The sequence below is a fragment of the Nicotiana tomentosiformis genome, chromosome 1 (genome assembly GCF_000390325.3).
Source record: "Nicotiana tomentosiformis chromosome 1, ASM39032v3, whole genome shotgun sequence".
NCBI lineage: Eukaryota > Viridiplantae > Streptophyta > Magnoliopsida > Solanales > Solanaceae > Nicotiana > Nicotiana tomentosiformis.
Window position 1 is genome coordinate 37,118,712 of NC_090812.1, and position 71,285 is coordinate 37,189,996.

The 71,285-nt window shown below is 38.1% G+C and overlaps 6 protein-coding genes across 8 annotated transcripts; 2 read left to right on the plus strand and 4 right to left on the minus strand.

The window, feature by feature from the left end:
• Positions 1-22,721: 22,721 nt before the first annotated feature.
• On the minus strand, positions 22,722-23,973 carry LOC104093706 (deoxyuridine 5'-triphosphate nucleotidohydrolase-like). The gene is made up of 3 exons (XM_009599500.4): positions 23,791-23,973; positions 23,575-23,666; positions 22,722-23,190 (listed from the first exon to the last, which is right to left on the minus strand). The coding sequence occupies exons 1-3, from the start codon at positions 23,895-23,897 to the stop codon at positions 22,946-22,948; spliced, it is 444 nt and encodes a 147-aa protein (XP_009597795.2). The 5' UTR covers positions 23,898-23,973; the 3' UTR covers positions 22,722-22,945.
• Positions 23,974-25,821: 1,848 nt separating this feature from the next.
• LOC104093708 (late embryogenesis abundant protein 47) lies at positions 25,822-28,040 on the plus strand. Its single transcript, XM_009599502.4, has 3 exons — positions 25,822-26,031; positions 26,848-27,129; positions 27,345-28,040. Exons 1-3 carry the CDS (start codon positions 25,903-25,905, stop codon positions 27,558-27,560), a joined length of 627 nt encoding a protein of 208 aa, XP_009597797.1. The 5' UTR covers positions 25,822-25,902; the 3' UTR covers positions 27,561-28,040.
• Positions 28,041-28,095: 55 nt separating this feature from the next.
• On the minus strand, positions 28,096-33,553 carry LOC104093707 (cysteine synthase-like). 3 transcript variants are annotated; one of them, XR_004506383.2, is made up of 12 exons: positions 33,387-33,552; positions 32,234-32,289; positions 32,033-32,142; positions 31,846-31,903; positions 31,288-31,551; positions 31,081-31,218; positions 30,894-30,945; positions 30,251-30,330; positions 29,751-29,810; positions 29,551-29,631; positions 28,621-28,791; positions 28,096-28,501 (listed from the first exon to the last, which is right to left on the minus strand). XR_004506383.2 is itself a non-coding variant. In XM_009599501.4 (11 exons), exons 2-11 carry the CDS (start codon positions 32,270-32,272, stop codon positions 28,699-28,701), a joined length of 975 nt encoding a protein of 324 aa, XP_009597796.1. In that variant the 5' UTR covers positions 32,273-32,289; positions 33,387-33,552; the 3' UTR covers positions 28,523-28,698. The 3 variants fall into 3 exon arrangements, 2 of the variants coding, with proteins under 2 accessions (XP_009597796.1, XP_070037439.1); XM_009599501.4 differs by lacking the exon at positions 28,096-28,501 and having other exon boundaries at positions 28,523-28,791; XM_070181338.1 differs by lacking the exons at positions 28,096-28,501; positions 28,621-28,791 and adding an exon at positions 28,822-28,931 and having other exon boundaries at positions 33,387-33,553.
• Positions 33,554-39,633: 6,080 nt separating this feature from the next.
• LOC104093709 (uncharacterized) lies at positions 39,634-40,557 on the minus strand. Its single transcript, XM_009599503.3, has one exon. The coding sequence runs from the start codon at positions 40,386-40,388 to the stop codon at positions 39,771-39,773; it is 618 nt and encodes a 205-aa protein (XP_009597798.1). The 5' UTR covers positions 40,389-40,557; the 3' UTR covers positions 39,634-39,770.
• A 946-nt stretch (positions 40,558-41,503) lies between these two features.
• Positions 41,504-43,117, plus strand: LOC104088322 (probable transcription factor At5g28040). Its single transcript, XM_070181348.1, has one exon. It carries the CDS (start codon positions 41,574-41,576, stop codon positions 42,792-42,794), a length of 1,221 nt encoding a protein of 406 aa, XP_070037449.1. The 5' UTR covers positions 41,504-41,573; the 3' UTR covers positions 42,795-43,117.
• Positions 43,118-44,061: 944 nt separating this feature from the next.
• Positions 44,062-51,103, minus strand: LOC104116094 (guanosine deaminase). The gene is made up of 5 exons (XM_070181349.1): positions 50,935-51,103; positions 50,129-50,188; positions 49,461-49,651; positions 44,547-44,651; positions 44,062-44,435 (listed from the first exon to the last, which is right to left on the minus strand). Exons 1-5 carry the CDS (start codon positions 50,948-50,950, stop codon positions 44,247-44,249), a joined length of 561 nt encoding a protein of 186 aa, XP_070037450.1. The 5' UTR covers positions 50,951-51,103; the 3' UTR covers positions 44,062-44,246.
• Positions 51,104-71,285: the final 20,182 nt, after the last annotated feature.

Consider the following 71,285-nt stretch of genomic DNA (forward strand, 5'->3'; position numbering starts at 1 on the left):
TAGCAGTAATACCGTTTTAGATGTGATACATTCCAGCTTCTTGATAGCTGTTTACCGTTTATAATACCAAGCCTGTACGGTCCCTTCCCGATGGTCTCGAGCACCTGATATGGTCCTTCCCAATTCGGTCCTAGTTTCCCTTCGTTCGGATTTCGGGTACTGATGGTAATTTTTCTTAACACTAAGTCCCAGGCTTGAAATGGCGGAGCTTGGTTCTTCAATTATAATATCTTTCGATTTGCTGCTTTTGGGCGGCCAATTGGACGAGAGCAGCTTCTCATCTTTCGTCCGATAGTTCGAGGCTTGTATTCATAGCCTCGTTATTTGATTCTTCCATCGCGAATCGAAATCTGGCACTGGGTTCACCCACTTCGACTGGTATCAATGCTTCGGACCCATATACTAAGGGAAATGGGGTCGCCCCCGTACTGGATTTTGACGTTGTCCGATATGCCCAAAGGACTTCGGGCAGGATTTCTCTCCATCTCCCTTTAGCATCGTTCAACCTCTTCTTTAAGTTTTGAACGACAGTTGTTGATTCGGCCTGCCCATTCCCACTGGGGTGGTATGGCGTCGATAGTATCCTTATTATCTTGTGGTCTTCGAGGAATCTTGTTACTTTGCTGCCAACGAATTATTTTCCATTGTCGCATACTATTTCGGCAGGAATCCTAAATCGGCATATGACTCCCAGATAAAGTATATGACTTCTTTCTCTCTTATTTTCTCGAACGCCTGCGCTTCAACCCATTTAGAAAAATAGTCAGTCATAAATAAAATGAATTTGGCTTTACCTAGGGCCGATGGCAGAGGGCCGACGATATCCATTCCTCATTTCATGAATGGCTATGGGGATAGGACCGAGTGGAGTTATTCTCCGGGTTGGTGGATCATCGGTGCTAACCTTTGACATTTGTCATATTTACGAACAAATTCCTTTGCATCTTTGCCCATATCAACCCAATAATACCCTGCTCTGATTATTTTTCAAACTAACGTGTCGGCTCCAGAGTGATTCCCGCAAGTACCCTCGTGCACTTCCCGTAGGATATAATCGGTATCTCCTGGACCCAAGCACACTGCCAAGGGTCCATCGAACGTTCTTCGATACAGTGTTCCGTCCGGAGCCAATGTGAATCGAGCAGCTTTAGTCCGTAGGGTTCTGGAATCCTTAGGGTCCGACGGGAGTTTTTCGCTCTCCAAGTATTCAATATGCTTGTTTCTCCAATCCCAGGTTAAGTTTGTAGAATTTATTTCGGCGTGACCTTCTTCGATTACCGATCTCGAAAGTTGAACAACATTCCCCGAATCATCTACCTCGACCGACGACCCCAAATTCGCAAGCGCAACGGCCTCATTATTCTGTTCCCGTGGTACATGCCGTAAAGTCCATTGTTTGAAATGGTGCAAAGTGACAAGTAGTTTATCTAAATACCTCTGCATCCTACCTTCTCGAACTTTGAAGGTTTTGTTCACTTGACTCACCACCAGCAAGGAGTCGCAATTGTCTTCAATGACTTCTGCTCCCAAGTTTCTAGCTAGCTCGAGACCTGCAATCATGGCTTCATACTCGGCCTCGTTATTAGTCAACCTGGCAGTTTTAATAGATTGCCTAATAGTGCTACCCGTGGGTGGTTTCAAAACTATGCCCAGCCCGGACCCTTTTATGTTCGAAGCCCCGTCCGTAAAAAGGATCCATACCCCTGATGATGTACCTGATTTCAACAATTCTATTTCGACTTCGGGTACGAGTGTTGGCGTGAAATCGGCCACGAAGTCTGCTAAAATTTGAGACTTGATGGTCATGTGGGGTTGATATTCGATATCGTACCCGCTGATTTCGACGGCCCATTTGGCCAGTCGGCTTGATAACTCGGGTTTGTGCAAAATATTATGAAGCGAGTAAGTAGTTAACACACGTATGGGATGACATTGAAAGTACGACCTTAACTTTCTTGAGGCGTTTATCAGTGCAAACGCTAATTTTTCTAAGAGCGGATATCTAGTTTCCACTTCTCCTAAGGTTCGACTCGTATAATAAACGGGGAATTGCGTACCTTGCTCTTCCCGAACTAGGACGCCGCTTACGGCGACTCCTGATACCGCCAAGTACAAAAAAAGTTTCGTCTGTTTTTGGAGTGTGAAGTAGTGATGGGCTTGATAGATATCGTTTTAGTTCCTCTAATACTTGTTGGCACTCCGGAGTCCAAGCAAAATTGTTCTTCTTTTTGAGTAGAGAGAAAAACTTGTGACTTCGGTCAGATGATCTTGAGATGAACCGGCTTAAGGCTGCTATCCCACATGTTAGCCTTTGTACGACCTTCACGCTGTCCATAACGATGATGTCTTCGATGGCCTTGATTTTATCGGGGTTAATCTCTATTCCCCGATGTGATACCATGAAGCCGAGGAACTTGCCTGAACCGACCCCGAAAGCACATTTCTCGGGGTTGAGTTTCATGTTGTATTTCCTTAAAATCTCGAACGTTTCCTGCAAATGGGTCAAATGGTCCTCTGCGCGCAGGGATTTAACTAACATGTCATTAATATAAACTTTCATTGATTTTCCTATTTGTTCTTCAAACATTTTATTTACTAGGCGTTGGTAAGTAGCCCCTGCGTTTTTTAGCCCGAAGGGCATCACATTATAACAATACGTTCCATATTTGGTGACAAACTAAGTCTTTTCCTGGTCCTCCAGGTTCATCTGGATTTGATTATACCTGGAATAGGCATCGAGAAAAGTGAGGGTCTCGTGGCCGGTCGTGACATCAATCATGCGATCGATGTTAGGCAGCGGAAAGGAATCTTTGGGGCATGCTTTGTTCAAATCCTTATAGTCCACACACATTCTAAGTTTGTTCCCTTTTTTAGGGACCACAACTACGTTGGCTAGCCATTCGGGATATTTCACCTCCCGAATGGACCCTATTTTGAGAAGTTTGGTTACCTCGTCCTTTATGAATGTGTGCTTTCTCTCTGACTGGGGTCTTCTCTTTTGCTTCACCGGTCTGAACCTGGGGTCCAAACTTAGCCGATGCATCGTTATGTCCGGCGGGATCCCTGTTATATCTAAATGGGACCATGCAAAACAATCGATGTTATCGATAAGAAATTGAATGAGTTTCTTCCTGAGTTCGGGGCTCAACCCCGTTCCCAAGTATACCTTTCGCTCGGGCTAGTGCTCGATCAATATGACTTGCTCTAGCTCCTCGATTGTTGATTTGGTGGCGTCGGAGTCATCGGGCATCACGAAATATCGAGGGACCCATTGGTCATCATCCTCTTTGATTTTCTGGTTGTCTGGCTAGGTCGAAGCCGATGTCTGTGATTGCTATTTGGTGTCCCGTTCTCCTTCCGGGCCTGATCCTTTTATTGGCGAAAGTTAGGACATTGGTTTAGCTTCATCGATGGTGAAGACTTCCTTTGCAGCTGGTTGTTCTCCATAAATCGTTTTGACACCTCCCGATGTCGGGAATTTGAGGGCCTGGTATAGGGTCGAAGGAACAGCTCTCATGTTGTGGATCCATGGCCTTCCGAAAAGGGCGTTATATCTCATATCGCCTTCGATCACGTGAAACTTTGTTTTCTGGATGGTCCCGGCCATATTTATTGGCAGGATTATCTCACCCTTGGTGGTTTCACATGCCATGTTGAACCCGTTCAGGACCAGAGTTACGGGTACGATATGATCCTGTACGCCGAGTTACTCTACTACCTTCAATCGGATGATATTAGCCGAGCTACCTGGATCGATTAACACACGCTTAATTTTAGTTTTATTCATGAGTACGGATATTACCAGTGCATCGTTATGAGGTTGGATGACCCTATCTGCATCTTCATCGTTAAAGGACAAAGTCCCCATGGGTGCGTAATCTTGAGTCCGAGATCATTTTCCCCTCACCATCGATGTTTTAGTGCGTTTAAGTACTGGTTCCTGAGGGGTATCGATGCCTCCGATGATCATATGGATGGCGTGCTGCGGTTCTTCTTGCTTGTTTTGCTTACTGAAATCCCTGCTTTTAAAATGGTTCTTCGCCCTATCACTTAGAAATTCCCGAAGGTGCCCTTTGTTAAACAAGCGAGCTATTTCCTCCCTTAGTTGCTTACAATTTTCCGTTCTGTGGCCATGGGTACCATGATATTCACACGTTTGATTGGGATTTCTTCGGGCAGGATCGGTCTGCATGGGTCGAGGCCATTTAGTGTCTTTGATGCGTCCGATGGCTGACACGAGAGCGGATGCACCAACGCTGAAGTTATATTCCGATAATCGAGGTGCTTCTATAGGATCGGCATATTTATCGAAGCCGCTCTTACTCATAAGCCCCCGAGAACTTTGTGCTCGATCATCCTTCGATTGTTACGAACTGCATTGCGTGCTGAACTGTTGTTCACCCAATCCGCGACGTATGGTCGATATCGGTCTCTGTTCGACCTTCATTCTCTGTCGATCTCTTTTTGGTTTTTAGTAAATGTCCTGTTCTGATGAACGGGTCCGTACGGAACTCCCAACTAATCATCCTCGACCCTAATTTTCGATTGATATCGGTTGTGTATGTCTGCCCAAGTTATCGCTGGATACTGGATCAAATTTTGTTTCAGCCGATGTGATGCTGTCGAACTTAGCTCGTTCAACCCTTGGGTGAAAGCTTGTACGGCCCAATCGTCCGCGACCGAGGGTAATTCCATGCGTTCCATTTGAAATCGAGATACTAATTCCCTCAGCATTTCATCCTGCCTTTGCTTTACTTTGAAGAGGTATGATTTCCTTGTTGCAACTTTTATGGCACCATCATGTGCTTTTACGAATCTGCTAACATGGCAAAAGAATCGATGGAATTCGGCGGTAAATTGTGATACCAGATCATCGCTCCCTTCGAAAGGGTCTCCCCGAACGTTTTCAACAACACGGATTCGATCTCATCGTCCTCCAAATCGTTGCCTTTTATAGCACATGTGTAAGAGGTGACATGTTCGTTAGGATCGGTCGTACCGTTATATTTGGGAATTTCGGGCATACATAATTTTTTGGGGATTGGCTTCGGTGCCGCACTCGACGAAAAAAGCTTTTGTATGAATTTTTTCGAATCAAGCCCCTTTTATCATTAGTGGAGCCCCCGGGATTTGATCGACCCTAGCATTGTACGTTTTCACTCTCTTGTCATTGGCTTCGACTCGTTTTGTGAGTTCCTCGAGCAATTTAGTAATTTCGGGAGTAGTTCCCGATTCTTGCTCGTTAGATTTCACTATGGCGGGCTCTGTTCTGGTGGTGACTTCTCGAAGTAGATTGGAATCCGGCATGTTTTGTGCGCGAGTTTGGTTCTGTAGCTGAGCTATCGCTACTTGTTGGGCTTGTAGCATTTTGAAGATCATACGTAAGCTGGCCCCGATTTTTTCCGCGTTTCGGGTGTCTCGGGCTACGGATCGAGTACCGCCCTGAATGCTTCTTTCCGGTTCGGAACGCTGGTTCGCCTCCAAAGCTATTTGTGAATTGACATCCAATGGTATTACGGCTCGAATTTCGGGTACTTCGATTCGAGCCTCGGGTGCCAAGCTATCGTTAGTTGGCCTTCCGACCCCGGGTGCCAAGTTGTTGGTTTCATCTTGAAGGCTGGTTTCGTAATCGATCGGTGAAGCCATTTGATTGGTGGTTATTCGTAGCTGATCCGAAATTCAAGATATTTTCGGAAATAAGTGCAAAGTACAATGGCGTGTTTTTTCAGATTTGTATCAAATGACCACTGTTATCCTCGGCCCCACGGTGGGCGCCAAACTGTTTACCCGAAAAATGGATAGAGTTGAATTTATACGTAGTTCCGAGGATATGTGGCGTAACTTAACACAAAATACAATGATAAATAAAAAAGTGTAAATATAGATTGGGGAGAATGCTAAAATAGATAAGGTTATGAGGAACAATGAATCTCAGGATTCAATAAATAGAATCAATCTAAGAAATCTGAAAGAACGGTTCTTTTCTGTAGAAGAATATAGCCCTTTTATTACAATGTAAGCCTTGAAAAACTTGTCTTACAGAAATAGTAGCCAAGCCCTTTTATAGTGGAGGGATTTGGCTCTAAGCATAATAAAATAAACATTCAGTGAGAGACCCATGATAAGTCAGCTTTTTCATAATTTCTGCCAAGATTCTCTCTAGTGGGATTGAAACGGCTTTTGTCTGTGAGCTCGATCTTGCTTAGAACCCTCGATTTTGGTTTGAGCTTGATTTCGGCTCGAACTCATGATCTTGGTTGCCCTCGAATTGATTCGAGGTCAATGTCGGTTGGTTTCTGGATTGTCAGCATGGTAGATTTTGATTCGAGCTTGGTAATGATATCGAACTTGATACGGATCGGCCTCCCCAGGTTCGAGGATAGTTTGCTCCACCTTCGGGATCTCACTTTGATAAATCATCGTTTGAACTCGATCGGACGTGCTAAGGCCGAAACCTATTTCGACCGTATACACACTTTTGTAAATCATGAGAGTTGGACATATATCTTTCTTAAGTTTATAGCATTTGCATTACCTTTTTTCAATTTGTATCTTTTTATTTATAAACATATTTAATACTACACGATAATTTTGATATCTCTTTCCTTCACGTGATAAAATGCATTAACGAAAAACAATGCAGAGATGGTATTCATCTCTCTGTTGTAATATCCAAGGTAGATCACGAAAAGAAATTAAACCATAAACTTATTAATATGGAAGTAATCTATGGATACTAAAACTAAACAAACATAAGCAAGGAAAAAAACACGATCATACTTCAATAGATACCAATCAATGAAGGTTCTTCCATTTATCATATATGAAACGTGGCCAATAATAATAAAAAATAATGCAAAGTTACTAATATTTTACAAAAATGAATAATTTGCACCTTTTTATCTTTATCAACGACATACAACAACAAAAGTAATTCAGCAAATCAATAAGTCACAACACAAGCAACATGATTCGGAGGTAAAACAACACGGCAACAAGCTAAGGAATAAAAGAAAAGAAATAAGTTCTGTCCATACTTACACGTGAAAGAAAGATATTGGGTGCGTGCATTTTTTAAACAATGAGGCAACGTAACCGCTTATATAGTGATAGGAGATGGTTAATTTAAAATGTTTTCGTCTGTGTGGGATTGATTCGGGTTTGGAACCCCAACAATTGATAGGAGTCTTAACTCTTAAATTATATGATTATTATTACTTTTGTTGGTATCCCGGTGTCACCAAATAAATAATTTGATGGATAATTTTATAGGAAGGCATCAAAAGAATGAATGTGAAGTGAACATTTATTTTATCAAGTGACGATTTGTTTCTTAAACTGTTGGTTTCTGACGTCTTAAATCCTTTTTTTTCCAACGGAATTAATGATCTTCACGTCTCAAATCCCTCCCCCATTTACCCAAATCAAAGAGAATTTCATTTAATATTACCAATGACAGAAGCCTTTTACAGACAATATTTTTTTTTCGTGCTTTTTTAAACAAGCTTTGGTTACAAAGTCCTCAAGGCAGTCGACGATTAAACTAATTTTGAAGGAAAAATTAGTTACACAATTGGAAAGACACAACTTTCCGAGGAAGGACACCAATTCTTTTTCTTCCTTAATTGTTTAATATTTTTATAAGTTGAGTATTTAGATTACTTAAATATTATTAAAATAATAATAATTATAGTAGTAGCGCAATATGTTTATTATTTCTACCTTTCAAAATAAATAAGTAGTGTAACTGAAAAACATTAGATATAGTGTCTAACCAAAAGCATACCAGAATGAATAAGAAAAATAATGAGTTAAATATGATCATTTGGTTTCAAGACAATCCCGTCCAAAGTAAATACAGAGTGAAAAGGCGAGAAACAATAATTAAGTCTTTGTTCTCATTTTAAAAATCTAAGCAACAATGTTTCTCTTCCTATTTGAAAAGGCATCACGGATTAGAAACTAAAAATCGGAACCCTTAGTGAAACTTTGGAATGGTTGTGAACTTGTGATCATTAGTGAAAGGGTATGAACCTTTGGTTGGGGGCCGTGGGCAAGCTTTATCTTTTTAGTTTTTATAAAAAGGGTAATTAGACTATTTAGGACATTTTAGTAATTTACTTTTTCAGTTAAAGGGTTCTCACTTTTATAATAACTAGTCCTTGGGCACGTGCGTTGCGCGTCTATCCCATATAATTAGTAAAAAATTATATCGTCTTGTACATGAATGGTAAAACACTTTGAATAATGATTGTATTAATAAGAAAAAGATTACGCTTAGAAATCATTTCTAGTAACAATCTAAATATTTAAGCTAAGAAAAATAAAATGAGAAGATAAAATGTTAGCTCAAAAAACTTATTTGATTTTTTAAGAACTGTAAATATTAGCTCAAAAAAATTATTATACAGTGAAGTTAAAGAGCTTAACTTTGTAAAGTGAAAAATTTAGATACATGGACCATACTAAATTCTTTGATAATCCTCAAGTCAAATTTAATGTTACAAAACTAACTTTCGTTATTAATATTGAAGGTATTATTAAAATAACTTTTAAGGGCATAAAAGTCTAATAATAGTATAGGGTTATTTTAGTCTTTCACATTCAACTTTTGATCTTCGTGCTTATAATATAGTATAATATAGATAGATATAAGACGACAATGTTGATGAGTAGACCTTGCTTCTTGACTATGAATTTCTAAACTAACATCTTGAAAGTCACGTGTTTCACATTTATGTAAAAGGGTCACACTACTTGTAACAATAAATTTTCGCGCCTCGAGAAAAATAAATAATCAAGACTGGAAAATTGCGCAACAAATGTAGTATTTGATTTCAGTAAATGTTAAGTGTTACAATCTCTATGGTATTCCTCTGATTCTTCAAGAATGTAAACTATCTTGATAAGCTTGATTTTAATTTTGATTCAAGGGCTTGTAAAGCTTGGTCTTGAATCTCTTTCTTGAGCTTGAATTTGGATTTGATCACGAACAAGTAATTTGATCTTGAACGCCTTGGTATTTGATTTGGCTTCGTTCTTGATCTTGAACTTGAACTTGTAGCTTGAGTGCTTGAACTTGTAGCTTGTAGAGAAATCTGTGGTGTTTGATCCACGAGCTCTCTGCTTGCGTCTTGTTATCACTTCTGGTGTCTTCTAACTGTATGAAGACCTCTATTTATAGTTGCAGGGAGTGGTGTGGCTCTGCAATTTGATTGGTCCGTTTGAACTGACTAATACCATCTAGACACTTGGCACAACTCTATTGGTTGTTGATTTGACTTGGATTGCCACCCTTCTTGACATGTGGCACGATTTCCTTGGTTCATTTATTTGATTTGGATTGCCACATCATTTGACACGTGGCATGATTTTGTTGGCTCGTTTATTTGTCTTGGATCGCCACATCACTTGAAATGTGGCATGAGCCTACTTTAAGATGGGCTAATAACCATTTGGACCTTGGGCTAATGAAGTGTGCTTATCATTTAATTTGTAGTCCATTTAGATGGACTAGCCCAATACATATATATTGAATTTAAATAATTAACCTAATTTACTAGCCACAATATTTATTTGGACTAGTATTTTGAGTTTAATATGGTTCAAATTATTTTATGGATTTAAACCCGATAAAATTTAAATGCTTATAAATGCCCCCTACTTCAAGGCTAGTCGAGGTATAAGCTTGTTAATCCTCAAAGATTAGCCTTGAAGTAAGACAAAAGACTTTAATTGTCTTCTTGCAATTGCTTTCAGAGAGTTTGATTGATTATATAATCAAAGGATTAGTAGTCTTGTTTCAAGATTTAAAGCCTCATTTAAGGTCAATACATATTTGGCCCCACGTGAAAGTATCTGATGATTTTAGCTATTTTTTTAACTTAATTTTTAGAAGGCTAAGAAAAAGAAGTCGAATTCATCTTATTAACACATCCAACTCCACGTAACTATCTTCCAATTTGATGCCTAATTCCATGGAATTTGAATTTGAATGGACTCGCACAGATAGATTCCAGAGTCTTTGAATTTCAATCAGACTGTAATTCTCTCAACAGTGTCCAATCTGATAAACTCAAATCTTTATTTTAAGGAGATCAACTCGTTGGGTCTCTATTGAATCCACGTCTATAAATACAAACACTAAGCAACATATATTTTCTGCGTCATGGTTTATAACCAAAGGCAGTCTCGACACGGCTCTTCTCAGGTAATGTTCGTCTTTTTTTCTTCTTCCTTTTATTGTTGTTGTTGTTGTTGAGGTTCTTATTCCATGCAGCTACTCCCCTTTTTCTTCTATTTTATGCACACAAACAATCTGTAATATTTTCAATCATTTATGTGATTTGCTATACAATTCTTAAGAACCATGCTAGTAAGAATAAAAGATGAGCATCATTTATCTCCTTTGATCTGTTGCTAGTAATTTATTTTCAAAAACCCCTTTAATGGTCTGAACCAATTTCTTTGTATGGAATATTACACTTGCTTGATTATCTTGGCTTAGTCAAGGGTCCATAAGTATTTTATTTTAAAAAGTCAAGCAATTTTGTCTCCAACTAGTGAAACTAGCTATGTAATCCAAAAAGTTTTGCTACAACTTGGAAGATATGGAGCTTTATTTGCCTTTGGAGTTGCCTTAGTCAATATGAATTCGGTTTCACGATCCAACTCCATCCTTCGCTAACTTCTCTTCTTCGTTTAATCTTTATGCTTTCCATTTTCTTATTCTGATTAGACTAGTGATGAGGAGTTGGGCCATTTTGGATATCATCTACTTTGTAACTACAACTGACAACTTCTTTTCTTTCCACTATCTTGGACATTCTTCTTTTTTTCATTCTCGTAGAGTTCAAGAGAGTAGAAAATTTGAAGCGATTAAAGTTTATCCGCCTGAATAATTGCTCATGTTTGTAAAGTATTACCTTATACAAGATGGTATTACTTTGAACATGACGAAGACTTTACACTGTCTCAAGTAGAAGACTTTTTTTTTGAGCCGAAGATGATTACGCCGTTTAAGCCGAAGTTTTACTTTATCTGAGATCAAGACCATTATACCGTCTAAGCCAAAGATCTTTTTTTTGTTTGAAGATTTGACTTTACTTTATCTGAGGCGAAGATTATTATACCGTATGAGCCAAAGAGTTTACTTTGTCTGAGGTGAAGATCATTACACCGTCTGAGCCAAAAATCTTTTTTTTTGAAGATTTGACTTTACTTTTTCTGAGACGAAGACCATTACACCGTCTGAGCCAAAATTTTTACTTTATATGAGGTGATCTGAGCCAAAATTTACTTTGTCTAAGATGAACACCATTACACCATCTGAGCCAAAGATATTACTTTATTTACAGATTTGACTTTACTTTATTTGAGACGAAGACCATTATACCGTCTAAGCCAAGGACTTTACTTTATCTGAGGTAAAGATTATTACACCGCCTGAGCCAAAAAAAATTATTTTGTCTGAAGCAAAGGCTATTATACTGTCTAAGCTAAAGACTTTATCTTATTTGAAGATTTAACTTCATTTTATCTGAGGCATAGACCATTACACCGTTTAAGCCAAAACTTTTACTTTATCTAAGGTGAATACCATTACACCATCTAAGTGGAAGACTATATTTTATCCAAGACGAAGACCAACAAAGATCATGATAGAGTCTAACATGCAGATTTTACTTTACCGCCAAAAGATTTGACCTTTGATGCAAAGGAACGAAAGCTCGTCCTCATTTCGAGATGCATAAATCAAAGATTGTATAAAGCATGAAAAAAAACTGACCAACCAAGAATATCTCTTCAATTTCAATCTTCATAGGTAATTTTATGATATCCTTTATATAGATATATTTCTCCTTTTTTTTTACAGGTAGAAAAAGAAATCACTTCCAAAGATACCACTTTAGTAAAGATAACCTCATAGTCGAAGAATCTTTTTTCATACACTTGGAGATATATTGAATCTTCCAACTAAAGAATTGAAGGCTATGCCAATTTGAAGACTTTAAGACTATTATGGGGGCTACTTATTGGCTTTCAATTGAAGACTTGGTGCTCAGGAGAATTTAATTTGCAGATTTCAACTTGAAGACATGGCAGACTTGGAGGCTTCTACTTGAAGACTTGACAGATTTGAAGACTTCGACTTGAAGACTTAGTGAATTTGAAGACTTTAACTTGATGATTCAACTTAAAATTTTGCAGAATTGAAGACTTCAACTTTTGGCGAATTCGAAGGCCTCAACTTGACTTGGTGAATCTGAAGACTTTAATTTGATGACTCAATTTGAGGATTTCCCAAAATTGAAGACTTTAACTTGAAAATTTACCGAATTCGAAGGTCTCATCATCACTTAGCAGGTTTGAAAAATTTAGAAGACTTGGTGGACTTGAAGACTTCAACTCGAAGATTTAGGTAGATTTTAAGAACTCAACTTGAAGGTTAAAGTATAAGAGTTAAACTTGAAGATGTAGCCACTTTGAAGAATTCAACTTGAAGACGTGGCAGCCTTGGATAGTTAAAGACGTAGTGGACTAGAAGAATTTAACTCAACTTCAACTTGAATATTTAGCATGCTAGAGACTTCAAATCAATGATATTGAAAATATGAAGAATTCAACTTGACGACTTAGCAAACTTGAAGAATTCAGCTCAAAGACTTGACGGTTTTGAAAACTTTGCAGCATGCTAAAGACTATAATTGTCTCGAAGATACCAATCTCGGTGAAGAGGATCAAGTCATTGTGCAGTTTATAATAAGTGAGTTTTTTTAATACTTTATGGATTTGAAGACTTAGCGGACTTGAATACTGCAACTTTAAGACCTAGCGGGCTTGAATACTTTAAATTGATAATGTAATAGACTTGATAAAATCAACTTGACTTAGAATTGGAGCCTTTAACTTGAATATTTATCCTCTTATAAAGAAACTACAATCATTCCATCAAAGACCTCAATTTGACATGGAGGATTTTCCCCCATTGAGCCATCAAGATAAGACAGAGAGTTTAACGAAAGAATACATGTACACCTAATTTTCAAGTGCCAATCAAGTGAATTATATCTCATCATGCATCATTTGAATAATGCCTTGGGTAATATGTATTTTTGAACTCATATGACCAAACTTAGAATAAAACTCCAATCTGCCTACGTACCTCGGTGAAGAGGATCAAGTTATTCTGTAGTTCGAAATGGGCGAGTTTTTTTTAATGTCCTAACTTTTGCCTAGGCCGCCTCTTTCGAGGTTTTCAACCTAGCTGACTTTTTTTTAGACCGTGCATATTTTATACTCTTGTGGGCCAGGAGTAACATGCAGTTTATACTCATGCGTTAGGGAGCATATTTGTTTTCTTCAAGGATAGTATCTCATCATGAATTTTCCATTGATGGGGCCAATCCGCAAACCTTCCCAGTCAACTATCTTGTAAGCGCCACTTGAGTATACCTCTTGTACAACATATGGTCCATCCCATTTAGCAAAGAATTTGCCCCAGATCGACGAGAGGTAATAATAGAACTTTTGACCACAAGAACTTGGTCACCCACTTGGAAAGATCTAAGGCGCACCCTTTTGTTAAAAGATCGAGACATGCGAGCTTGATAACATTCAAGGCTTTGTTGAGCTTCTAGCCTCTTTTCATCAAGAGCTTCCAATTCTTCAAGGCGTAACCGAGCATTTTCTTCATCAACGAGTCCTTCTTGAATGGCAAGCCGTAACAACGAGATTTGACGCTAAGGTGGAAGGACTACTTCAACTCCATAAACAAGTGAATAAGGAGTCACTTACGTTGGTGTGCGATATGTGGTCCTGTATGCCCAAAGAGCTTCTTCCATTCTCTCATGCCAATCTCTCTTAGACTTAAGAGACAATATTTTTCAATATGTTGCAGAGTGTCTTGTTAAATGCTTCAGCAAGTCCATTGGCAGCAACATAATACATGGAGGAATTGCGTTGCTTGAAGCCAAAAAGATCACAGATCTTATTCATCAACTTGTTATCAAATGTCTTACCATTTTCCGTCAATATATATCGAGGAATGCCAAAGTGATAGATAATATTGACTCGGATGAAGTTAGCCACATTTTCCTTCTTTACTTCCTTAAGAGAAACAACTTCAGCCCACTTCGAGAAGTAATCAGTCGCGGCCAAAATATATAGATGTCCACCAGAAGACTTTGGCAATGGACTAACAACATCCAAACCCCAAGCATCAAATGGCCAAGAAGCAACGGTTGGGTGTAATACTTCAGGTGGTTGATGTATGAAGTTAGCATGGAATTGGCAAGCTTTATACCTTCGAGCGTAATCTAAACAATTTTTTACCATGGTTGGCCAATAATACCCCCTTCTTTTTATGTGAAAATGAAGTTTTGGCCCAGATTGATGCGCACCACATACTCCAGAGTGTGCTTCTTGCAGGGCTTGAAGGGATTCATCAGTCCCCAAACAACATAAGAGCACTCTATCAAATGATCGTCTATAGAGTGTATTCTTGTAATAAAGAAAAACGAGGGGCTCTCCTTCGGATTTCTGTCTTCCTTCGGGGATTTTCTGGCAATATCCCATAACAAAGATAATCGATTAATAGTTGTCGCCAATTTTTTATTTCAACCTCAAGAACAGAAGCAAGATGCTCAAATTCGCTTTCTTTTTCCTCATAGTCATTTGGTGGAGGAACTACCCATCTTCGACAAACAACGACTTGTGTTTGATCAGGAAAAGATAATGTAGAATCTAAGGCTGCTAATGCATCAACTCTCTTATTTTCCTTTCTCGGCACGTGTTGAATAGTTACCTCTCCAAGCCAACTTACCAATCTTTGAGCATATTTGTGATATGGCACCAACTCTGGCTTCTTGACCTCATAGCTACCCAAAATCTCATTGATCACTAACTTGGAGTCTCCAAAAACTTGTAGTTGCAATTGTTTGATATCCACAACCATTTCAAGCCCAAGTATGAGCGCTTGATATTCAGCAACATTATTGGAGCACCATTGTGTCCGAGTGAAAGAATATGGAAAAACTTCTCCTTGAGAAGTGATAAACACTATTCCAGCGCCAGCTCCTTCACAATGTGCAGCGCCATCAAAATACATCTTCCAAGGAGGTTGAATTTCAATGACCATTGCATCTTCATCAGGCAATTCATCAGACAACTCCCAATCATCTGGAATTGGATGGTCAACTAGGAAGTCTGCTAATGCTTGTCCTTTTACCGCATTTTGAGGAACATACACAATTTTAAATTGTTGAAATTGGAGGTACCACCTCGCTAATCGATCACTTAGGACTGGTTTAGACATGACAAACTTGATAGGATTCGCTCTTGAGACGAGTTGCACAACATGAGCTTGGAAGTAATGCTTCAGCTTCTGAATGGAGAAGACAAGTGCCAAACATAACTTCTCAATAGGTGAATACTTGAGCTCATTTGGCGTCATCATCCTACTCAAGTAATAAATTGCGTTTTCTTTGCCTTCATTGTTTCATTGAGCTAGAAGTGCTCCTATTGACCTTTCCTGTGCTGAAATGTATAATATTAATGGCTTTCCAGGTATTGGGGCTGCCGGTATTGGAGGTTTCATCAAATAAGACTTAATGCTTTCAAAAGCATTTCTGCAAGCTTGGTCCCATTCAAAAGGAACCCCTTTCTTCATGAGGCGACTAAATGGTTGGCATCTTCCAGCCAGATTCAAAATAAATCTTCTAAGATATGCCAACTTACCTTGTAAGCTTTTTAACTCATGAATATCCTTAGGCTCGGGCATTTTCAAGATAGCATCCACCTTAGCTTGATCAATTTCGATACCTCGGTGTCGAACAATAAAATCGAGGAACTTCCTAGAAGTAACTCCAAAGGCGCACTTCAATGGATTCATTCTGAGTTGGTATCTCCGAAGCCGTTCAAATACCATCCTCAAATATTGCAAGTGATTATCTTTCTTCCTTGACTTTCCTACCAAGTCGTCAACATAATACTCCACGTTTTTATGAAGCATGTCATCAAAAATATTTTGCATGGCACATTGATATGTAGCACCAGCATCCTTCAAACTAAAAGGCATTACCTTGCAGCAGTATATAACTTTAGGGGTGCGAAAGGTAGTAAGTTCTTCATCCTTCGGTGCCATGAAAATTTGATTATATTCTGATGAACCATCCATGAAAAATATCGCCTCGTATCCAGTCGTTGCATCAATTATGAGATCAGGGATAGGAAGAGGAAATTCATCCTTAGGATAAGCATTATTTAGGTCCCTAAAGTCAACACAAACTCGGATTTGGCCATTCTTCATTCTTACAGGGACGATGCTTGAAATCCATGTAGGATGTTTAACTTCACGAACAAAACCAGCCTCAATAAGCTTGTTAACTTCGGTTTCAATCAAGGGAACTAGTTCAGGTCTGAAGCGACGTTGTGCTTGCTTCACAGGACGAGCACCTCGTCTGACAGCAAGTTAATGAACAACCACCTTGGGGTCTAAACCTGGCATTTCTTTGTAGCTCCAAGCAAATACGTCTTTAAACTCCTTAAGTAGCTCAATATATTTTTTCTCTTCATCACCATTTAGAGAGGCACTTACATATGTGGGCTTTGGATCTTCAACTACTCCGAGATTGACTTTTTTTAGTGCATCAACCGTTGTCTTTACCCCTTCTTCAAGCTCAGGTGGTGCATCTTTAGTGCCTTCATCCTCTTGAGGATCACCATCATTGAAAGATATGTGATTACATACATGAATATCAAGGCACTTTTTCTCGACTTCCACATAAGATGAAGCATTTTGCTCATCATGAATGGTGATATGATATGATGACCCCACACTTTCTTCATCTTCCTCCCGTTCTTTAGTGTGAACTATAGTATGAGCCTTTGCTTTGAGGACCTCTCCGCACGAAACTACAAGTTTGGTCTCTCGCCTCATTCTAGAAGGAATCAGGCTTGGGCAATCTATGGTCAAAATCTCCTTTTTAGCGAAGATAGGTGCTCCAATCCTTCTATCACTTACATGACGCTTGTTCTCCTTCTTCAGTGGTCCCAACCTATCAAAGACTGAGGTCCTTGGTTTTGCAAGTCGATCAAACACAGAAGGTTTCTTATTAAGCATCGTAGACATTTTTTTAGCAGTAATATAGTTACAACTTGCCCTTTTAATGGAGATACTGATTGGCGGGGGTTGTTTGTAACCCAATCCTTCATGTGATTGCTTCAGTGGGTACCCTTTCTACATCATCATCTTTTGAGCAAGGTTTGAAGCTTCAGGCGGGAGCTTTCCCAACTTGGATGGTTTATTGGGATCAAATCCAGCTTTTGCTAACAACTTGTAGGCGTTTGGGTCAAAGCCCTCATATGTGCGCTTTGCGGGAAGTGCTAGATTTAGAAGCGAATTGTGGTTTGATGATTTGACAAACCCTTTAAGCAACTTTGTAGACGACTTAATTGCATCAATTCACTTGATATGAAGGGCCAAGTCACCTAACACATTACCTTGTAGTTCAAAAGATGGATCTTTAACCTTCCTTTCCTTTGGAACATAGCGAAGAACAAGAATCACTTTCTTACTTGAAGATGCCTCATTCATCTTGTTCTTATCATAAATCACATGATCTTTTTCAACCGTAATCTTTGCCTTGCTAGTTGTGACATCAACCTTCTTTGCAACACTTTTGGTTGGCGTCACGTCATTAACCTTAACCTCCCTTGAGATATAATTCTTTAAGTAGAATTTCGCATCGGCAAAGTATGATTCAGCCTCGGTAAAGGGCTTATCATCGGCAACTATCTTCTTTTCGACCCCATCTTCACAGTACTTCAAGCACTGATGGTAGGTGGATGAAACCACTTTGTTCTCATGTATCCATGGCCTTCCTAAAAATATATTATATGAGGTCTTTGCATCGATCACGTGCATCCATGCACTCAAATGCAAATCTCCCATATTTATTTCCAATTTGATAGCCCTTATAGCTTTTTGCCCCCTTGATTGAACCCTTGAATCATCAAACAACTTTCACATAGTTCATCCATAGGTATGCCAAGCTCTTTGACAGTACAGATTGGGAGAATATTGATGCCAAATCCATCATCGATCAAGATTCTACTCATTCTCTGTTCTCGCACAAAGCCAACCATGAATAGGGGACGATTATGGTGTGTTTCACCAAGCAAAAGATCATCACTAGTAAGTTTGATTTTTGCATCACAAATGTCCGCTTCTTCAGAATTCTCAGTGAGTTTTTCAGGCAAGGGAGGTGGCAACAATGATGGATCTTCCTTCTTTGTCTCTTCTTCATCTATATTACAACATGAGGCCTTGATATATTCACAGGAAGCTTGTGGGTGTAACAAGCTTGACAGAAATTCATTCAATGTCACTGGACGACGTAGCCTTTGATAGTGATTCTCCACCATTTTTGCTTTTGTACAATTCTTCTTTATCATTTTCTTCTTGGGTCTTTTCACCATTTTTCGCCTAGTCAACTGCTTATTTGATTCCCTTTGTGAATTTGTCTTGCAGCGTCTCCATCGAGTCACAAGAATCCAACCTTTATCATCAGTTTGATCATCACGTGATTCACCTTCCTTTTGAGATCTTTTCTCCACTATTAGTTTATACACTATAGGGAGAAGCAATGGTTTGCTCACAAAGTCACCAAATTTAATCATATTTGGTGATGATGCAGTTTGGATGCCATCACATTCATATACTTTGACAAAATTGCAAAGGAAAATGGGATCAAATGAACCAAAAATGAAAGAGACTTGATTCGAACTGTCTTTCTCATCCTTAAGCAAGATATTTCCTTCAGCGGCCAAGTCCATGACTTTCTCCTTAAAGACAAAACACTTTTCAATAGGGTGGCCAATCAACCGATGATACTTGCAATAATTCGGATCATTAGTCCTTCCAGCTTCGTCTGGCCGCGTCATTTCAGGTAACTCAATGAGTTTCAACTCAAGGAGTTCTTCAAAAAGTGCTGTAACATTAGAGTCCAAGAATGGATATTCTTTCGCTTGTATTTCCTTCAGAGTTAATTTTCGGCCAACTTCATCCTGTAAGGACGTTGTCTTCACACTTTTCTTCTTACTCACTTTTGTAGTGATCTTTAATGGCGAGGCGTTAACATTCATTGATTCCTTGTTCTTAGAATTCGGCACGAACTTGCCTCCTTTCTTTATTTCTTGTTTATCCTTCACTTTACGAGGTTCATAAACATGTGGCCCTTGATTTCTACTTGAAGACATGCTTAACTACATATCATGAGCACGTGTAGCCAATTCTTCAAACGACTTAGGCTTGATACCCTGTAGGATGTAGCAGAGTCCCCAATGCATTCCTTGGATACACATTTCTATTCCATAAGCTTCACTAAGTCTGTCTTTGCAGTTGAGGCTTGCATTCCTCCATCGATTGCTGAAATCAACGACTGGTTCATCCTTCTATTGACACGTGTTTGTGAGTTCAACCATACTTATAATGCGCCTTGTGCTATAGAAGCGATTGAGAAATTCATGTTCAAGTTGCACCCATCTATCGATGAAACCAGCCTCGAGATCAGTGTACCAATCAAAAGCATTTCCTTTTAAGGAAACGAAAAATTGCTTGACAAGATAATCTCTATAGGTTCCAACATTATTACAAGTTTCGACGAAGTGTGCAATGTATTGCTTTGGATATCCTTTTCCATCAAATTGTTGAAATTTTGGGGGTTGATAACCTACAAGCATCTTCAAACTATCAATTCTCACAGTGTATGTCTTCGCATATGCGAGAGAAGACTTGGCAGCAACATCGTACTTATCTTTTATGGTTCCCATGATGAAGTTTTTCAATTGGTTAATGGGAATAACCTCGTCAAATGAAATCTGAAATTCTTTAGGAGCCGTTGTCTGCCTTGCAGATGAGTCTCCTTTATCTTGCATCATAGGGAGCTTTCCAGGTGCATGACTTAAATCTCCCTCCATCATGCTTTCAACTCTATCTGTCAGCTTGCCAATTTGATTATCTTGATCTTGCATATGCTTCGTCAACCCCTCAATTGCCTTTGTTAAATTTGCGAGTTGTACTTCAACAGTTGAAGTGTTAGTCACCATTGCTTGGATAACTGTCGTGGATGGTGGAGCAAAGCATGGATTTTCTCTTATACCATACTTTGAGTGGAACAACTCACGTGGAGTGCTTGGAGCAGATCCAGTGATCAAGATATCATCATCATCATCCTGTGTGATGAGATTCTTAGATCTAGATAGGCTAAGTAGAGCCAATATCTTCTCAACGATTTCAGCAATGTTCGCTCCTTCTTCCAATTCAGTTGGAAATGATCTTACCCCATTTGAGGATCGAAAATCAAAGATAGGAACTGATGCAGACGGCATTTGAAATGCTTGTTGTCCGAGCAAGTTTTCCTTATTCCTAGTGACAGGTCCTACGCTTTCCATAGTAGCATCCAACAAGTTTTCCACATCAGATGAAAACTTGGAATCCGTAGCCTTAGCAGTAGTGAGTTTGAAGTTGATCTTCTTAGGAGCAATTTCTGTGTTCTTGAAATTTGATAATTGAAGAGATGAGAGGTAGAGATGGTCCCACTGGGCATGCCAGAAATTTATAACTACAAATTTTCGCTCCTCGAGAAAAATAAATAATCAAGACTGGAAAATTGCGCAACAAATGTAGTGATTTCAGTAAATGATGAGTGTTACAATATCTATGGTATTTCTCTGATTCTTCAAGAATGTAAACTATCTTGATAAGCTTGATTTTAATTTTGATTCAAGGGCTTGTAAAGCTTGGTCTTGAATCTCTTTCTTGAGCTTGAGTTTGGATTTGATCACAAATAAGTAGTTTGATCTTGAACGCCTTGGTATTTGATTTGGCTTCGTTCTTGATCTTGAACTTGAACTTGAACTTGTAGCTTGTAGAGAAATCTGTGGTGTTTGATCCACGAGCTCTCCGCTAGTTTCTTGTTATCACTTCTGGTGTCTTCTAGCTTTATGAAAATCTCTATTTATAGTTGTAGGGAGTGGTGTGACTTTGCGATTTGATTGGTCCGTTTGAACCGACCAATACCATCTTGACGCTTGGCACAACTCTATTGGTTGTTGATTTGGCTTGGATTGCCACCCTTCTTGACATGTGGCACGATTTCATTGGCTCATTTATTTGATTTGGATTGCCACATCATTTGACACGCGGCATGATTTTGTTGGCTCGTTTATTTGTCTTGGATCGCCACATCACTTGACATGTGGCATGAGCCTGCTTTAAGATGGGCTAATAGCCATTTGGACCTTGGGCTAATGAAGTGGTTTATCATTTAATTTATAGTCCAATTAGATGGACTAGCTCAATACATATATATTAAATTTAAATAAGGAAAAAAAATATAAATAGCCATCCAGTTGTCTCCTTTTTCCCTATTTAGCCGTAAACTTTCATCAACAAAAAATAGCCAATCCGTTGATACCCTCTTCTATCAACTAAAATAAATAAAAAATAAAAAACCCTTCCTTTTATACGTTGCCTTATCTTCTGCAAATATCCATCAGAAAATTATCATAATCTTGTCCTTCTTTGCCCAAAAAATATTTCGATCTACATTCAATAATAATTACTGAAAGAGAATCTCCATCAACAACCAACAAAATTAGAAAATACAGATTATCATCAGAAGGAGGAAGGAAGAACAAATATACCAATTGCAACTCTTAAATACCATTATCTTCTTCTTTATCTTTTTCACCCCCATTAGCCACCAGTGTATAAACTATGTAATCATTGTATGCTTATTGCATACTTCGTGTATATTCCTAAATTATGCACTGAATATATATTAATTATACATTATACACATGTTATATAAAGTATATACATAAGTACATCATTGTTATACAATGTTAATTTCACTGTTACACAGTGTTTATTTTACTATTATACAATGTATAAATAATTGCTATACAAAAATTCTTACTCACAAGCACCATTAGGACGAGAAAAGAGAAAAATATTCTAGATCCACCGCCCAAAAAAACTGCCCAATTAGGTTTGAGGCGAGAGAAAGGATGGAAAAAATTAGTGGGTTTGAGGAAGGAAGAGAGAAGAAAGAGAAAGAAAAAAAGAAGGCCAGCAAAATTGTGAAGAAGAGAGAATAGGGGGACGATGCCGAGAGAGAGAAAGGAGAGATGTGAGGAGCGATTATGTTTACTGGGGAAAGTGAGAGTAGGGTTAAAAAAGGTAATAAAAGGAAAATACGACTACTTAAAGTTAATCTTATATGGGTTGCTATTTCAGTTAATAACTCTTTAAATAATTAACCCAATTTACTAGCCACAATATTTATTTGAACTTAGTATCTTGAGTTTAATATGGTCCAAATTATTTTATGGATTTAAACCCGATAAAATTTAAATGCTTACACTACTAATTGAACAACAAAAAAGAAGAAGATCCCGTATAGTTTAAATTTAAAGGGAAGTTGTAAATAAGATGAAATGAATTGAATTGATTTGAAACTCGGTCATGCTATATCTACAAAATCTCTTATTTATAGCTATAACACTAGTCGTTGTGTACTGGAATCACCTTGTTGTTGTACTTCCATTTTCTTTAAATTCGATATATCCTACCTAGAATTGGAACAATTTACTGGTCATTCGATGTCTTAAGACAAGTATTGATTTTTAATCTCTTCATCGACCGGTCACATATATACGTGCAACAAGAAACCTTAACTTGCATCATGAATTAAGAAAATATCACATAAAAACAGACAACTCAACCTTGACGAAGCATAAAGACTTAACTCATCCTGCACTTTCCAAAATGCTCCAATCTCTAAAAACATAACCAAATGTACTAACCTACAAATATTTGCACATCAATAGTAACTGGTAAATATAGTAACCACTATGATTCTAATTCAAGCCAAAGATTTCAAACTCCGGTTGATCCAAAGCCTCCAGAGCCCCTAACTGTCGAGTCTAGATCATCAACCTCCTCGACATCTGGCACTATGATTTTCTCTATGATCAATTGAGCAATTCTGTCACCAATTTTCACTTCAAAATCAACATCACAATGGTTGAAAAGAATAACACCAACTGCTCCCCTATAGTCTGCATCAATCACACCTGCCCCAACATCTATTGAATGTTTCCATGCCAATCCTGATCTTGGAGCTATAAAAGAAAAAATCACAAACTAATCACTTTACCCTTCGCATTCATTTATTCAAGAATGATAAATACAACCTTAACCCAAAAGATATCTACAAGTAAGCTCCTTGTAGGATTTATTTATACTTTTAAAAATAAAACAAGTTACTATATACAAGAAGTAAAAATGACCTAATAGTGTAAAAATTCCTTACACTAATGGTCGTATATAACTTTAAAATAACTATCTACCAGCTAATATATTTATTTATTCATTTAGCAAAATGGTAAACTTTTTAAGGTGCATATCTAAAGTAGAATCCTCTTTTGAAACTTGTATCAATCGTCTTTTCCATTTTCTATTTACGTGTGTTTGGTATGAGGAAGTGGGGGAAAAAAAGAATATACCTATACGGGCATAGGTTCCTTGAGGAACGGCAATACTAAGATCTGTGGGTACTAGAGCCTTTCCCCTGGCTGGCACTTTTGTCTCCGCCGCACTGCACCAGAAGTAGGGAGGGAAAAAGTTACAGATTCCCAAAATTGATTACACACCAAATTGAGGAAAGATTTAGTTTCGTGAGATCGGTTCATAAAATTCAAGAAAAAGAAAAAGGGGGAAACCTTGACAGATCGTAGCCAGCAGAGAGAGGGGAGCCTTTGGAGGGCAAGACAGCATTATCAGAGAGCCTTTTGAAGCGGAAGAAGGAATTGATGCCATTTGCAGCCATGTTTAGATGTGGAAATGGAAAAGCTCGAGAGAAGAAATTGTAACCGTGGTTTAATTTGGAGATGGAGAAGGGTTTCAAGATTGCGGAAGAAGGCTGATGTAGAGGTTTATAACTGACCAGGAAATGTGGAATAGCGCCAAAAGTTCCCGCCATTCTGACACACGGAATTGAGGGCAAACTGAACCTAATACTTATGTGTGTATCGATTAATAAAAAGAAAAAAAAGTTAAATTCTAAATGGTGATAAGTGTGACTTTTTTGTATTGTGAATGCAATGTACTACGTAGCATGTTATAATATGTTAGTATTATTTTTGCTAGGTCTGTAATTAATAATTTTCTAGAAATTTATTTATAATTGTCTCATAAGTAACTTGATTACATTATTTTTTTATACCATTAAATTATAGAATTTAATTCACAAAAGGATAAAAAGAAACAGAATATTCGTATGGACGAGAAAATTAATAATATATGTACAAGAAAATAATACTTCATCCTTCCTGAGAGTCTTGAGGAGGTGGACAAGATTTGTAGGGACTATATGTGGGGAAGTTCTGAGGAGAAGAAGAAAATACCATTGGTAGCTTGGGTAAAGAGTCTGTTATCCTAAGAAGTTAGGGGGTCTGAATATTAAAGGTAGCTGGAACATAGCTTCAGTAGGGAAGTTGCTATGGCAGCTGCTCGTGTGTAAAGAATCACTGTGGGTTAAATGAGTGCATGGTATATATGTGAGGACTGTAGCTGGTATCGGAAGAAAATTAATAGTCTCAAAGTTCAAATGCAGGGATGGTACACACAGGATAAGTATACAGTTACTGTGAAAGGTGACTATTTCATTACTAGCAGTTATCTTGCACTCTTAGATGCCAAACCAAGTCTTGAAGATTTAATATGGACCTCTTTAGATATGCCAAAGCAGAGAATTATACTCTGGCTGGCAATGCAAGGAAGGTTACTCACTAAAGAAAGACTCCTCAAACTTCAAATACAAGCAACTGATGTCAGGTGTTGTTTATGCGACGATCAAGCAACAGAAACAAATGCTCATCTGTTTGAAGCTTGCAACTGGTTTAAGGCAATAAGACATGAAGCAAATCAATGGACAGACATCAAATTACCAGCAGGAGATATCACACAAGTTTTGGAAAGCATACAAAGAAAGCATTAATGGAAGAAGTATATGAAGGAGATGATAGCTGCAATATATGGAGCTTTAATATATCACACTTGGCGAGCTAGAAACTGAAAATTGTTTAGAGGCATAAATATACATTAAGAGGAGGTAGCACTACAGATTAGAAAGGAGATTGCAGAAAGATTTAGATATTACTAGGAACTCGAAAAGAGCCAATAGATGTAGAAGATTAGTGCAACAGCTACTTTGTAATTAGATACCAGTGTTTGTTGGAAGCCTTTCTATTGCACACAGAAAGAGGGTGCTCTTTATTTTTAATATTTTTGGAGTTAATGGTAATTGACAGTTGTTTCTAAAAAAAAAATACTTCATATTTTCTCATTCTATCAATTTTGTATGGCCATTTTTTAAAATTATAACTGATTGTAATTTCTTAAAACACTAAAGTTGTATCAAGTAGCTATAATTTTCGATCGCATGTAAAATGACAAGTAAACATAAACAACATTTCCCCTTCAAATTCTTGATCCAAACTAAAGATACAAGCACATCCAAAAGAAAAAGTCACAAAAAGTTTTTTCAAATAAGTTTAGGGCCTCCCATCTCCACCAAAATAGCTCTTTTTCTGTCCTAACAATATTAATCCATATTACACAAAATCACCTACCACGTGTTTACCTTTTACACTGCCCCCTTTTTGTCGACGCTTCTTATGCATAGAAACTATCTTTTCCATGCGTACTTTACGCTATATCAACCCGACTTCCTTCTCTTATACTACTAAACGTTAACACCATTTACATACAAAAGGTGTTAAATCAAAATATATCTACATAATTAATTCTTGAATCAAGATCATTAATATAAAATGAGCCAAGAACAGCCAAGGAAGCCAGATGAAGCCGAGAAAGAAACCGTCAAACATGAGGATCTTGTGGTAGATGTTCAAGGAGCGCTTGCTCGGAAGAAAGCTGTTGCTGAGTCAATTGGTGGACAGGTTCTAAACTACAGTATATGTTTTTCTCCTTTTCTTTTTTATACTTTTTCTCCTATGCTTCATTTAATCTTTTTGAATGGTGAACGGATATTTGATCATAGATACCATTTTATGTCTCGGTTATTTTATTCATTTTCTCTCGTTGTTGTTACTGTTTTGTTGTTTCGGCTTCTTTTTCATTTCTCCTTGAGTCGAAGGTTTATCAGAATCGGGATAAGATTTCTATATACACTACCCTCCCCAGACTCCACTTTATGAGATTACACTGATTTTGCTGTTGTTGTATACCATTTTCTTTTGAGCATGTGCGTATACACACACATCGATGTTTTACATGCTAGTGATCAGTGGCAGAGGTAGAAGCCCAAATGCGAGTGCCGCTGAACCTAGTAACTTTTGCTCAAATGATATATTTGTGTTAACATATTCATCAAATATGTAGACACATTAAATTTAAAATCCAATTATTTGTACTTGAAATTGTCGTTCTAAAATTCAGAACTCGAAGGTTGAAAAATTAGTCTCGCCTCTGCTAGTGATTAAATTGATGTTGATAGTGATGATTTATTTTTCCTGGTCTTTTGAATGGTTTTCATCAAAAAGTCATCAATGCAAGGGGCGTTTGAAAGTAATATTTCAATAATTATGCAAGTTAGTGTAGAGACACTAAATCAATATTTTTCTTTTTTTTGTTCGGTATATGATCTATCATCTTAATTTTGATTTGGGAAATCCAGGTATAATTAAGCATTGTAAAGCGTGACACTAAATCAATATTTTTCTTACTTTTTTTTTGTTGTAATGTGACCCGTAAAGGTACTTGGGCAAGACAAAAAGGCTCCACTTAGCTCAGAATCAGTATCATCAGGAAAAACAAACATTACCATAGGTGAAGCCCTTGAAGCCACTGCTCTCACCGCCGGAAACAGGCCGGTGGATTACAGCGACGCAGCGGCAATACAGGCGGCAGAAGTGAGAGCCACCGGACGTACTAACATTATCCCTGGTGGAGTAGCTGCTGCAGCTCAGTCAGCAGCTACTCGCAATGCTCGCGTTACCAAAGAGGAAGAGAAAACAAAACTGGCTGAAATCCTCGCGGTAAAAATTCTTTAAACTGTCAGCATATATAAGTTAAATTCCTTTCAAATTGTCTTCCATAGTTGTTTTCATTTGGAATTGTTTTTACTTGTGAGTTGTCAACATTATATAAGACAATGTAAAGAACTTCTATGTTATCAACGCATTTTCACTTGTTGTAACAAGTAAACTGCCTTATTTTTCAGGTTACTAATCTCCTGATTTATATTTGGCAGGACGCGAGTACAAAATTACCAGCAGATAAGCCAGTGACACGAAAAGATGCTGAGGGAGTGATAGGTGCAGAACTGAGGAATGATCCAAACTTGTGCACTCGTCCTGGTGGTGTGGCTGCTTCTATTGCTGCTGCTGCAAGGCTCAACCAAAGTCACACCACAACCAGCACCAACAATAATCAAAACAGCAACAGTCTCAAACAAAAATTGAACTAGAACGACCGAGTAAACTACTGTAATATCTAATCCTGCAATTTTCTTCTCCATTTTGACATTTTCTCCGTTGTCTTCTTTCCATACTTTAAATCTTTCTTTTCTTTTCTCTTTTAAAAGCATAACCCCACTTGATGTTTTCTCCTGCCTTTTTGGTCAAGGAACTGTTACAAGCCCTAACTGAGGCTTAGCTATAGGATTGTAATATTGTAGTGAATAATACTTGGAGAATCTGTCTAGTCAGTTTCTCTTCCCTTTCCTCTGTGCAAGGGTTGAAGAGTGTTTGAAGTTTTTTTTTTTTTTGAAGAGCATGTAACTTTTTCGCCCGACTCTTCTGCACGTCCTAGGAGTTAGCGATGTTTTTCCATTACAGTCATAAATGCATGCTTTACACTGTACAGAAGTAATTATCTAGTTCCACACAGTTTGCTGGAAAGCTTCACTTTCCCTTACAATCTGAAAAGTGTTTCATTTGTTATTAAAGTAGCAACTCTTTCTTTCTTTCTTTCTTTTATTTGTGACAAGTGTTGCACAACGGTTGAAAGAAATTATTTGTGTCCCTGCTTAATCTATTACATTGTTCCAATAAGCAATGTTGCAAATTTATGTTCTGTTATACAATTTGTAAATTGAAGCTGGTAGAATTTTAAAAACTAAAGTCAAATAGTTTTAGCGGGGTTTGTAACTGAAAGGAAAAAAGAAAGGTTAAGCTAATTTGGGAGGAGTTGTCACCAAGAAAAAAGAGAGGTTAAAAGCTAATTCTTGTGTAAATTACAAAGGAGACGAGCAAAATCTTAGGCTGAAGAAGCAGTGATTACCATTGGTGAAGTCCAGCATCAGGAACAGACTCAAGCTGGCTGCCCAGCCCAACAAGCTGCCGCTGAGCTCGCAGAGACGAGAGCCAACCAAGGAACTCATAAGTCATAACAAACAACTGCAGAACACTAGAATAAGAGAGGTTGATATCCGCAGGCAAAGAGATAATTGTTCTTTATACCTTACAAATGATGAGAACATTTGTATTTGTGAACAATAGTTCACCTATTTAGGAGGAAACACTTACAGTTGTATTTTCTATTTAACCTCAAGTTACAACACATAACTTCCTTCAATACCCTATCACTCAGTCCAAAGAAGCATACTATTGTTCAAAAGTCATGTTAGCCACCTCTTCTCGAATAGAATCAAACAGCACGGTGGAGAGATAACGTTCCCCAAAACTAGGGAAGATAACCTGCATAGAGAATTACAATACAATGCTTAGCTGCAAGCACCTCTGTATGATGTGTTTCCATGCTTCTGCCGGCACATGTCATATACAGGACTTTGAAGTCAGATCAAGTTAGTATCACCGGTTGGCCTTTGTTTTGCAAACTAGGATGTGGATACCAAAAATTCCATCATATATAAGAAAAGCCTGAATAATGCTTAAGCAGAGATTCGTATGACAGTAAAAAATAATACTTACCCATTCTTATCTAGTAAATGTTTACTGCAATCATGTTTCAAAGCACACAATATGACTTCCTATCATTTCTTTATCATCATCTTTGCGTTAAAATATTCAGCTGCTTCTTTCTGCTATAAGAGGTGTCTATTTCAATTTTCAAGCATTCTAATTCACCTAAAATAGATTTTTCCTTGTGTTCGCTGAAGATCATACTCCTATCCAACAGGTACAAGTTACTCTCTTTTTTTTAATTACCGGTAGTGGAACAATTACTACAAAATTCCAGCATTAACCTTCATGCCAAGTACTACGTCGCATATGGAATGAACCAGAGGGAGTACAAAGTAAAATAAAATACTCCTGCTTAGAGTAGAACAGTACATCAATGACTAACTGTGTAGGAAAGAGGGGGAAAAAGGAAAAGAAAAGAAAACAGAACCAACGAATACACATTCATCTCATTAAATGAATAATTAGACAGTGAAAAGTTTCAAGGAAACACAGAAAGAGTGCTATCAGCTTACTGAAATAGATCCAACTTACCGCAATGAGTTTCCCAGCATTTTCTGGCTTTTTTGCTACTTTTATCGCTGCAGCAGCTGCAGCCCCCGACGATATTCCTACCTGAAAATATTCCAGGAGCAAAATGAAGTATAGTTGTGATCATATCAGAATGCACATTGCAAATGAAACAGAGGAAAATGTGTGGACTCGGAAGGATCTTTGTGGACTGGTGAACTTACCAGCAAACCTTCTTTCAATGCAAGAAGCTTTGTCATTTCAATAGCTTCATCACTAGATACCTGAACACAAGTAAAAGCAGTAGCTGTCATCATACCAGGAAATATAGCAAGTAACCCCAGTGGAAGCCAAACGAATTTACGTTGAATAGAGAATGGATATGTTTCAGAGATAGAGTTAGCTGGAAACTTTTTACATTGAAAACTAAGGAAATATTCTATAAATTCAGACAAGACTGTCAATAAATGACATATCTAACTTTGTCCTACATATATATCTGGTCTATGTTCCCATACTTTATATCTATGTTTATGTGAGTCGTAAATGCATTAGTTTTATGTTAACCAAATTGATATTGTCAGTCAGATCATAGCAGATTCATCATCTGATTAGAGAGTTATCTGTAAGATACATAGGCTTGATAGAATAATCTTGTACACATTGAGCAGAAATTTAAATGTTTAAAAAATCTGGCTGCTATTTATACGGTTTACTGCCTTACTTGAAGAACTTCATCCAGGATGCTGAGATCGAGAACGACTGGGACAAAACCAGCACCAATTCCTTGGATTTTATGTGGCCCTTTAACGGTAATACATTTAATTAAACATATCAGTCTATGATAAATAATAATTCATAGGAGTAGTGATGAAAACAATGTGTACGACATGAGCTGGCAAAACAGTTTATTCAATGTATAGGACTAATGTAATGACATATTAGGTTCTATATTTAGCTGGATATTCTGAGAAGACAAAGAAAGAAGGAAACTTTTCGCAGCAGAAAAGTTTGGATGAAAAAATGCAGTACTTAGTCTTTAGCAGAATAGCTTTATTAAGCAGAGGAATAGTCCATTTAGTGCCACAATACAATGCATGTGGGAGATACCTGGATGCTAAAATATAAGAGGGTGATAACTTGAATGAGTTGGTGTGGTTTACTTAAGTAAAATAATACAAATATGATAGGTACTGCTTTATCATGAGATGTGCTTGTGTTTCATGTTCACAGAAAGATGCATCTTTTAAAAATAACCATAAGAGTCTGTGCCCAATTCCTCCAACTAGTACTGCAATTATGAAAATGATAGCACAGCTCCAATCAATTTGACGAGACAACTAGTATGGGGAAAAAAATTGACTGACCTTTTTGTCCTCCATTCAGAATTGCATTTTCGGCTGGTTCCATACCATATACCTGGTTTGTACACAAGACAAAAATAATTAGAAATCAAGACAAAAAGGAAAAAGAACATTACCGCTTTTCTTCCCTCTTGTCAACCCTCTTGATACCCACGTCTTTTTCCATCATTCCACTCACAAATAATCTAACCTTTATTTCTGGATTCTTCTCCTTAAGGAACCTTCCAGCTCCCGTCACTGTGCCTCCAGTTCCAATCCCGGCAATAAAAATATCAATTTTCCCTCCTGTGCACTTCCATATTTCTGGTCCAGTTGTTTCATAATGGATCTGCAAATTGATACTTGATAAGCATGGCATTTCTATGACAAATGAACAAGTTATCTGTAAAGGAGATACCTTTGGATTGGCAGGGTTCTCAAACTGACGAAAGAAATGACAGTTTGGCGTCCTATCTAGTATTTCTTCAGCCTTCTGAAGCACACCATCTATACCTTTGGCTGGATCTGTGATGTATAACTCAGAACCCAAAGCTTTAAGAACAATCCTTCTCTCAAGACTGTATGATGCTGGCATCACTGTCACGAGCTTGTAGCCACGAGCTGCTGCAATAAATGCAAGACCAATGCCGGTATTACCACTGGTCACCTCAAGGAGGACTGTCTTCAGCCGCCATTATTTCGACATTTGAAAAAACAAGGAAATCATTTCAGTTCAGCCTTTCAGGCAAATAATCATTAAGAGCACAGAGAACTAAAAGTAAAAGTTCCATCTCTCTTAAGACAGAATTTGAATAACCTGGTATATCAAGAGAAATGGACATACATGAAAATTTATGTTGAGCCTATTTTAATCATCACATCAGATTTTGTGAAGAAGTATTTGAGAATCATATAGCATCTCTTCAAGCTGTTACTTTTTCCTCCTAATAAGTATTCTCACACGAATTTCACTAACCTTTCCAGGAGTAATCAGGCCCTTATCTTCTGCATCTTTGATCATACTGTATGCCATCCTACATATCAGTAACTAAGGTGAAAAATTCTGTAAAATTTTCAGATTTAGATAAGAACGATTCACACTAGAAACAGGAAGAAAGAAATTCCCAAGAAGAAACTGGATCAGGAGATTGAAAGATAAACACCTGTCTTTGACACTTGAGCATGGTTCCATTGACTCCAACTTGGCTGCAATTTGGGCAGCGCAACCTTCAACGATTTTGTTGAGATATACCATAGGGGTGTTCCCGATAAGCTAGTAACATTGTGAAAACAACAAAATGAGATGATTTGATGCTAAAAAAAGATGTAAAGAGTATCAAGAAAGATCTCAGAAAGAGAACTACCTCTGTGACATCCTTTGCAATATCACTCTTCTCTTCCATAGTTTCTTGCTGAGTTGCTGCAACAAGAAAAAAGAGCTAGCTAATGTAAGAGCTACACATAGTTAAGGATAGGAAGAAGAGAACCTACTTAACCAACTACGCTCTCAAGGAAGTGAAACCACAACATATGATGAGCCAAATAAGGAATGTGTTATATATAACAACCATACAAATAAAAAACCTATTTGATCTTTGACACTCTCTTGGAAGTGAAACCACAACAAAATCATCTACTTCACAAGTTACACTAAAGTTGGAATAGGTTGAAGAAGTTAGAAGAAAAATATGATATTAGCCAACACAAATGAAGAATCTGATCAGGTATCTTAAAGAGGAGAACAAGAAGGAAAAAGAAAAAGAAGAAATGAATCAACTGAAATAGGACGTAATCAGCAAAACAAAGCCAGCTAGATTTGTTTCCCACACAGATTTTATTAGTCTCTCAAGATAGAGGAAAATGAAGGTGGGAGTAAGGAACTACTAAGCTTTACCAATAAAACGGACACGATTATCTGGAACTACAAATGTTTACTCGAAATCAAATGCCATGAATTGACTTCTGTGGAGACCAAATGAGATATCAGAATAGAGTACAACCAATTACAATGAAGGACATAGTTTGTTCCCTTAATTGAAATGAAAACTATAAACTTCTCAAGACTGGTAATAACAAATGAATATTATGAACAAAACGTGATACTGAATATCAGCTAACATAAAATTTACATCAAGTGCAACTAAGGTAGCATGAAACTGAGAAGGAACCCCAGATATTTTCCACAAGAAATAGCATAAAATTAAGATAAATTACATTAGGAGCTGAGAACTACCAAAAATGAAACCCCCAAAGTAATTTAAGTTACAGCAAAAATTTCAGCACATTGTTTGATTAGGTGATCGACTACATAGTGAGCTTTAAAGAAACAGGTATTTATTAGTAATTGCTTCTATAACTTGGAATGGGATGAATTAGCAGACACCCACTTACATAAACCACTCAAGCAGGGCCTTTTCTGAAGAATTCAACTAGTTAAGAAATTTAGAAAGTTACGAAATAATTCAAGAACACAATTTGGTTCTTTAAGTTGTGGTTATGGGGAGAAAAAAACATTACCTAGTGGATGCTTTGAAGTTAGCTAGCTTCCTTATCTTGTGATTCTGCAAAAACACAACAACAACAACACAGTATCAAAAACACATATGAACAAAAGATCAAAATGGGTGTATTAATACATTAATACACATTATTATGTGATGTGCAAGTTGTCCAAAATATACTCTTATATTAAAGTGGAGAGCGCTCACTCATTATATAGTTTATTCAATTTTCAATTGAATGAGTCCTCTTTGACTAACATCATATCATAAATTAAAATAGCCGGTAACAAACAACAAACTTTGTATCAGAATAAATACACTTGTTTTATGAAAAAAAAAGTAGAATTAGACTTTTCAAACATTTAATCCCTAGGAAATCGTAGTGAAAAAAATAATTTGTTTAGCTTTTATTTAAAAATGGATTAAGAAATAACTTTTCATTTTCATGTTCTTATAATTGTGTAACCTTTTTCATTATTATTATTACTATTGTTATTTTTATTACTAGTAGTAATAGTAGTTAGAATAATCTAACCCGTTTGGACATAAGAATTTTTTTTTTTTTCAAAAAAAAAAAATCAAAAACAATGTTTGGTTATGAAAATTTTATAATTTTTTAAATCCAAGTTGAAAATGCATTTTCGAATTTGAAAAATTGCCCAGGACTTGTTTTTCAATGGAAAATTGGAAATTTGGTATTTTTAATTTTTACAAATTTATCCTATATTTTTTTAATTTATAAAAGAACCCCAATCAATTTTTAAATCTAGGTAGCACCTACAAGTTATAACTAGGGGTGCTTATCGGGCGGATAATTATGTTTAACGGTTCGGCTTAACGGTTATCGGATTATAAATATAGTAATTCGCTAGCCATCCAATAAGACAACAGGCAGATTGGTATCGGATTAACAGTTATCGGGCGGCTTATCGGCTAAACCAAATAGTAATTTTTTGAATAATCATTCAATCAATACCAAATAATTTCAAATCAATACCCAATTTTTAATACCATCTAAGATCTAACCAAACTGTATTTTTGAATTGAAGAATCTTCAGGACTACTCATACATGTATTAACCAAGTTCAGTAATCAATCAAACATTCGTTCTTCCAGAAAAGCATATTTTAAAAAAAGGCATAAAACCAGACAATCCATTCAAGTACTTCTAGTTCATTGCACTACAATATGATCGCTGATCAATTCAACAAAACTTATCAATCATCCTTCTGTTCATCTAACAAAAGGTATTAGAACATATAATGGCCACACTTGCTAAGTTGCATGACAAAGAATTGTGTGAGAAAGGATTATCATATTTCAACCCCCTCAGTGATAACCTTTCCTTTGAATTCCTCTTCTGTTTGTTCTGCGAGGGAAGAAGTACAAGTCTTGGCAGCTTTTCCATCTAATATGTGGTGCATTCTTAAGTACCTATGGCGGATAGAAAGTGACATCAAGCCTGTTTTGGTCAAACAAAGTGTAAATACATAGGGGTTTCAATAGTATTTTATATATATATAAGAGTAAAAGTATAAATATAAAAAAAAAATAACGGGTTAACGGTTTACCCGATAAGAAAATTGAGTAATCCGCCCCCAAACCGTTAAGCCGTTAATTATAAAATCTCAATCCGTTCACCATCCATTACCCCGATAATCCGATACCAATAAGCCAATAAGCCATCGGTTCGGTTCGGTTAACGGTTTCGGTTCGATTTTGAACAGCGCTAGTTACAACTACCCACTTTCCTCTTCCATAACAAAAGATACAAAACACAAGCAGCAGACATATCTACCTGAATGAGCCACTACAACTTCTATTAGAGATTGTTCATAAAGCTAAAACACTCACCAGGTTTGATTGTTTGTTTCAAGTAGGATAATCAAGTCGGGGTGATTTTGATATTTTTTACAAATTGTGAGGTATAAATCATGCTTCATGGTTTTACAAAAAATACATCCAAATATGTTACAAAAATTATAACCAAACACAACTCCATTTTCAAATCAAATTTTAGTAAAATTTTAAATTTGAAAAAACATCTTGGAATTTATTTCCAAACGCCTGCTAAGAATCCATTTTGTTCTTTCTGATTATGGGGAAGAAAACAAAACCTCGTGGATGCTTTCGCTTTTGTTAGGTTTATAATTTTGTGGTTCGGCCAAAAACTCATATAAAAACACTCATTTCCTATACTCTTTTAATATGAATTATAGTTTGTAAGTAATTTAGAAGAGGTCCAGATTAGAACGAGCATATGAAATAAATATACAGAAAAATATTTAGCAAACGCAAGTAATTACGTATTATGCATGTGCAAATGTCGATATATTGATATATTGATGAGGTAACGTTTTTTTTTTTATGCAAGAGTAATTTATTCAGAGTAATCCTAAGTCCTCTTTGACTAATCATAAAAATATACAATGGCGGGGAGGAAACTACAAACAATTCAATAAACGGTATGGTGATTCTAATAAGAGATAAATTTTCCCTTATTCTTATTTACTTAAGTGGTAAAATTGTTAACTCTTGAATCTACATGTATAATACTCTCGTTTCTAATTGATCTTAGTTTGATTTTTTGCAACATTCAAAAGGAAAAAAAGATGGAGGACTTAGGTATGGAACACCTAATTAAATTGCAAAACATTTACTGGTTGAAATTTAGATGTTTATGTATTTGGTAGAGAATTAAACCTCTAACCCAGTTAAAGCATAATCTTTAATTGCAATATTCAATGGCTTTCGTTTTATATTAACCTTATCCTTACAATATTTATTCCATATGAATCATTATCATTTGGCTTAAAAAATATCATACGTAATTTGATCTTTCTTGGAAACTCTAAATAGGTAATCGTACAAACTTTCTGCTGAAAGAGTCTGACTTTCTTTCCTGTTGTAACTGCAATGTTACAACGAGTTGATTAATAAATGGCCGGCTGAGTTTCAAAATCCTAAATTCTTTATCTTGAAATATTGTGAGGAAATTCACAGCCGCTATTTTTCGGGTTCATATTAAGTAACATGCTCATTGTGCAATAACTTGCAAATCACACAGGAGATATAAATTGCACTAGACAAGTCTGGTGCGACGAGCTTTGACTTATGAAGCTATTGGTGATGGGAATCGATCCCTCCCACGTAGAAACCACTAACCCAACCAATCCATCAATCCTTGAGGGCTAAAAAAAATCCTAAATTTACCATTGCCAATTGTGACAGTTTTTGCTCTTTCTTTTGGCTGATTTTGTCGATGCATAGCTAGAATCATTATTCTAATACGGAGGCGAATAAAGCTTGGGTTCAATTGATTCAACTAAACCCAATATTTGTAACGTAGAACACATGTCTATGTGCATATGATGTGCTAAAACCACTTAAATTTCAACGCCTACTAAATATGGAACCCATAATTTTATTAATGCAAGGAATTTAGTTGTAGGAGTCTTAAAAGCTGAATCCTTGTAGCTTTTTCTACACCATCAAATCAATATGACATGCAACAACAGGTAATTGTCTATAGTGGCTAATTTACCTACAAAACAAAGCAAATAACCTTTTATGGCCAATCAAAACACTTGATACTATAAATATAATCCACACAGTCAGTGTATATAAGTAATTTATTTGTAAATCACTATTCTAACTAAAAAATTAGTTGAGGGCACATATAGGTTGGTAGCTCAGAAGTTTAGTTGGTATATTGGTTATGTGTATATATAAGTCTTGTACACTCGTCTTTCAGAACCATTAAATAAAATAACATTTCCAAGTTATAGTACTCTTAGAATGAGTTCTCATCTTGAGTCAAAATCCTTCTTTTTCATACTGTTTTTGTTATTTAACTACATGCACTTGATAAATGGCTTTACCCTTAGCCCCAAATTTACTGTTGTCATTCGCAATAACCTCCCAAATAACTCTGAGAAATTGAGTTATCGGATTCAGTCTGGAGAAAATGACTTTGGCCTTCGTACTCTTAATGTGAATGAGGAATTTAGTTTCAGATTTAAATGGAATTATTTTGGTACTACTGAGTTCTATTGTCACTTTTATTGGGGTTCAAAGTATCAACTTTTCGATGTATTTAATAATACTTCTCCATGTGCACATAATTATAAAAATGGTCTGTGTTTGTGGGTAGTAGAAGAGAGTGGTTTCTATTTAGCTGCTGATAATCCAAATCCATCTCCTGAGGATTTGCATAAAAGAGCTGACTGGAAATCTAACATGTTTAACTAAAAATATTATTATTTGAATGAAAATTTTAACTATCTGGATATGCAACGTATTTATTTTTGCATTTTGATTTCTGTTACATTAATTGAAGGATTTGCATTTCCTGTTAGACAATTAAAATTGTGGTGGATGAAGATGAATTCCAAGGGCCATTTTCCACGGCTAATCCTCCATTTGGTGATCTTGATAATTGGTCATCCTCCAAGTTTTGTTAAAATCAACAGATCCTGTTAAGTCAAGTATTTTAAACCAATTTTTGAAATGTAAAGTTTAAGTGTCTATTCCAAAAATGCAAATAATAAAATCACAAAGCCCCAAAAACATAGTCTATAAACTGCAACTTTTCCTTGAAACAAAGTTCAGACCAACTACTTTCTTCATAATTTAAATTTTCCCTTTCAATTCAAACAAACACACGCCAGAAAATGGCTTTCCTTTTCGTTCGCTTCATTTTTCTTGACAAATAAACTTCATCCTTAAGGAAGTCAAACCTAGAACTGCCTTTCACCAAACAAGCGGCAATATTGGAGAGGAATCCATCCACTTGGTAAACAACTAATCCATCCACGGCTGACTATATCAAACTCAGTTAGTTTCTCATTTTGGGTACATCTTTTCTAAATCCTTGGCATTCTTACTTTTGGTGCTTCTTTTTTGTACATGTAACTCATGCACCTCCTTGGTGCTTTTCCTTTTAATATACAGTATTCTTCAACGAAATGCACATATAAAAGATCAGGATAGCCGGGATGACCTATTTCAAGATCAGATGATTCACCTCTTTGTCGGCTTGGGAGGGCTAACTCGGATAGGACAGATACGAGGGAAACAACCCATAAAAGAGAGATCGGATGCCCTTTCCGATGCAGTTCACGATGCAGAGCTGCCAACTAGCTAAGCTAGGTAGTTTGTTGTTAGAATAACTATCCTAGTAAGAAGATGGAAAGAATATACTATACACTATAGGAGAGTCAAAGAATAGGCCTGTTGGAACTATATCAAGATTAGAATGACAAGGAATATCAAAAGAAACCATGCGCAAGCGTTAAAAAAACTGTAATATTGAAGTGAAGATGTTGGAGGAACACACCAAGGCCTAGCACCTAATTTATCCAAATTGGCCAGTGCATCATCAAAGAAAACCAAAGCAAAAGGAATGAGAAACAAATGTAGCTTATGGACAGTGTCAAGGAAGAACTACATTACAGACACGATCTCATAAACAAAGCTTTCTCATTTTTCAATGACATGACATAGAGAGATCAAAGCAATAGTCTAACTGAGTTTGCCTCTGTCAAGCTATATTACTTCCTAATAGTGTGGGAGACTTACTGAGCACTAAATCTTACGAGAAGGTAAAAGATGGTTTCTCTCAGGATCACCCTTGGAAATTGAAACAAACAGAGGTGGAGCTCCAAGCACACATCTCAACCACAAAAAAAGGAAGTTGAAAATGGTAAAGAAAATTAGAAAAAGCACAAAGAGTTTTAGATGTAACAGTAGAGATAGAATAAAATACCTTGTCTTCATAGAATTCTTAGTACTCTTTCTAGGGTATCCAAGTGAGAACCAACATAACAAGATCGCTAATTGCCAAAGAAAATATTGTAAAATCCAGTGACGATACAGCAATACAAACGAATCAATGCTAAAAAAGAAAAGAATAGTTTCCGTTGCTCACGATAAATTAAGAATGTTGTTTAAACAGAGATGGTGCATTGTATTAGCATGTTCGAGCCACATTTTACCAATTACTGCTATGCCATTGTTCAAATACCTTAAGTTTTCCTTCAGTTTCCTTGATCAACATGAGCAAGAGCAATCATACTTGAAAAAGCGATACACGAGTCACTCGTGAAGGTTGGCATATTCTGGTCAGTACTCATGATTAACTAGATTAAACCTTGCTTGAGCTTTGATTCATATTATAAGAAACCACCATTGAACGAACCCATACCTTGTTGAGAAATTATGCCAAGCTAGAATAAGCCAATTATGAACTCAACCAGACCGACTTACACCTCAAAATGAATGTTATATATAGACTTCTGCCCAATGTTAAAATGAGAAATTCCATTCTAAACCATGTACAATTATTATACAGGCACGCGCACGCATATACTAATTTCAAAATTTTCTCATATAATCTCTCTTATTGAAGAAAATAACCAGACAAGAAGAACACAAAGCCCAATAAAAGTCCACCATATATAAGCAATGCCTTTTGGCCAGAGGTAAGAGTATTACCACCTAACCCATACTGCTGATTCTGAGCAAAACCAGCAATCTCCACGCTCTTGTTATCAAAGAAACTCTTCGCAGCGCCGCAAGTCGGACACCTCCAATCCGCCGGCAGCTGATCAAACGGCAAACCTGGAGGAATGGGATAAGAAGGGTCTCCAACAGCTTCATTATACTTGAACCCACATGACCTACACTCATAAATCCCAGTATTCAACACAGCAAACTTCTCCTCAAGCCTCCTCTTGTCAAATTTGTCTTCCTCTTCCTCCTGCTGCTCGGGTTCTGAAGTGGGTGTCTCGGAAGTGGGTTGTTCTGAGATGGGTTTGTCTTCTTTGGAGACATCAATGGACTTTGGAAGTGAGCTGAATGATTGGGTTCTAATTGGGTTTCTGTAAAAGGAGGAAATTGAGTGGGATTTGAGGTGAAAAGGTGGGAATGTGAGGTGGGGTTTGGGTTTTGGAGATGATGGTTGTGTGAGTGAATTAGGTGTGAATGTGAAAGAAGCTCTTGTGGTTGCTGAAGCCATTCAAAAAAGTTCTTTTCTTCTTCTTGAGTTCTATATTGGGATGAATCAATGGTTATGTTTTGGTAAAGGTTTCAGTGAATCAGTAGTCTTGTGTTTGCTCTGTGGGGAGGAACATGTGGATATAGAGAAACCAACAGGGATCCATGAAAGCGCATATGCCCTTTCAAATTTGAGGAATTGGATAAGGTATAAATATGAACTGATTCTAATTATTTCTTTATTTTCTCAACTTATTTTTTATTTCTTCCCTTTTTGTCAGAAAATATGTATCCAAGATAGGACTAATAATTTATGAATATCACGTGTTAGTTGTCATTTACTTGTAATAATAAGTCAATTAATTATATAAATAGGTTTTCACGATTAATGCTTTTTTTCTAGTGTATTAAATTTAAAATCATAATTTATTACTTATTCCTAGTGGTAATCTTGTTTGGGTGATTGTAATATGCTGTATTATATCGTATTGTTACTTTAAATACAATATTTATTTTGATCGTTACTTAAATTTTATTGTATTGTATCGTTAAATCCGTCGTTACATAGCGACGGAAATTTCCACTTTATAAAACTACTGATTTGGTGTAGTCGCGTCGTTACCTTATTTTCCTCTCATCTTGTCCTTCCATATTATTACATAATCATATTTTATCATTTAACCTACCTTTTTATATAATAATTATATCTTGTACCTTACATTTTATTTATAATATTACAAGTTTATTCTTCATATTGTTTGATGCATGATACTATAAAACGATAAAAAATAATATAATTTATTCAAAAATTATATACATCAAAACGATACACTATAATATAATATTATATGATAAATTATAAAACTATATATAACAATCATCCAAACAATAAAATACATTGTTAAACTTATGAGCTATTTGTTATTAGTTAATCCAAAGGCATTCTAAAGTTAGTGAGATCATACAGCTTGTGCAGGCGTGTGCACCACATCACCCCGATCTAGTCAACCATTTCAACCCCAACCCGAGTCGTACACGAAATAACCTCAAAATTACCAACCCTCCCTACCATTCCCCCCTTACCCCTGCTCGTGACTCCCTTTACTTTCGGCCTAACCACTCCCGCACCGCACCCTTCTTTACCACTTTTTTTTTTTAACCTTAGCTCACTGAACCTTAACCCCCCCAACCCCACCCCCACTCCCCCATGGCTTCTCTAGAAGATCACCACCACCATCAACCAGTCTACAACGACGACAACCTCGACGATGACGTCGACGTTGACGGTGATGACGACTCCACTTCCTCCCCTTCCCTCGCCGGCGAGGTTACCATAGCCGTCTCCGGCGTTGGCGTCTCCACCAGTGATTCTCTTGCCCTTTACCCCGATCTTAAAAGACGTCGTCTCGATGATTTCACTATTCCCGTTATTCTGCCAGAGAAGAAGCCATCGGCGACTTTCGACGACTCTCAACGGAAGCTGTTTCAACGTCTGTGGACTGACGAGGACGAGATTGAGCTGTTACAAGGATTCCTCGACTACACGACGCAGCGCGGCTTGAATAACTCCTCGACGCCGCAGCACCATTACGATACGACTGCGTTTTACGACCAGATCAAGAGCAAATTCCAGCTGGATTTCAACAAGAACCAGCTGGTCGAGAAGCTCCGGCGGTTGAAGAAGAAGTACAGGACTGTGATGAGCAAGATGGGATCAGGTAAGGAATTCGTCTTCAAGAGCGCTCACGATCACGCCACTTTCGAAATCTCTCGCAAGATCTGGACTAATGTAGACTCCGCCGTCCGCGGCGGCGCTAACGGCGTTGTGGGTGCTGTCGTTCTCTATGCCCCACCGGAAGACGGTGGATTGGATGATGACGATGCTCACGTTAACCCTAACCCTTATGCTAATGATCTCATTGATCATAGCCCTAAGTTTAACCTTAACTCTAACCCTAACGGAATTGACATTAAAACTCCGAGATCACGAAAGCGATCTCCAGCTGCATCTACAGAAGCAGTTAAAGTCGAGCAACAACCTTACCAGCCATCCGGTGGCAGCACTACCGTGCCATTGGCAGCTGAGCCCGTGTCTGGCGTTGCAGCCACGGCCACAGCTACGGTGGCTGCTTCAATGCCTAGCTTGATTGAGGAAACAGTGAGGAATTGTGTATCACCAATTTTCAAGGAGTTGTTGAACAGTGTGGCGAATTTGAATGGGCCCAGCAGAGGGTTAGGATTCGGAGGAATGGGGATGAGTCCGATCCCATTAGGTTTCGGGGGAGGTGCAATGAGCATGGAAATGATGGGGGACGAGAAATGGAGGAAGCAACAGATGTTAGAGTTGGAAGTGTATTCGAAGAGATTAGAGCTGGTTCAAGATCAGATCAAAGCACAATTGGAGGAGCTGAGATCAATGGGAAGTTAGTTGCTGATGACAATAATAAAAAAGGTTGCTTTTTTATTCTGTTATCATCTCAAAAAAAAAAAGGTTGCTTTTTTATGTAAACATTTCTCAAATAATTCTAGCTTTGATAGTTTTATGAGATTGTTGATGATATAATGGCTGATAGTTGTAGCATTGGATACATTGTGAAGCCGCTCTTTAGGTATTTAACTTTTTGGGGGTTGAATAATGAGTTCTAATTGTTGACAGTCCTGTTATATGCTCTGCTTGTTTGAAGACTGTTGCAACAATAGATGCTGTCTATTTTGTATATAGAAATGAATTTGATAGTTCAGTTAGTGTCAGTTCTTGATCTCTCTGATTGAAATGCTGCGCTGCTGCTTCTCTACATTTTCCTATTGTCTGTATTCGCACTGCCTTTACAAGAACCAAGGTGCCTTTTTCTGTTTTTTGACTTTCAAAGAAAGTAGAGCGAACTTTATGTCTTCGTTTGAGAACTTTTAAGTTCAGTTGTGACAAGGGACCTGTGTAGCTAGTAGCCGATTCAATTCTGCAGAATTTATTGCCATGATTGCCACAAAGTTACAAGCCATGTATTATTGGTTTGGTGTAAATAGTTATTTATGGTTTGCATAAACATATTTAAATCAGTGTTGTCAAAGGCTTATTTAAGGCGCGTTTAAGCCCTAAAGCTCAGAAAAGCTCAAGGAGGGCTTCGCCTCACTTAAGTTGCGCTTCAGTGTAGGCAAGGCACCAAGACATGCCCCTTATTGTTCATGAGTTCTATCTTGAATGGAGCAATGCTAGACTACATATATAATCGGCAAATAGGTGTATTAGTTGTTAAAAGGAAAACAGTATGAATGGATTTGTTAGTTTTATCTTAAACTACATACATATTTTTATTTTTTTCTTCCATTGCGCCTTTTTTTATCTAGATTGCGCTTTGTGCTTAAAGCCCCAATTGACCTGGAGCGCTTTTTAGAGCTTTTCACTTTTGACAACACTCATTGAAATATTTATTCCCGATGCTTGAACAAGCTATAACTTCCAGATCCCTGTGTTTTATCCTAGGTTGTGATCAAGTGCTTTCTAGCTTTACATCCATCACCATTATGTGATTATGGAGCGGAGTCATTGTATTATTGGTTGTCATCTCTGTTCCCACTTCAAAATTAGTACTTAAATCGTTATAGGTTTTACACTACCCAGAAGAGACTTTGCCCATATGAACTCCATCATATCAAGACTTACTCAGTTTAATGAGATAGCACCAGCACAGAAAAGGGAAAAAGAAAGAGGCTTGTCGAGCTGACTGGTATCCACATGTTAAGTTCAACAGATACATACAATTTGAGAAAATGAGCGTCTTAGAAATATTATTCAGAGAAAGCATAATTAGTTTATCAACATCAGGATCAGTAATGAAATCAGATGACTGTAGTCTTCTTCCCTTACGTTTTACGTCCTCTCTCAATAGATGGTAAACTTTTCTTTGGTCTTCTCGAATACTTGCTCCGCTATAAGGGCTCCCTTACCATCAGCCTTCTTGATCTCTAACTGAGCCTTCTGATAAAATCCAGTACCTCTAAGAGCATCCGCAATGAAATCATCAAACCCAATAGCAATTGCAGCTTCAGCTTTGGCTCCATATACCAACCTCTGTGCAAAGGATATAGGTAGAAGCATCAGCATTGTCAAAACGAAAAGGAGGAGCATGTTCAGTTCAAAAGAATAACATAATGGGAAAGAGTCTAAGGCACAAGTATACACCTTAATACGTGATAGATGGATAGCACCAAAGCACATCGGACAGGGCTCACAAGAAGCATATATCTCACAATCTGAGAGCTCAAATCGATTGAGTTTTTTACATGCCTGAAGATGTGTCAAAAGTGATGAGCAAAAGATCAGGGGCGAGAAAAATACTTAACACAAATATTAGTTCCATAAAACAGAAAAACAAAGGAGAATTCTGTATGTATCACATGACAACTAACGCCTAACCACCCCTTCTTTGTCTAGTATAATCCATTTTCATATAGACCATGGCATCACAAAGCTGCTTCATAGTTCAGACAGGTATCTCATAACTAGTCAACTAACTTTATTTTAACCTCAATAAGTGCTTGTTACTTGACCAGAGAGATCTGATGCATCAAGTGCATCTTATTTTTCAAACTATGAATCTTCAAAAGTATAAGATGACGCCTTTTCACATCATCCTACTGCTCACTAAATGGAGATGTCAGTTGATTCGTCCCACTGCTCACTAAATGGAGATGTCAGTTGACAATGACATCACAAAGCTGCATATGATCAGTTCTAACTGAACACCAATTCGTAAGGGAACTCAAATACATGTCAACTCCGTAACATTGGATTGTGAAAATCCATTGTAAACATTTTTGGCTGGAGAACAAGCAAATATAGCAGAAGCTAAAGCAAAAAATTCTAGCACTCGCACCAACGGCCACAGTCAGAGAAGTTTGGGGTTCATAGTAATCCTATCACTAGAATTATATTCATTTTCTCTACCAACTACCTTTTTTCCACAATCTGCCATTTTAAACCTGCATATCAACCTAAGAAACAGCGGTCCAGAATAATTAGTGGCCATGAACTTTGCCAGCTGTAAAGCCACAAAGTATTGACATCGCCCGTAAAAGAATTGTGGTTTGGGTTGGGGGGGGGGGGGGGGGAGCAATTTGACCATAAAATGGCCAATGTCTCTCAACCAACATCTGTTCAACCCCTCAACATCCTACTATGCTTACCGTGCAATAACATGATGGCGAATAGTAATATGGGGAACCCTCACTATGGGAATCCCCTCCACCACCTTCCAATCCAAAAATAAAAAAAAGTTCTGAACAAAGGAGAAGGGTTCGGTAAGTCCACAGCATAGAGATAGTCCAATTATGTTGAATCCTCGTGGCAATGAATTCATTCTTATGCCCGATAGAGCGCAATGATTTTTGACTATAGTTGACCCCAACTTTGTTTGGTATTGACACGCTGTTAATAGGTTGAATTTATTTAATATCTTTGATAGCTGGGCAATCCAAAGTAGTCAATCACTTTGGCCACATCATGCTACGATATTGCTGCTCCCCCTTGCAACATCCTAGTGTGCATGTGTTAAGTGTCACACTTTAAGGATGCAAGGGGTCCCAGCAATCTCAAAGGGATATTTGGATGGCTATGCAGCCGTAACCTGCACAACTTAAAGCCTAACAACAGTTATTGGTGAAGCAATTGCTCTTTCAGTTGCAATTTTTGTCCTCCAGTAATGTACTGCGCCAAAGTAGCATTACAAGGTCCATGGGCCTTTCCACCAAGGGTTAAGGTGTGGTTTCTATGAACCAACATCCAGTTCAAATATATATCCCCACTGATCTAGTTCTCTTATGTGCTTTGATCATTTCTCCAACTATATAAGTAGAACTTGGTCTATTGCTTCTTCTTTTTTGGAATTCTCATATTTTCTTATAATAGTCCAACATATGCAGCAGAAACTACAAGATAATCAGTTCTTAGTTATAAAGAATCTATCTTTCTAAACCAAAGTCAAGACATAAAGTCTCAGTTTAAGTTAAAAGGGATAATAAAGCAGTACCAGCTAGAATTTAGTTCCACAATACACCTTATAGATCATTAAGAGGATTGTACCAAGGACAGTGTTAGACAAAAGGAATAGTGGAGCATAATCCCAGCTTGCATATGGTGGATTTTCTGGAGGAAAGAAATGCAAGATGGTTTGAAGATAGATGCAACTCAATCAAGAGGACAAAAATGAATTGTATATTGTTATTTCATTTCTGGTGTAATGAAACTATGTAAATGAAGCAGGTCTAGATAGAATCCTTGTAAAAGGAATCCTTGTGAGAAGAATAAGGATGATTTTTGCTCTTTTTGAGCCTGTAAATATGGCTACCAACAGTTTTTGGTGTCGATGATTTATACAAGGCCACCTTTCTCAAAAATAAAAAAGGATTATACCAAGGAAAACGAAGAAGAATGACTTGACAAAGAGGGTGTTGATGCTGTCATTTTTGAGTTCAAGAGCACTGCACATCAAGGAAAGTTTGGGAGAAAAATCAGATTTTTATAAAATCTTCCAAAAATAAAAATTTAAGATTTGAAGGTCCATTTGACATCGGAATTTGATAATTTTTGTATGGTTGGACTCGCCTCGGAATGGGTGTTCAGAATTTGTAAATTTTTTCGAGATTTGAGACGTGGGCCCCACTATCAATTTTTAAAGTGAATTTCGAATTTTATCCGAAAAATTAGTAAATTCATATGAAATTAATTCCTATAATTCGGATTGAGTATATCGAATTGTTTATGAATAGATTTGACGCTTTTGGAGAAAAATTCAAAAGTAAAAGTTGTGTTCGAGTAATTGATTGAAATTGCAAGGCGAAGTAAGTGTCGTGGTTAACCTTGACTTGAGGGAATAGAACCCTTAAATTATTTGTAATATTTCTCCCACGTCTGTTATGTACTTATTTATGTGCCTTACATACTCAGTACATTATTCGTACTGATGTCCCTTTTGCTTGGAGACACTGCGTTTCATGCCTGCAGGTCTCGATAGATAGGTCGAGAGTCCTCCAAGTAGGCGATCAACTCAATGGAAGATGTTGGTGCACTCCATTTGCTCTGGAGTTGCTTGTTTAGTTAGTATAATTTAGACGTGTGTTGTTTGGTATGGTGGGACCCTGTCCCGACCCTTATGAAGATTATGTATTCTTAGAGGCTTTGTAGATAGAGATTCATTTTGTACAGTATGCCAGAGGCCTTGACGGCCCATATGTATTCATATTTTAAGAAAAATGGTTCAGTGATACAGTGTTGCCCACTTATAGTTATACATTATGAGTTGTGGCCATGTTGGACCATGATAGTTACAAAAGGAATGAATTCAGCCAACTCAACCTATGTATGTTCTAGTTTTTGTCGAATGATCATGAGTTACAGAGTGGTTCGCTCAGGCCAGTGCGGCACCGGGTGCCAGCCACGCCTCCCCAGGTTTGGGGTGTGACACCTATATTGTTACCACCCTTTGGGTTCACCACCGTATTACTTGGTAGTTCATCCTTAGGAGAAGAAATGCATACATGCAGCATTGAAATGATGGACATACAATATGATCCCTCTGTCTTAACCGTTCTGCATTTTATATTTGTCTATTGGTTTAACCCAAAAAGTAGTTCTGCTTTCTTAAAAGGGCCTTTGATGCTTCCTCCGTATCCTCTTCAACACTTCCTCCAGTATTGTACAATAAAAAGGGTACCATCATAATACCCAAATTCTTCAAAACATTAATTTTGTCTTTACTTTTGCACTCAACTTCTACTTGAACAGAATAAATTTGTGTCCAAACCAATAAAAGAAGTGCAGCCCAGTGCACGAAGTATCCCGCATTACGCAGGGTCTGAGGGAAGGGCCACACCCCAAGGTGTGATGTAGGCAGCCTACCCTGATGCAAGTGAATAGCTGATTTCACGGCTCGAAACCAAGAGAAATATTTTGTAATGTGCTGGGAACCCAAGCTATACCAGCGGCATATCCATCCCAAGCTAAATTCTTTAATGGAAGAGATTCAGCTTGGAGTTTAAATTCCTATAAATCCCAAGCTATATTTTGTTGCAGTGCTAGTAGCTAAATGCACCTCACAGAGCATTCAAGGATTGTACCGATGAAAACGAAGAAGATTGAATTGACAAAAGGGGTGGAGATTCCGTCACTTTTGAGTTCAAGATCACTACACAAGGAAAAGTTCAATATAAAGAATTACAAGACCTCGAGAAAAAAGGGTTCTACTTATCTAAAAAGAACAAAAAGACTCTATTACCTCATCAAGAAGGGACAACAGAGCCACAAAAACTTGAGGAAATGCAAAATGTGGACATGCATTATTGAAATTATGCGTGGGACAATATAATCCCTTTGTCCCAACTTAACTGTCAGGTATTCTATTTTGGAATATCCCAACATTGTGTCTGCCTTATTAACATGGTCTTTGAAGTTTTCTCCATACTAATGTTAACTTTATCTTCATTGTTGGACTCCATTTCTTCTAAATACAGATGAATCGGGTTATCCAGATTTGGGACGAAGAGATAATATTTTGTTGCAGTGATAGGAAAGCTAGCTATCCCAGCAGCATAACCAGCCTAAACAGAATTCCTTAATGGAAGAAGAAGTGACAGCTAGAACACACATCTTTTAAATGGATTCTTCACTTTAGAGAATTAATCAATATAAGATGAGGAATAAAAGATGTTGGGCATAATGAAAGAGCATATAGTACTTCTGGTACCAGTATTACACAATAGATCGATAAGCATTGGCACGAGCAGCCAACTTATCCTACATGCCCAAGGATTACAAGTCCATACTGTTCCAGAAAAGGGGCAATCACGGTATAAAGCCAGACTACCTCATAAACTAGTTCGGCTAGAACTTGGAACTAGAGAAAGCTTCAGCAAACAGAGTCACCAGACAATTGGACATGAAGAATGGAGTGAGAACACAACCCAAAAGGAAAAATGACAGTAGTCTGGACCAGCAACATGTCGCCTCCAGCATATTATTTCAAAAGGATCATCCTTTGAATTCACACGGATTGGCAAGAATTGTATATCGCAGAACATATGATGGAGTTGGAACACTAACCTCTCTTACTGCCGTAACTTCTGCATGAGCTGTAGGGTCAGTATACTGCAAAACCATGTTGTGGCAGCTAACAACTACTTCATCATTGCGAACAACGACAGCACCAAAAGGGCCTCCATGTCCACATTCTACACCCTTGTAAGCTTCTTCGACTGCTTGTGTCAAGAATTTGTGGTCTCTATCCTGTACAGCTGGTGAAAATTCCAGAGGACAAAGAGAATTTTAACGTTCATTCTTTTTCTTTTTCTTTTTTGAAGAGTTTAACATTTACTCAAATAAACATTACTGATACACTTTTTTTCCCAAAAGGCAGGCAAATATTAGATCATTCACATTCTTCCTACTATAACTGGATGAATAGCTACAACAAGACTTCGAAAAGTAATCATCCAGGGCAGTACAATATACAAGCAAGAAACAAAATAAAGTAAAATCAAAGGGCCATCTAGTTACATGTATGTCCATCTGATTATAAGTCAATATACAAAGATAAAATGCAAGTAAAACATTTTACAGTGTGCAGATACATATAGTTTGAATCAAGGTCCTTTCAGTGCATGTATGTAATGAAGAAACACTAGACAAACAATTTTTATAAGTTTTATGTTAGTAAAATGTGTAAGAAACTGAGAGCAAAGACTAACAGGAATAGAAGAATTTTAGATTACCTTCTTGGTGACCAGCAAATGCAGATGCTACCGAGATAGTTCCATCCTTCGCTTCAACAACTGAACAATGACGAAAGGAAGTAAGAAAAGCTATACAACTTGATGAACAAATTTGTAAAACTGAAAATTCAGAACATTCAGCACCAAAATAAGACTGCAGCAAGATGGGGGTCTAAAAATTCTCCACCTTTAGATACAGAAAGACATATACAACAAGCACAAATAAGTAATTGAATAAATAAAAAGGGTGGTAGCCAGGATCTCATTTAGTACTCCAATTCGTGATCAAGAAACTGATCATGCTGCAATATAGCTCATAATGCAACACACCTCAGTAAAGCAATATACATACACCATTGCTTGATAAAAGTAGGAAACAGCACAACATAGTAGCAAAACAAGTTCAAAGTACATAGACCACGGTCCCATGATCATAATTATCTTTAATTTAGGAAGTCAAAACAGTATGAATTCTGTAAATTTGCCAAGTCACAATAAACAAAAGGCATGGATCGCAATTCAACTGGTCGTAACTACAAAACAATGAAGTTTTATTCAGTCAACCCACAAACCCAAAGACCAGATCATGCCCATTGCCCAGATACAATCCAATGAAAGAATTAATCAAACCACACTAAAAAAACTGAATAAAGATCCAAATTTGGCGAAAAACTGAAGAAGAGACACAATGGGAAAATACAACGAGTCCCCAAATGAATCAAGATTAAACCAAAAAGGGAAAAAACCATTATCAGACTGGATTTTCAAGTCAAGAAAATTCCCAGAAAGATGTACATATCACTTACCATTAGCTTCTTCCATGATGAAATTGAACCTTAGATGCAAAGAAAAGAAATTTGGGCAAAATGGGTTACTGATGGAAAAGAAAAGATTGAGTTAGTTTGGGGGAAGGGAAGAGGGAGAGAAATATATAGATATAGAGATAGGAAATAAACGTGGAAAGTAGGCAAAGTCAAAAATGAACCACGTATTTTTTTCTACTTATAATATAACTCACTGTGTACGTAAGAAAAAAGAGAAAGAGAGATTTAGAGAGAGAGGAAGAGACCTAGTGATTGGCTGAGGATAAAGCAAAGGTAAAAAGGGGTGGAAAATATAGAAGACAAAATAGGATACCGTGACTGGATTCTGTGTACAACTAAAAAGCGGTGGATGTGACCAAATTTTTTCTGGACATTTCCAAAAAGAATAGAAAATTACGCGGGATGATGTTCTTCTTCTTAATTGTCTCCATTGAGCTCAAATGATATACGGTCGTTCTCAAAATAATAATTATATATATCTCAAAATAATAATTATATATATATAATATATTATATAATTGTTTTTAAAATAATAATTAAATATTTATACTATATTAAAGTACGAAAACTCTTCGAGGGATGTCGCTCGCCCTTTTTATTCTTTAAAATTAAATTTTATATTAGACAAAATAGTCATTTAAATTATTTTCCTAATATTTTAAACTTTGAAATCAACTAAATTTTAATTATTATATCTTTCCTTATTGAATTAGATCCTATAATTTTAGGAGTTTAAATTCATTTGATAATTTACCTCAAATAAGGAAAAGAACAGTATTATTCATATATTCTACATTAGTCTATGTATACAAGAACTTCCTTTTACGTAGTTACTATAAATCTCGTAACTAAGCATAAAAATAATATGTTTTATAATATTACAACACATATTATATTTATGATATTTGTCTTTATATTTAATATTATTACTGAATCATAGTTAATTAATATATATTTTCACCTTTTTTGTCACTTAATCGTGATAAATTACTATTGTTTAATCTTTGTATATTGACAGATGATTTTTTTCTTTTTCAAAATATTTACCGCGATTGAGAACTTCTTTGTGGAACTATTTGTCCTTATTGAGTTCAATATTCTTCATTTTCAGGACTTGCACTTTAATTTTATAATTCAAACATAATTTTAAATAAAATATTTATATAATTTTAAAAAAAAATTACTCATTTAGATAAGGTACACGCGCAACGCGCGTACTATTCAGTAGTATATATATATATATATATTAGTATCTATAAACGTGCGTTGCACGTTAATAATGGCACGTGATAATTTAAACAATTATTTATATGAAGGAACAATAAAATTTAATTAATAAGAGAAATTTTATGTAAAATAATACAACAATCATCTAAATGCCGAAAAATATTATTACAATAGCATAATACATGAATTTAAAATAAAAGGACATCACAAAACTTACACAAATAATCAATTTTGTCATGTTAGTTGAATAATTATGTATTATGGTTTAAAAGTATTTAATGTGATGGTATCTTAAAGAACACTTCTTTGTGGATAATATTTTTTTGTGTATGTTCCCTCTTAATGCTTTGGTTACTCTGCCTTAACGAGAACTCTTGTTGTCGATCTTGATATCCCTCTTGAAAGTGCAACATACAGTTGTTCGTGCAAGAAAATATATTGCGGTAAATATAGTCCAATATTTAGGATGTTTGTCCTTGTACTTTATTTATTATATTTGCAAAACATAAACATACTAAAAATTATTTTCACACAAATTTAAAAGAATATTCCTTAGTTTCGAAAGACGAAAGTTGAATTGAGGGATAAGAATAACTTAGAAGCACATTGACCAATATCATATTTTTTGCATGTGTGATTTATTGTCAAAACTTCTATATACCATATGTGTGTTATTACATAAGCTATTCGGCGTATTTAAGCTTTTCAGTAGCATGACGGGCATATTTTTCTTCAAAATCAACCTATATACAATGGAAGATCAACTTAGTCTATTATATATACGGTGACATTAACATACGTAAGAAATAATAAACTTGACAACAAAAATATAGGGTAGAATGCCACTTGGTATTAAAGTATTTAAATATTCTTCTTGGTAGTAATTATTGGTATTATTTTCTGATGAGTCAAAAATAAAAAAATATTTTATTTTTACTATAAAATTGTGCAATCAATCTTTTATTTAGTTGATCAACATATTCATTTCTGCTAGCTAAGATATTTTTTTAATTCTATCATGCAATTTGCACAAATTGCGTTTTAATCTAATGATATAAATAATTTTCTTATTAAATGCACTACTATTACCATTGGGATTGATAACCAAGTGTTAGGAAGAACCAACTCATCTTTTATTGGATGCTCTTATTTGTTTCCAACACGAAACAAGAAGACACTGAATACTGGATTTGTTCTTACTTTATATTTCTTGTTAGTTGAATCTTTTTCATTTGAGGCCAGAAGTATAACTTTGGCAAGCTAGCTTTTACAGTCTCTGCTTTTATCGATTTTGGAACTACTGGTAGTACTTGGCATAAATTACCTCCCAACCCATTAATTTTCACCAAATGGTTAATTAATATCCAATATATCTCTAGAACTCTGTTTGACACTTAGCCATAAGTGCTTCATCCCATATTATCAATTTTGCTTTCCTTATAAATTAGCATTATTGCTCTGCTTTGATATATTTGTGATGGCTATTTAAGTTGTTTGAAGATGTATATCAAATCTAAAGTGGATGGCCTCACAATAAAATCATTGTTGGTACACTACTTTCTATTATTGCTAATAGTATCATACCTCTTGATATGATATTTGCAAGTAATGTGTGTCATACAAATATTATTTCGATTCCGCCAGAGGCATCTACAAAGAATAATCCCGTTATAGGATAGTCGACTCTTTATAATATAGTCTTGAAAGCTTGTTCCTGTTTAGGATTTAACTTTGATTGTGCTTCCTCATACACTTGTATAACTTTTTGATTCTTAATAATATATTAACCTTTTTACTTTGTGTTCTAACTCTTTTTTTATGGAATAAATTTATGTATCCTAAGATATTTTTTTAACTTGAATACGAATTTTACTCATATGATAAATTTAAAAACTAATTGAACTAGATTCTCTTGCTAAATAATTGTAATGACCCGGCCGGTCATTTTGAGAGTTATAACTCCGATCCCCTATTTACCGCTTTTTCCGTATCTGTTTCAGCTCATGTGACTTGTCAGGAGGTTTTATTTTTGGATTTGAAGTGTTTTGAGACACTTAGTCCCTAAACGGAAGCGTAAGCCTTAGGATTTTAACCGTAGTTGGAACTGTATGAAGAAGACTCCGGAATGGAGTTCCGTCAGTTCCGTTAGGTCCGTTGGGTGATTTTGGACTTAGGGGTATGCTCGGATTGTGTTTTGGAGGTCTGTAGCTGATTTAGGCTTGAAATGGCGAAAGTTAATTTTTTGGAGATTTTGACTGAAAGTGGACTTTTTGATATCGGGGTCGGATTTCGATTCCAGAAGTTGAAGTAGGTTCGTAATGTTGAATATGACTTGTGTACAAAATTTGGAGTTATTCGGACGTGGTTTGGTAGGTTTCGGCATCGGTTGTAGAAATTTAAAGTTTCAAGTTCATTAAGTTTGAATTGGAGGGTGATTCGTGTTTTTAGCGTTGTTTGATATAATTTGAGGGCTCGACTAAGTTCGTATGGTATTTTAGAACTTGTTGGTATGTTTGATTGAGATCCCCGGGGCCTCGGGCGAGTTTTGGATGCTTAACGGATCAAAAATTTGGACTTATGTAATTGTTGAAGCTTTCAATCTTCTCGTGTAATCGCACATGCGGTGGGGTGGCCGAAGGTGCGGACTCGCACGTGCGAGAGGCCAAGCTCAGAAGCGAGATTGGGGAGATGGACAAGGATAGTAGGTGCGAGGGAATTTCCGCATCTGCGAGACCGCGGATGCGTTTGAAGTTTCGCAGATGCAGAGAGTGAGCTAGAAGAGAGACCGCAGAAGCGGACATGATTCCGCAGGCGTGCACTCGTAGGTGCGGCCCTTTCATCGCAGGTGCGGAGGCAGAGGGGAGTAAGTGGTTTGTGTAGAAGCGCTCATTTTTTCGCACAAGCGGATGTGCAGGTGCGAACCCAGGCTCCACAGGTGCGGAAATGCCAGGGCAGAACCTACTTAAGCGAGACTTCGAGATTTTGGCCATTTTCATCATTTTGAGCTCGGGTTTGGCGATTTCTTGAGAGCATTTTCGAGGGATTTCGTGAGGTAAGTCCCTTGTGCTTATTTTTGATCAATAATCTTGCTTCCCCATTTATTTTTTCACCTAGTTAATGTATATTTAAGGTGAAATTTGGGGGGTTTGAGGCTAGGGATTTGAAGAGTTTGATTTTGGGTTTTGAGCGGTCATTTGAGGTCGGATTTTGATAAAATTGGTATGGTTGGACTCGTTAGTGAATGGGCTTTCGAATTTTATGATTTTTGCCTGATTCCGAGATGTGGGACCCGATCGACCTTTTAGGGCGAATTTCGGAATTTTTGTTAAAGTTTTGATTTCATTAATTAGATTAGTCTATTATAGTTGTATTTATGATATGCAATTATTTTTTGCTAGATTTCGGCCATTCGGAGTCGGATAATCAAGGAAAATAATATTGTTACGGATTGATTTGAGCTTGGTTCGAGGTAAGTGGCTTGCCTAACCTTGTGTGGGGGAAATCCCCTTAGGATTTGGTGTTGTTATGATATGTGAGCGTCGTGTACGCGAGGTGACGAGTGCGTACATTGCTATTTGTGTAAAACCCTGATTTTTATTGAGTAATAGCCTGTTTTCATCTTATCTGAGTATACTAGCATGTGTAGTTATCATGTTAGCCTAAAATAGCATGTCTACGTGTCCTAATTGCCTATTTGAACTCTTTGCAGCATGTTTAGTATGTCTTGTTTCTTTCTTGACTTGTACTTAGTCTAAATTGTAGGTTTTCTTACTGTAACTGTTATATTTATTTGTTTGAGTTGCGTATTTATTTTGGAACTACGGGACGGTATCCCGGAAGATCCCCCTGTACTGCATATTTATTTTGGGACTACGAGGCATTTACTCGGGAGATCCCTCTGTACTGCATATTTACTTTGAGACTACGAGGCGGTTCCTCGGGAGTTCTCCCTTCACATTTACATTTGAGACTACGAGGCGGTTCCTCGGGAGTTCTTCCTGCACATTTACTTTTAAGACTACGAGGCATTCCTCGAGAGTTCTCCATGCATATTTACTTTTGAAACTACGAGGCGGTACCTTGGGAGTTCTCCCTTTATATTTACTTTTGGGACTACGAGACGGTATCTCAGGAGCGCCCCTGTTGTTATATCATTGTGCGGTGTTGTTATTGCTTTGTGAATACTTGTTATTGTCTTCTCCGTTTTTACTTCATGTTTATTATAGCATCTGTATTATTTATCACGACTCAATTTCATCTATAGGTCGTGATGGCGCCCAACACTACATCTAGGCAAGCCAACTAATAAATTTAACATATAACAATAAATTTAAATCCAAGAAAAATAATAAGACACCAAATTCTACCAATGTGTGTGTCAGGACCTGGTGTCACAAGTGTATGAGCATCTAGTAGATTATACAAAACTCCAAATACTGTCTGAAATGAAAATAGACAGAATGAAAAAAAAAATACAAGAAGAGACATCGGTAGCTGCAGAACGGCTCAGCAAGGCAGCTTACCACTACGCCTTTGGATAACGTGTGTGTATGACGATAGGTCCTCAACTACTACTCGCCTTGGGTCCTCCACAAAAAGTGCAGCAAGTGTAGTATGAGTACGTAAATAACGTGTACCCAGTAAGTATCAAGCCTAATCTCGAAGTGGTAGAGACGAGATGGCCGACTTTGACACTCACTACGGGTCAATAATAATAATTGAAATAAAACTAGAATATATAATTCAGCATGATTCACAGAATATAAAAATAATTTATTTAACCAGCAAAAATAGTTAAATTCCTTCAAATGCAACAATTCTCAATATATTAACTAAATTCCTTCAATTCCAATTAATTTTCAATTTATCAATTAATCTCATTTACAAGAATAACAATAATTCCTTAGCAAGCAGGGATAATAATTCTTAAATTTCAAAGATTTTTTCAATTTATCAATTAGCTTCACAAGCTACAATAAACCATCAAAGTATCGTGTAATTATTATTATTAAGAACGATTTCTGCCGAGGTCGTACGGCCCGATCCAGAGTGTCGTGTACACTGCCGAGGGATGTGCGGCACGATCCATAGATACATCTATCCTGCCGAGGTGTTCGGCCCGCTCCACAAGAAAGGAGGACATTTTCTTATGTACCTCCGGAAAGAGAGTATATTTATTAAGATAAATTTTGGGAGGAAGAACAATTTCTCTTAACAATTAATTAGTTTAAACAGAAAATTCAAGCATATGAGATTTCCATCCTTTCATATATTTTTTTATATAACAATTCACAATATATAAATATATATCAAATAATATTAATTAAACAAAGAATATAATTTACACAAGTAATCCATGCTTTGAGTCCTAAACTACCCGGACTTTAGCATTAATAGTAGCTACGCGTGGACTTTCGTCACCTCGTGCGTACGTAGCCCCCACAATTAGCAACAATTATTACTTTAATTACCTATGGGGTAATTTTCCCCTCACAAGATTAGACAAGAGAATTACCTCGTCTTGCTCCAATTTAATCCACTAGTAGGCCTTTTCCTCGATTATCCAACTTCGATTGGCTCGAATCTAACCAAAAATAATTCGATACAATCACTAAAATTTATAGGAATCAATTTTATAAGAAAATACTACATTTTCAATAAAATCCCGAAACTAATTAAAAATTCGTATGTGGGGCCCACATCTCGGAATCCTGTAAAAGTTATGAAATCCGATAACTCATTCAATTACGAGTCCAACCATACCAGTTTCACTCAAATACGACTCCGAATCGATACCGAAATCTCAAAAAATCGTTTCTTTGAAATTTTTAAAAATTTCTCAAATTTCAATCTCAAAACACTAATTAAATGGTGAAAACAATGATATATTTTTGTATATAGACCACATTCGAGTTAGAATCACTTACCCCAATGTATTTTCTTGAAAATCTATCAAAAGTCGTCTCTGCTCAAGCTCAAGCTCGTCAAAATGGCAAATGGGACGAATGCCCTCTTTTATAAATCTTCCGAGACAGCCTTCGGAACTGGGCCTCGATCATGGCTTCGATCGTGGCCCTCGAGCCTATACCTCGATCGTGGCTTCGATCATGGCCCTCGAGCCTGGACCTCGGTCATGGCCTCGATCATGGCATCGAGCCTGGACCTCGGTCATGGCCTTGATCATGGCCCTCGAGCCTGGGCCTTCGATCATGACTCATGGCCTCGATCATGGCATCGAACATGGGCCTTCGATCGTGGCCCTCGAGCTGGGCTCGATATCTCACTACTAGAAATTCGGCAAAAATCGACCAAGTTCGACCGACCAAAGTTGGTCGATTTTTCAAAATATTTTAATTTTTAATTTTTTTTACGAAACCGACCAACTTTGGTTGGTTTTTCAATTAAAATAAATAAAACTTAATATTAAAAAATCGACCAACGTTGGTTGGTTAATTTGGTCGATCATTTTAAAAACCCGACCAACTTTGGTCGGTTATTTTATTTTTTAATATAACCGACCAACTTTGTGAGTTATTTTCGTGCGAAAATACAATTAAAGAGTATAAATCAAATAAAAGACAGTCTTAAAATAAAATGCACCAATGGTCTAGTGGTAGAATAGTATCTTGCCACAGTACATACCCCGGTTTGATTCCTAGATGGTGAATCTTTTGATTACATAATTAAAATACCGACCAACTTTGGTCGGAAAAAATCCAACCAACTTTGGTCGGGTTTTTTTTTTGCAATATTTTTTTTTGAATTTAATTGACCGACCAAAGTTGGTCGGTATGCCTTTTTAACCCCTAAAATACCGTCCACACGTAAATGCTCGCGTTTTGGATGGTTTTTGGCCATTACCGACCAAAGTTGATCGGTTTTTACCGGATTTCTAGTAGTGTCAGGGCTCGATTCTGAGCCTCGTCCCTGGATTCGACCCTGGGCTCGATATCTGGGCTCGATCTTAGTCCAGAATATCCAGCAGAAGAGAAAAAAAATTGCAGCAGCTTTTTAAGTCCAACTTTTGATCCGTTAACCATCCGAAACTTACCCGAGGCCCTCGGGACCTCCACAAAATATACCAACAGGTCCTAAAACATCATACGAACTTATTTGAAACCTCAAATCACATAAAATGATGCTAAAACAACGAATTATGCTCCAATTCAAGCTTAATGAAACTTAAAATTTCTAACTTCTATCTTCGATGTCGAAACCTATCAAATCAAGTCCGATTGACCTAAAATTTTGCACACAAGTCATAAATGACATAACGGAGCTATGAAAACTTTTAGAACTGGATTTCGACTCCGATATCAAAAAGTCAACTCTCCAATATCACTTCCAAACTTAAATTCTTGTTTTAGCCATTTCAAGCCTAATTTAACTACGGACTTCCAAATAAAATTCTGAATACGCTCCTAAGTCCAAAATCGCCATACGGAGCTGTTGGAATCGTCAAAATTCTATTTTGGGGTCGTTTTCTCAAAATGTTGACCGAAGTCAAACTTGGCCTTTTAAAGCCATCTTAAAGAACCAAGTGTTCCGATTTCAACCCAAACACTTCCAAATCCCGAACCAACCATTCCCGCAAGTCATAAATCATTAAAATCACATCCGAGAAGTTTTATTTTAGGGAACGGGATTCTAAAAATCAAAATAACTGGTTGGTTCATTACATTCTCCACCTCTTAAACAAACGTTCGTCCTCGAACGAGTGTAGAATTATACCTGAAGTGCTAAATAAGTGTGGATATCTGCTCCGCATATTTTCCTCGACCTCCCAAGTCGCTTCCTCGACTGGTTGGCCCCTCCACTAGACTTTTACTGCAGAAATCCTCTTGGACCTCAACTGGCGAACTTGTTTATCAACAATGGTAACTAGTTGCTCTTCATAACCCAAGCTATTATTTAGCTGAACTATGATGATGTATAACACATATGATAGGTCGGCATGATACCTCCTGGGCATAGATACATGGAAAACCGGATGAACTCTCGATAGGCTGGGAGGCAATGCAAGCTCATAAGCAATCTCCCCAACTCATCTAAACACCTCAAATGGGTCTATAAACCTTGGGCTCAATTTCCCCTTTTCCCAAATCTCATGATTCCCTTCATCGTCGAAACCTTCAAAAGAACTTTTTCACCTACCATAAATGATAAATCACGCGCTTTCTGATCCGCGTAACTCTTTTGTATGGACTGCGCTGTACGGAGTCGCTCCTGAATCAACTTTACCTTTTCCAAGGCATCCTTCACCAAATCAGTACCATATAACTTAGCCTCACCGGGCTCAAATCACCCGATAGGCGAACGACATCGCCGACCATATAAAGCCTCAAATGGAGCCATCTCGATGGTGGATTGGTAACTGTTATTATAAGCAAACTCGGCCAAAGGCAAGAAACGATCTCACTGACCTCCAAAGTCAATCACACATGCCCTGAGCATATCCTTCAAAATCTAAATTGTCCGGTCTGACTGCCCGTCGGTCTGCGGATGAAAGGCTATGCTGAGCTCTACACGGGTCCCCAATTCACTCTGTACTGCTCTCCAAAAATGTGAAGTAAACTGAAGGCCTCTATCTGATATGATAGAAATAGGCACGTCGTGCAACCGAAATATGCCGACTTGGTCAACCTGTCAACAATGACCCAAACTGCATCAAACTTCCACAAGGTCCGCGGCAACCCAACTACAAAGTCCATAGTGATGTGTTCCCATTTCCACTCTGGTATAGTCATCTGCTGAAGTAGGCCACCTGGCCTCTGGTGTTCGTATTTAACTTGCTGGCAATTCAGACACCTAGCTACATACTCAACTACGTCCTTTTTCATTCGTCGCCACCAATAATGTTGCCTCAGGTCACGATACATCTTCGTAGCACCTGGATGAATAGAATACCGAGAACTGTGTTCTTCCTCTAGGATGTTTTTTCTCAGTCCATCCACATTAGGAACACATAGACGATCCTAGAGTCGCAAAACATCATCCACGCCAATAGTAACTTCCTTGGCACCACCCCGTAGTACTATTTCTCGAAGAACCATTAAGTGTGGATCATCATACTGGCGAGCCTTGATCTGCTCAAATAGTGAAGACTAAGCTACAACACATGCAAGAACTCGGCTGGGCTCTGAAATATCCAATCTCACAAGTCGGTTAGCCAAGGATTGAATATCCAAAGCTAATGGCCTCTCCTCTGCTGAAATGAAAGCCAAACTACCCATACTCTCCGCCTTTCTACTCAAGGCATCTGCAACCATATTTGCTTTGCCCGAATGATACAGGATAGTAATATCATAATCTTTTAGTAACTCAAGCCATATGCGTTGTCTCAGATTTAGGTCCCTCTGCTTGAACAAATACTGCAAACTGCGATGATCAGTGTAAACTTCACAAGACACCCCATAAAGATAATGCCTCCAAATCTTAAGAGTGAACAATAGCAGCTAATTCCAAATCATGTACTGGATAATTCTTCTCGTATTGCTTTAGTTGAAGTGAAGCATATGCAATAACTCTCCCTTTCTGCATCAATACACAACCCAAACCAATGTGTGAAGCATCACAATACACTGTATACATCCCCGAACAGGAAGGCAACACAAACACCGGTGTTGTAGTAAATGATGTCTTGAGCTTCTGAAAGCTCACCTCACAATCATGAGACCATCACAACGGAGCACCCTTCTGGGTTAATTTGGTCAAAGGTGTTGCAATAGATGAAAAGCCCTCCATGAACTGACGATAATAACCTGTTGAACCTTTGAAACTCCTGATCTTAGTCGCCGGAGTGGGACGATGCCAATTCTGAACTGCCTCAATCTTTTTGGGATCAACCTTAATACCCTCGCCCGATACAATATGCCCAAAAATGCTACAGACTCTAGCCAAAACTCACATTTAGAGAACTTAGCATATAGCTTTTGTTCCTGCGGCGTCTAAAGCACTACTCTCATATGTTGCTCATGCTCATCCTTACTGCACGAGTAGATCAAGATGTCATCAATGAAGACAATGACAAACGAATCAATATATGTCCTGAATACCATGTTCATCAAATCCATAAACATTGTCGGGGCGTTAGTTAAACCGAAGGACATCACCAGGAACTCATAATGACCATATCTAGTCCGAAAAGCAGTCTTCGGAACATCCGAATCCTGAATCTTCAACTGATGGTACCCCTACCACAAGTCGATCTTAGAGAACACCCTAGCACCCTACAACTGGTCAAATAGATCATTAATACGCGGTAACGGGTACTTGTTCTTAATAGTAACTTTGTTCAATTGGCGATAATCAATACACATCCGCATTGTTCCATCCTTTTTCTTCACAAATAATACTGGTGCACCCCAAGTCGATACACTCGGTTTGATGAACCCTTTGGCTAGTAACTCCTCAAGTTGTTCTTTTAATTCTTTCGGAGCCATGCGATACGGTGGGATAGATATAGGCTGGGTATCTGGAGCCAAGTCAATACAAAAATCAATATCAGGATCAGGTGGCATACTTGGAAGATCTTAAGGAAATACATCAGAGAACTCCCGAACTACAGGCACTGAATCAATAGTCGGAGTCTCTACAATTGTATCCCGAACATAGGCTAGATAAGCCAAACAAACTTTTCTCAACCATATGTTGAGCCTTTATAAAAGAAATAACTCGATTAAATGAACTAACAGACGAACCCTTCCACTCTATCTTAGGCAATGCTGGAATATCCAAGGTAACAGTCTTGGCATGACAATCTATAATAGCATGATATGGAGATAACCAGTACATTCCCAGAATAATTTCAAAATCGGTCATCTCAAGCAATAGGAAATTCGCTCTAGTTTCATAACCACAGAATGTAAAAAATACAGGACCGGTAGATCCGGTTCACAACAACGAAATCGCCCATAGGAGTGGACACATAAACAGGAGTACTCAAGGACTCACAAGAAACACCCATGAATGGAGAAAATAGAGATAACACATATGAATACGTACATCCTGGATCAATTAATATTGAGGCATCTTTGCCGCAAACAGAAATAATACTTGTAATCACAGCATCTAAGGCCTCTGCATTTGGTCTGGCTAGAAAAGCAAAAAACTGAGCTGGAGTGCCAATTGCTGGCCTCCGCCTGGCTGACCTCCACCTCTAGGACAACCCCTACCCACCCGTCCTCCACCTCTTGGTGGTCGGACTACTGGTGGAGCAACTGGTCCGGTAAGCATAAGCTGCTGACCCTGCTGCACCGGTCTACCCTACAGCCTGGGGCAGAATCTATGCATGTGACTGGGGTCCCCGCACTCGTAACAACTCTTCGGTGCAATGGGCTACTGACTAAAAGTATGGCCCTGGGAAACTGAATACCCACTGAGAGGACCCTGAATAGTTGCTGGGCGATAAGAAATCTTTGGTATAGCACTGAGATAAGGTCGCACTGGAGCACCTCGAGGAGGCGGTGGTGCTGGATATGGGGGCCTGCTGGACTGCCCTCTCACGAACTGACCTCTGCCTCCAGACGTAGCACCTCTGAACTCTCCAGAATACCTAAACCGCTTATCTCTCGTAACCTGCTCTTGGCTCTGCTGACGTACACCCTCAATCCTACAGGCTATCTCTATGACCAACTCATAAGAAGTGCCCATCTCAACCTCTCGAGCCATAGTGGACTGAATGCCAGTATATAAACCCGCAACAAACCTCTGCACTCTCTCCACCTCAGTAGGGAGTATCATAAGTGCATGGCAAGATAACTCATAAAACCTCGCCTCATAATCGGTCACTGACATCTGACCGTGCTGGAGCTGCTCAAACTGAAACCTCAACTCTTCCCTCTGAGAGGGTGGAATATACCTGTCTAGGAAAATACGGGTGAATCTGTCCCAAGTAATTGGAGGAGAATCTGCTGGTCTGCCAAGAACATAAGACTGCCACCATCTACGGGCTCTACCCTTTAGCTGAAAAGTAGCAAAGTCTACCCCATGAGACTCAAATATCCTCATGTTGTACAGTCTATCCTTGCACCAATCAATGAAATCCTGGGGATCCTCATGTCGCTCACCCCCAAAGACAGGAGGATGTAGTCTAGTTCATATGTCCAATAGTTTCTGCGGATCAGCGGTTGCAGTTGGCCTGGGCTCAGGTGTAGCTGCTGCCATTGGCTGGGTTCCACCCACGGGTAGTGCACCCTGGGTCTGATATACAGCAGTTGTCTGTCCATGAGCCTGTGCGGTAGGTGTCTGTGCTCCCCCGCCCGCCTGAGATGTGGCTGGGTCTCTCGAAAATAAACCGGCTTGAGTCATATTGTTCATGAACCACAACATACGACCCATAACATCCTGAAATCCCGGTGCAGATGTGAAATCCACCATAGCTGGCTCTGCTACAGGCACCTCACCTTGTTTCTCAACAATGGGATTCTCTTCTGGACCTATTGGCGGCATAACTGGAACAGTCCTGGGACGTTCTCGCCCTCTACCACGGGCTGGAGCCCTCCCTCGGCCTCTGCCTCGACCTCTAGCAACTGGGGGAGTAGCTCTTCCCTGGTCTGGAACCTCATTAGAGCGCGTTCTCACCATCTGTAAGAGAATAAGAGAAGGATATTTAGCACTACATTAATTGTACAGTGGAATATGAAGAAAGGTAGTTTCCTAACACCCTATAGCCTTTCGAAGATAAGTACAGAGGTCTTTGTACCGATCCGCAAGACTCTATTAGGTCTGCTAATAACTTGTGAGACCTACGTGAACCTAGGTCTCTGATACCATGTTGTCATGGCCCAATTTCACCTATAGGTCATGATGGCGCCCAACACTACAGCTAGGAAAGCCAACTAATAAATTAAACATATAACGATAAATTTAAATCCAAAAAAAATAATAAGACACCAAATTCTACCAATGTGTATGCCAAGACCTGGTGTCACAAGTGTATGAGCATCTAGTAGATTATACAAAAATCCAAATACTGTCTGAAATGAAAATAGACAGAATGAAAAAAAAATACAAGAAGAGACATTGGTAGTTATAGAACGGCTCAGCAAGGCAGCTTACCACTACGCCTCTAGATAACATGGGTGTAAGATGATAGGTCCTCCACTAGTACTTGCCCCGGGTCCTGCACAAAAAGTGCATCAAGTGTAGTATGAGTACCTAAATAATGTGTACCCAGTAAGTATCAAGCCTAATCTCGAAGTGGTAGAGACGAGATGGCCGACTTTGACACTCACTACGGGTCAATAATAATAATTGAAATAAAACTAGAATATATAATTCAGCATGATTCACAGAATATAACAATAATTTATTTAACCAGCAGAAATAATTAAATTCCTTCAAATGCAACAATTCTCAATATATTAACTAAACTCCTTCAATTCCAATAAATTTCCAATTTATCAATTAATCTCATTTACATGAATAACAATAATTCCTTAGCAAGCAGGGATAATAATTCTTAAATTCCAAAGATTTTTAATTTATCAATTAGCTTCACAAGCTACAATAAACCATCAAAGTATCGTGTTGAATAATAATTCATTAAATTCCAAGGAGTTTTCAATTTATCAATTTGCTTCGCAAGCTGAAATAAACTATTAAAGTATCGTGTAATTATTATTATTATTAAGCACCATTTTTGCTGAGGTCGTACGGTCCGATCCAGAGTATTGTGTACACTGTCGAGGGACGTGTGGCATGATCCATAGATGCATCTATCCTGCCGAGGCGTTCGGTCCGCTCCACAAGAAAGGAGGACATTTTCTTATGTACCTCCGGAAAGAGAGTATATTTATTAAGATAAATTTCAGGAGGAAGAATAATTTCTCTTAACAATTAATTAGTTTAAACAGAAAATTCAATCATATGAGATTTTCATCCTTTAATATATATTTTTAACTAACAATTCACAATATATAAATATATATCAAATAATATTAATTAAACAAAGGATACAATTTACACAAGTAATTCATGCTTTGAGTCCTAAACTACCCGGATTTAGTATTAATAGTAGCTATCCACGGACTCTCATCACCTCGTGCGTACGTAGCCCCCACAATTAGCAACAATTATTTCTTTAATTACCTATGGGATAATTTCCCTTCACAAGATTAGACAAGAGACTTACCTCGTCTTGCTCCAATTTAATCTACTAGTAGGCCTTTTCCTCGATTATCCAACTTCGATTGGCTCAAATCTAACCAAAAATAATTCGATACAATCACTAAAATTTATAGGAATCAATTCTATAAAACAATACTACATTTTCAATAAAATCCCGAAATTAATTAAAAATTCACCTATGGGGGCCACATCTCGAAATCCGGTGAAAGTTACGAAATCCGACAACCCATTCAATTACGAGTCCAACCATACCAGTTTTACTCAAATCTGACTCTGAATCGATACCGAAATCTCAAAAATTCGTTTCTATGAGATTTCTAAAAAATTCCCAAATTTCAATCTCAAAACACTAATTAAATGGTGAAAATAATGGTATATTTGTATATATAGACCAAATCCGAGTTAGAATCACTTACCCCAATGTATGTCCTTGAAAATCTGTCAAAAGTCGCCTCTACTCAAGCAAAGTTCGTCAAAAATGGCAAATGGGACAAATGCCCTCTTTTATAAATGTGCCTAGTCAACTCCCCGGTCAAACTTCCAAATTTAAATTCTTGTTTTAGCCATTTCAAGCCTAATTTAACTACGGACTTCCCAATAAAATTCTGAACACGTTCCTAAGTCCAAAATTACCATACGGAGCTGTTGGAATCGTCAAAATTCTACTCTAGGGTCATTTTTTCAAAATGTTGACCGAAGTCAAACTTGGCATTTTAAAGTCATCTTAAAGAACCAAGTGTTTCGATTTCAACCCAAACACTTCCAAATCACGAACCAACCATCCCCGCAAGTCATAAATCATTAAAAGCACATCCGAGAAGTTTTATTTTAGGGAACGGGGTTCTAAAAGTCAAAATGACCGGTTGGGTCATTACATTATTATTATATACTAGTAGGGCCCGGACCTGACCCCGTCACTACTCTACCGAGGTTAGGCTTGGCACTTACTAGGTACCATTATGGTGTACTCATGCTACTCTTTGCACATATTTTGTGTGCAGATCCAGGTACTTTTTATCAGCCCCGCTACTAGCTGAGAGTGCTTGCTGCTGTACGGAGACTTCAAAGTATATTTGTCGCACCCGCATACCTCGGAGTCCCCCTATATTCTCTTCTATGTCATCTACTTTCCGTATTTATTTTATTAGACTCTGGTGTATAGAGATTCTAGTTTCGTTCTGTAGCTTGTGACTTATGATGCTCCGGGTTTTGGGAAACTGTGTATGTCTAGTGTTTTGGTTATTGTATATGCCGAGCGACATTATTATTGGTTATTCAGTATCTAATGCAGTTAGTTGTTTAGTTTTTCTTCCATTATTGTTATTTTTCCGCAATTTATTAAGCTTACCTAGTCGTAGAGACTAGGCGTCGTCACGACGTTATACGGATGAAGTTTGGGTCGTGACAAGTTGGTATCAGAGCTCTAGGTTCATAAGTGTCGTGAGTCATAAGCCGGTTTACTAGAGTCTCGTGAATCGGTACGGAGATGTCTGTACTTATTTTCGGGAGGCTATAGGACTGTTAGGAAAATTACACTTCTTTGATTCCTCGTCGTGCGAAATTTGTTGACATTAAAATTCTAAACTTTTGTATTCCATTCTTTCTCACATATGGTGAGGACCCATACCGGAGGATCTGATGACCAGGCACCCGCACCCCCTGCTAGAGCCGCGAAATGCCGGGGCCGGGGTAGAGGCCGAGGACGTCCACGCGGTGCAGCCAGAGGAGCCCCCAGTATCTCTAGCTGGAGGACAGGCACCTGAGGTACATGTTGTTGCACCAGCCCTCCAGGAGACTCTAGCCTATTTTCTGAGCATGTTCGAAACCTTAGCTCAGGCTGGATTGATTCCACTTGCTCCTGCCACATCTCAGGCCGGGGAGGAGCACAGACTCCCGTCAACAGTACTCCAGAGCAGCGGGCTCAGGTTGACCAGGTTCCAAAGATTATACCGATGCAGCCGGTAGCTCCAGCTCAGCCTGAGGTTAGGGCAACAGCTTTTGAGGTGGAGCATCTCACATTTGAAAAGTACAAGAAGTACCACCCTCCTACCTTCAGCGGATTGGCGTCAGAGGATACCCAGGGTTTTCTGGAGGAGTGTAACCGTATTCTCCGTACTATGGGTGTAGCAAATTCGAGTGGGGTTTCTTTTACTGCATTCCATCTTAGAGGAGCAGTCTATCAGTGGTGGCGTGCTTATGAGTTGAGTAGTCCGGATGAGGCAGTTTCACTTACATGGACTCAGTTCTCGGACATATTTTTGAGAGAGTATGTCCCTCAGAGCCTCAGGGACTCATGGCATGTGGAGTTTGAGAAGTTGCGCTATGGTGCTATGACTGTGCCAGAGTATGCAGTTCGTTTTAGAGATTTGGGCCGACATGAACCGACCTTGGTTGCCACAGTTCGAGAGAGGGTTCGTTGGTTTATTGAGGGATTACACCCCAGTATACGGATCAGTATGGCCAGGGGGGTGGAGACTGATATTTCTTATCAGCAGGTTGTGAGTATCGCAAGGAGGTTGGAGGGCATGCTTGCCCGGGATAGAGAGAAGAGAGAGGCCAAGAGGTCTCGAGAGACTGGTTCTTATTCTGGTGCTCGTGCCCCAGCAGCTCGCCATGGTAGGGGTTATGTGAGTCGCCCCGTTCATTTAGTAATTCCAACCGCTAGTGGTATTCTGGCTCCTTCTAGTCCCCATGAGCCTTATTATGCACTGCCACTATCTAGTGTGCCTCCTGCACGGGGTGTTCCTAACGGCCAGTCCAGCAAACCTGGCACGAGCCAGTCACAACAGTCATGCCCTCCGAGAGCTTATTTTGAGTGTGGAGACACCCGCCATATGGTGAGGGATTGCCCCAGATTTATGAGGGGGGCACCTCCACAGACTTCTCAGGCACACCATGCTCTACCAGGTCCTCAGACTATGATTCCAGCACCAGCTACCGCCCCACCTACTTAGCCAGCTCGAGGTGGAGGTCGGGGAGGTCGAGGTCGCCCTAGAGGGGAAGGCCAGGCCAGATATTATGCTATTCTGCCTCGTACAGAGGCGGTTGCTTCCGACTCTGTCATTAGAGGTATTGTTTTGCTCTATCATAGAGACGCGTCGGTCTTATTTGATCTAGGCTCTACATATTCTTATGTGTCCTCTTATTTTGCCCCGTATTTGGGCGTATCTCGGGATTCTTTGAGTTCCCATATTTATGTGTCTACTCATGTGGGAGATTCTCTTGTTATGGACCGCGTATATCGGTCGTGTTTGATTGCTCTTTGTGGTTTTGAGAACAAAGCCGATTTATTATTACTCAGCATGATAGACTTTAATGTTATCTTGGGCATGGACTGGTTGTCGCCCCATTATGATATTCTTGATTGTCACGCTAAGACCTTGACGTTGGCTATGCCAAGATTACTGCGATTAGAGTGGAGAGGTACCTTAGAGCATACTCCCAGCAGAGTTATATCATTTCTTAAAGCTCAACGAATGGCTGAGAAGGGGTGTGAAGCGTATCTAGCTTATGTGAGAGATGTCAGTATTGATACCCCTACAGTTGAATCAGTTCCAGTAGTGAAGGACTTTCCAGATGTGTTTTCAGCTGATCTTCCGGGCATGCCGTCCGATAGAGATATTGATTTTGGCATTGACTTGTTGTCGGGCACTCAGCCCATCTCTATTCCTCTGTATCGTATGGCTCCTCCTGAGTTGAAGGAGTTGAAGGAGCAGTTATAGGAGTTGCTTGATAAGGGCTTCATTCAGCCCAGTGTGTCACCTTGGAGTGCTCCTGTCTTGTTTGTGAAGAAGAAGGATGGCTCTATGCGTATGTGCATTGATTATCGCCAGCTGAACAAAGTTACAGTGAAGAACAGATATCTATTGCCTCGTATTGATGATATATTTGATCAGTTATGGGGTGCCAGAGTGTTTTCTAAGATTGACTTACGTTCAGGCTATCATCAGTTGAAGATTCGGGAGCCAGATATCCCGAAGACTGTTTGAGGACTCAGTATGGTCATTACGAGTTCCTTGTGATGTCATTTGGGCTGACCAATACCCCAGGAGCTTTTATGCACTTGATGCACAGTGTGTTCCGTCCCTATCTTGACTCATTCATCATTGTGTTTATTGACGACATTCTAGTGTACTCCCGGACTCAGGAGGATCATGAGCAGCACCTGATGACTAAGCTTCAGACCTTGAGAGAAAAGAGGTTATATGCAAAATTCTCAAAGTGTGAGTTTTGGCTAGACTCAGTGGCATTCTTGGGTCATATAGTATCAAGTGATGGGATCCAGGTGGATCCGAAGAAGATTGAAGCAGTGCAAAGTTAGCCCAGACCATCCTCAGCTACAGAGATCCGAAGTTTTCTTGGTTTGGCGGGGTATTACCGTCGATTTATAGAGGGTTTCTCATCTATTGCAGCACCTATGACCAGGCTGGCCCAGAAGGATGCTCCGTTCAGGTGGACAGAAGAGTGTGAGGAGAGCTTTCAGAAGCTTAAGACAGCTTTAACTACAGCCATTGTATTGATATTGCATACAGGTTTGGGGTCTTATACTGTATATTGTGATGCATCGCGGATTGGTCTCGGTGCGGTGTTGATGCAGGACGGTAGGGTGATTGCCTACGCGTCCAGACAGCTAAAGGTGCATGAAAAGAACTATCTTGTCCACGACCTTGAGTTAGCAGTTATTGTTCATGCCTTGAAGATTTTGCGACACTATTTGTACGGTGTTCCTTGTGAGATCTACACCGATCACCAGAGTTTGCAGCATCTGTTCAAGCAGAAAGATCTTAATTTGCGTCAGAGGAGGTCGTTAGAGTTGCTTAAAGATTATGATATTACCATTTTATACCACTCTGGGAAGTCTAATGTGGTGGCCTATGCATTGAGTCATCGGGCAGAGAGTTTGGGGAGCTTAGCTTATCTACCAGCAGCAAAGAGGCCCATGACGTTGGATGTTCAGGCCTTTGCCAGCCAGTTTA

What these genes read in the sequence shown, in the direction of transcription:
- LOC104093706 (XM_009599500.4), bottom strand. Translation starts at nt 23,897, where the DNA reads ATGGCTGCAAATGGCATCAATTCCTTCTTCCGCTTCAAAAGGCTCTCT. An exon ending in GCTGGCTACGATCTGTCAAG is followed by an intron (nt 23,667 to 23,790) that starts GTTTCCCCCTTT and finishes CTTCTGGTGCAG; the next exon opens with TGCGGCGGAGACAAAAGTGC. An exon ending in AGGAACCTATGCCCGTATAG is followed by an intron (nt 23,191 to 23,574) that starts GTATATTCTTTT and finishes TTTCTTTTATAG; the next exon opens with CTCCAAGATCAGGATTGGCA.
- LOC104093709 (XM_009599503.3), bottom strand. Translation starts at nt 40,388, where the DNA reads ATGGCTTCAGCAACCACAAGAGCTTCTTTCACATTCACACCTAATTCA.
- LOC104093707 (XM_009599501.4), bottom strand. Translation starts at nt 32,272, where the DNA reads ATGGAAGAGAAGAGTGATATTGCAAAGGATGTCACAGAG. An exon ending in AGAACCCTGCCAATCCAAAG is followed by an intron (nt 31,219 to 31,287) that starts GTATCTCCTTTA and finishes ATCAATTTGCAG; the next exon opens with ATCCATTATGAAACAACTGG. An exon ending in AGAAGAATCCAGAAATAAAG is followed by an intron (nt 30,946 to 31,080) that starts GTTAGATTATTT and finishes TGTACAAACCAG; the next exon opens with GTATATGGTATGGAACCAGC.
- LOC104088322 (XM_070181348.1), top strand. Translation starts at nt 41,574, where the DNA reads ATGGCTTCTCTAGAAGATCACCACCACCATCAACCAGTCTACAACGAC.
- LOC104093708 (XM_009599502.4), top strand. Translation starts at nt 25,903, where the DNA reads ATGAGCCAAGAACAGCCAAGGAAGCCAGATGAAGCCGAGAAAGAAACC. An exon ending in CTGAGTCAATTGGTGGACAG is followed by an intron (nt 26,032 to 26,847) that starts GTTCTAAACTAC and finishes TGACCCGTAAAG; the next exon opens with GTACTTGGGCAAGACAAAAA. An exon ending in AACTGGCTGAAATCCTCGCG is followed by an intron (nt 27,130 to 27,344) that starts GTAAAAATTCTT and finishes TATATTTGGCAG; the next exon opens with GACGCGAGTACAAAATTACC.
- LOC104116094 (XM_070181349.1), bottom strand. An exon ending in ATTTGCTGGTCACCAAGAAG is followed by an intron (nt 49,652 to 50,128) that starts GTAATCTAAAAT and finishes AATTTTCACCAG; the next exon opens with CTGTACAGGATAGAGACCAC. An exon ending in AAGTTACGGCAGTAAGAGAG is followed by an intron (nt 44,652 to 49,460) that starts GTTAGTGTTCCA and finishes ACACATCTTCAG; the next exon opens with GCATGTAAAAAACTCAATCG.